We start from the raw sequence: 72,089 nt of genomic DNA on the forward strand, positions 1-72,089 counted from the left end.
AATGCTATGCCACTTTATGTCATGCATGGTAATAAATAAAGTAGTACATGATACTAATATATGATACTATGCATTAGGGAGGTAGTATCATACACTAGTATCATATGCATGATACTAGTATATGATACTCCCCATTACAACCAGCCTAACTAAGTGGAAGTACATGAAAACTATAGGAGCATGCATGCAAATAATCTTAAGTAATGCGAGAGATAATACAAAATCTAACATGGTAAGCAGTGCTGAAGTTAATGCAATTCAATGGTGAAGAACTCAACACATAGAGCAATGACACGAGAGAGGAATATCTCATATGGAGACAAATATTGGAATTAATGCAAGTAAAGATGAAATCAATGGTGCTCGATGGCGACAAGTGATTTGTTTGACCATTTCACACTTGTGCTGCCAAAGTGCTACGTCAATTTAGTTCTTCGTGATGCTCCATCACTTAACAGATTTTGGGCTCTTGGGTTTTCTATCAATGAAATCACTCAATATTCTTAGTGGATGCTGTTGGGAACGCAGTAATTTCAAAAAAATTCCTACGCACACGCAAGATCATGGTGATGCATAGCAATGAGCGGGAAGAGTATCATCTACGTAGTTGATGTAGTCGTACGTCTTCACGATCGACCGATCTAGCATCGAAGGTACGGCACCTCCGCGATCTGCACACGTTCAGCTCGGTGACGTCCTGCAAACTCATGATCCAGTAGAGCTTCGAGGGAGAGTTTCGTCAGCACGACAGCATGATGACGGTGATGATGTTGCTATCGGAACAGGGCTTCGCCTAAGCACCGCTACGATATTATCGAGGTGGATTATGGTGGAGGGGGGCACCGCACACGGCTAAAGATCAATGATCAACTTACGTGTCCATGGGGTGCCCCCCTCCCCGTATATAAAGGAGTAGATGAGGGGGAGGTCCGGCCCTCTACTATGGCGCGCCCTGGGGAGTCATACTCCCACCGGGAGTAGGATCCCCCCCCCCCTTCCATATAATAGGAGTAGGAGAGAAGGAAAGGAAAAAAGGGAAGAGAAGGAAGGAGGGGGCGCCGCCCCACCCCCTAGTCGAATTCGGACTAGGCCTTGGGGGGCGCAGCCTTCCCTAGGCAGCCCCTCTCTCTTTCCCCTAAAGCCCAATAAGGCCCATATACTCCCCAGCGAATTCGCGTAACTCTCCGGTACTCCGATAAATACCCGAACCACTCAGAACCTTTCCGATATCCGAATATAGCCTTCCAATATATTGATCTTTATGTCTCGAACATTTCGAGACTCCTCGTCATGTCCCTGATCTCATCCGGGACTCCGAACAACCTTCGGTACATCAAAACACATAAACTCATAATACCAATCGTCACTGAACGTTAAGCGTGCGGACCCTACGGGTTCGAGAACTATGTAGACATGACCGAGACACATCTCCGGTCAATAACCAATAGCGGAACCTGGATGCTCATATTGGATCCTACACATTCTATGAAGATCTTTATCGGTCAAACCGCATAACAACATACGTTGTTCCCTTTGTCATCGGTACGTTACTTGCCCGAGATTCGATCGTCGGTATCCTCATACCTAGTTCAATCTTGTTACCGTCAAGTCTCTTTACTCGTTCTGTAATGCATCATCCCGCAACTAACTCATTAGTCACAATGCTTGCAAGGCTTAGAGTGATGTGCATTAGCGAGAGGGCCCACAGATACCTCTTCGATACACCTGTAGAGCATATTTATAATCAACCAGTTACGTTGTGACGTTTGATAGCACACAAGGTGTTCCTCCGGTATTCGGGAGTTGCATAATCTCATAGTCAGAGGTGTTGGGGAACGTAGTAATTTCAAAAAAGTTCCTACGCACATGCAAGATCATGGTGATGCACAACAACGAGAGGGGAGAGTATCATCTACGTACCCTCGTAGACCGTAAGCGGAAGCGTTATGAGAACACGGTTGATGTAGTCGTACGTCTTCATGATCCGACCAATCCAAGTACCGAACGCACGGCACCTCCGAGTTCAGCACATGTTCAGCTCGATGACGTCCCACAAACTCTGATCCAGCAGAGCTACACGGGAGAGTTTCGTCAGCACGATGGCGTGATAACGGTGATGATGTTGCTACCGACGCAGGGCTTCGCCTAAGCACTGCTACAATATGATCGAGGTGGATTATGGTGGAGGGCACCACACACGGCTTGCACAATCAACTTGTGTGTCCATGGGGTGCCCCCCTTCCCCGTATATAAAGGAGTGGAGGAGGGGGAGGGCCGGCCCTCTACTATGGCGCGTCCCAGGGAGTCCTACTCCCACCGGGACTAGGATTCCCCCCCCCTTCCATGTAGTAGGAGTAGGAGAGAAGGAAAGGGAAAAGAGAAGAGAAGGAAGGAGGGGGTGCCACCCCTCCCCCTATTCCAATTCGGACTAAGCCTTGGGGGGCGTGCAGCCTCCCCTCTCTCTTTCCCCTAAAGCCCAATAAGGCTCGTATACTCCCCGGCGAATTCCCGTAACTCTCTGGTACTCCAAAAAATACCCGAATCACTCCGAATATAGTCGTCCAATATATCGATCTTTATGTCTCGACCATTTAGAGACTCCTCGTCATGTCCCCGATCTCATCCGGGACTCTAAACTACCTTCGGTACATCAAAACATATAAACTCATATTATCGATCGTCACCGAACTTTAAGCGTGCGGACCCTACGGGTTCGAGAACTATGTAGACATGACCGAGACTCGTCTCCGGTCAATAACCAATAGCGGGACCTGGATGCTCATATTGGCTCCTACATATTCTACGAAGATCTTTATCGGTCAAACCGCATAACATCATACGTTGTTCCCTTTGTCATCGGTATGTTACTTGCCCTAGATTCGATCGTCGGTATCTCAATACCTAGTTCAATATCGTTACCGGCAAGTCTCTTTACTTGTTTCGTAATGCATCATCCCGTAACTAACTCATTAGTCACATTGCTTGCAAGGCTTATAGTGATGTGCATTACCGAGAGGGCCCAGAGATACCTCTCCGACAATCAGAGTGAAAAATCCTAATCTTGATCTATGCCAACTCAATAAGTACCATCGGAGACACCTGTAGAGCACCTTTATAATCACCCGGTTACGTTGTGACGTTTGGTAGCACACAAAGTGTTCCTCTGGTATTCGGGAGTTGCATAATATCATAGTCATAGGAACATGTATAAGTCATCAAGAAAGCAATAGCAAGAAACTAAATGATCATCGTGCTAAGCTAACGGATGGGTCAAGTCAATCACATCATTCTCTAATGATGTGATCCCGTTAATCAAATGACGACTCGTGTATATGGCTAGGAAACTTAACCATCTTTGATTCAATGAGCTAGTCAAGTAGAGGCATACTAGTGACACTCTATTTGTCTATGTATTCACACATGTACTAAGTTTCTGGTTAATACAATTCTAGCATGAATAATAAACATTTATCATGATATAATTAAATATAAATAACAACTTTATTATTGCCTCTAGGGCATATTTCCTTTAGTCTCCCACTTGCACTAGACTCAATAATCTAGTTCACATCGTCATGTGATTTAACACCAATAGTTCACATCTTTATGTGATTAGTTCACATCTCCATGTGACTAACACCCAAAGGGTTTACTAGAGTCGATAATCTAGTTCACATCGCTATGTGATTAACACCCAAAGAGTGATCATGTTTTGCTTGTAAGAGAAATTTAGTCAACGGGTCTGCCACATTCAGAGCCGTATGTATTTTACAAATTTTCTATGTCTACAATGCTTTGCACGGAGCTACTCTAGCTAATTGCTCCCACTTTCAATATGTATCTAGATCGAGACCTAGAGTCATCCAGATCTGTGTCAAAGCTTGCGTCGACGTAACTCTTTATGATGAACTCTTTGTCACCTCCATAACCGAGAAACATTTCCTCATTCCACTAAGGATATTTTTGACCGCTGTCCAGTGATCCACTCCTAGATCACTATTGTACCCTCTTGCCAAACTTATGGTGAGGTACACAATAGGTCTAGTACACAGCATGGCATACTTTATAGAACCTATGACTGAGGCATAGGGAATGACTTTTCATTCTCTTTCTATTTTCTGTCGTGGTCAGGTTTTGAGTCTTTACTGAACTTCACACCTTGCAACACAGGCAAGAACTCCTTCTTTGACTGTTCCATTTTGAACTACTTCAAAATCTTGTCAAGGTATGTACTCATTGAAAATATATCAAGCGTGTTGATCTATATCTATAGATCTTGATGCTCAATATGTAAGTAGCTTCATCGAGGTCTTTCTTTGAAAAACTCCTTTCAAACACTCCTTTATGCTTTCCAGAAAATTCTACATTATTTCCGATCAACAATATGTCATTCACATATACTTATCAGAAATGTTGTAGTGCTCCCACTCACTTTCTTGTAAATACAGGCTTCACCGCAAGTCTGTATAAAACCATATGCTTTGATCACTTTATCAAAGCATATATTCCAACTCCAAGATGCTTGCACCAGTCCATCGATGGATCGTTGGAGCTTGCTCACTTTTTTAGCACCTTTAGGAACGACAAAACCTTCTGGTTGCATCATATATAACTCTTCTTTAAGAAATCCATTAAGGAATATAGTTTTGACATCCATTTGCTAGATTTCATAAATGCGGCAACTGCTAACATGATTCGGACAAACTTTTAAGCATCGAAACGAGTGATAAAATCTCATTGTAGTCAACACCTTGAACTTGTCGAAAACGTTTCGCGACAATTCAAGCTTTTGTAGATAGTAACACTACTATCAGCGTCCGTCTTCCTCTTGAAGATCCATTTATTCTTAATGACTCACCGATCATCGAGAAAGTCAATCAAAGTCCATACTTTGTTCTCATACATGGATCTCATCTCAGATTTCATGGTCTCAAGCCATTTTGCGGAATCTGGGCTCATCATCGCTTCCTCATAGTTCGTAGGTTCATCATGGTCTAGTAACATGACTTCCAAAAAGGATTACCGTACCATTCTGGTGCGGACCATAGTCTGGTTGTCCTACGAGGTTTGGTAGCAACTTGATATGAAGTTTCATGATCATCATCATTAGCTTCCTCACTAAATGGTGTAGGAATCACTAGAACTGATTTCTGTGATGAACTACTTTCCGATTCGGGAGAAGGTACAATTACCTTATCGAGTTCTACATTCCTCCCACTCACTTCTTTCGAGAGAAACTTCTTCTCTAGAAAGGATCCATTCTTAGCAACAAATATCTTGCCTTCGGATATGTGATTGAAGGTGTACCCAACAGTTTCCTTTGGGTATCCTATGAAGACACATTTCTCCGATTTGGGTTCGAGCTTATCAGGTTGAAACTTTTCACATAAGCATCATCGCTCCAAACTTTAAGGAACGACAGATTAGGTTTCTTGCTAAACTACAGTTCATATGGCATCGTCTCAATGGATTTAGATGGTGCCCTTTTAACGTGAATGCAGCTGTCTCTAATGCATAACCCCAAAATGATACTGGTAAATCGGTAAGAGACATCATCGATTGCACCATATCTAATAAAGTACGGTTATGACGTTTGGACACACCATTACGCTGTGGTGTTCCAGGTGGCGTGAGTTGCGAAACTATTCCACATTGTTTCAAATGAAGACCAAACTCGTAACTCAAATATTCTCCTCCACGATTAGATCGTAGAAACTTTATTTTCTTGTTACGATGATTTTCCACTTCACTCTGAAATTCTTTGAACTTTTCAAATGTTTCAGAGACAAATCCTAATCTTGATCTATGCCAACTCAACAAGTACCATCGGAGACACCTGTAGAGCACCTTTGTAATCTCCCAGTTACGTTGTGAATTTTGGTAGCACACAAAGTGTTCCTCCTGTATTCGGAAGTTGCATAATCTCATAGTCATAGTAACATGTATAAGTCATGAAGAAAGCAATAGCAATAAACTAAACGATCATCGTGCTAAGCTAACGGATGGGTCAAATTAATCACATCAATCTCTAATGATGTGATCCCGTTAATCAAATGACAATTCATGTATATGGCTAGGAAACTTAACCATCTTTGATTCAACGAGCTAGTCAAGTAGAGGCATACTAGTGACACTCTGTTTGTCTATGTATTCACACATGTACTAAGTTTCCGGTTAATACAATTCTAGCATGAATAATAAACATTTATCATGATATAAGGAAATATAAATAACAACTTTATTATTGCCTCTAGGGCATATTTCCTTCAAGAGGAACATGTATAAGTCAGGAAGAAAGCAGTAGCAATAAAACTGGACGATCATTATGCTAAGCTAACGGATGGGTCTTGTCCATCACATCATTCTCTAATGATGTGATCCCGTTCATCAAATGACAACACATGTCCATGGCTAGGAAACTTAACCATCTTTGATTAACGAGTTAGTCAAGTAGAGGCATACTAGGGACACTCTGTTTGTCTATGTATTCACACATGTACTAAGTTTCCGGTTAATACAATTCTAGCATGAATAATAAACATTTATCATGATATAAGGAAATATAAATAATAACTTTATTATTGCCTCTAGGGCATATTTCCTTCAGTCTCCCACTTGCACTAGAGTCAATAATCTAGTTCACATCGTCATGTTATTTAACACCAATAGTTCGCATCTTTATGTGATTAGTACACACCTCCATGTGACTAACACCTAAAGGGATTACTAGAGTCAATAATCTAGTTCACATCGCTATGTGATTAACACCCAAAGAATGATCATGTTTTGCTTGTGAGAGAAATTTAGTCAACGGGTCTGCCACATTCAGAGCCGTATGTATTTTGCAAATTTTCTATGTCTACAATGCTTTGCACGGAGCTACTCTAGCTAATTGCTCCCACTTTTAATATGTATCTAGATCGAGACTTAGAGTCATCCAGATCGGTGTCAAAGCTTGCATCGACGTAACTCTTTACGACGAACTCTTTTTCACCTCCATAACCGAGAAATATTTCCTTATTCCACTAAGGATATTTTTGACCGCTGTCCAGTGATCCACTCCTGGATCACTATTGTGTCCTTTTGCCAAACTTATGGTGAGGTATACAATAGGTCTGGTACAAGCATAACATACTTTATAGAACCTATGACTGAGGCATAGGGAATGACTTTTCATTCTCTTTCTATTTTCTGCCGTGGTCGGGTTTTGAGTCTTTACTCAACTTCACACCTTGCAACACAGGCAAGAACTCCTTCTTTGACTGTTCCATTTTGAACTACTTCAAAATCTTGTCAAGGTATGTACTCATTGAAAATATATCAAGCATCTTGATCTATCTCTATAGATCTTGATGCTCAATATGTAAGTAGCTTCACCAAGGTCTTTCTTTGAAAAACTCCTTTCAAACACTCCTTTATGCTTTCCAGAAATTTCTATATTATCTCTGATCAACAATATGCCATTCACATATATTTATCAGAAATGTTGTAGTGCTCCCACTCACTTTCTTGTAAATACAGGCTTCACCGCAAGTCTGTATAAAACTATATGCTTTGATCATACTATCTAAGCGTATATTCCAACTCCGAGATGCTTGTACCAGTCCATAGATGGATCGCTGGAGCTTGCACAATTTGTTAGTACCTTTAGGATTGACAAAACCTTCTGGTTGTATCATATACAACTCTTCTTTAAGAAAATCATCAAGGAATATATTTTTGACATCCATTTGCCAGATTTCATAAAATGTGGCAATTGCTAACATGATTCGGACAGACTTAAGCATCGCTACGAGTGAGAAAATCTCATCGTAGTCAACACCTTGCACTTGTCAAAAACCCTTTTGTGACAATTCGAGCTTTGTAGATAGTAAGACTAATATCAGCGTCTGTCTTCCTCTTGAAAATCCGTTTATTCTCAATGGCTTGCCGATCAACAGGCAAGTCAACCAAAGTCTACACTTTGTTCTCATACCTGGATCCTATCTCAGATTTCATGGCCTCAAGCCATTTCGCGAAATCTGGGCTCATCATCGCTTCCTCATAGTTCGTAGGTTCGTCATGGTCAAGTAACATGACCTCCAGAACAAGATTACCGTACCACTCTGGTGCGGATCTCACTCTGGTTGACCTACGAGGTTCGGTAGTAACTTGATCTGAAGTTACATGATCATCATCATTATATTCCTCACTAATTGGTGTATGAGTCACAGGAACATATTTCTGTGATGAACTACTTTCCAATAAGGGAGTAGGTACAGTTACCTCATCAAGTACTACTTTCCTCCCACTCACTTCTTTCAAGAGAAACTCCTTCTCTAGAAAGGATCCATTCTTAGCAACAAAGATATTGGCTTTGGATTTGTGATAGAAGGTGTACCCAACATTTTCTTTTGGGTATCCTATGAAGACGCACTTCTCTGATTTGGGTTCGTGCTTATAAGGTTGAAACTTTTCACATAAGCATTGCAACCCCAAACTTTAAGAAATGACAACTTATGTTTCTTGCCAAACCATAGTTCATACGGTGTCATCTCAACGGATTTAGATGGTGCCCTATTTAACGTGAATGCAGCTGTCTCTAATGCATAACCCCAAAACGATAGCGGTAAATCAGTAAGAGACATCATAGATCTCACCATATCTAGTAAAGTGAGATTACGACGTTCGGACGCACCATTATGCTGTGGTGTTCCAGGTGGCATGAGTTTGTGAAACTATTCCACATTGTTTTAAGGGACATTTACATCTATGCCCCTAACTGGATCCCACTACTCAGATTTGCCCCTAATTTCGAAGGGTGCTCAAATTTGCCCCTCTACCGTCAATTCCACTTATAGAAATGCCCCTCCATGCCGTTTCCGTCCGGTCAAGACTGTTTGACCGCTAACTTGCCATTAGTTTGACATATTTGCCCCTCCATCCAATCTTATCTGTTCGACCCGCAAATCTTATCTCTTTCATTCTCTCGCTCGACCCACACGCTCTCTCTTCTCTCTTCCCCCAAATCGCAGCGTGACCCTAACCCTAACCCTAGCGCCTTCGATCTCTGGCCAGCACAGCTCCAGATCAATGCCGGCTGCGGGGGAGATTCCATTGGTCTGACTCCTTATGCTGATGTGTTGCAGATGGAGGGAGACGGTGCTCGCGGTGGTGGCGGCCAACAAGGGAGCGGGAGCACAACGCCAGCGATGGATGCAGCGCTTGGGTAAATTCTTTCTTTCAGGTCTGAAGCATGTTCTTTGTTCTATTTAGTTATTGGACTTGGATTTGTTGGTTGTTGCATTCGTAGTGCTCATTTGGTGTGTCTATCCCTGTTTTCCATGATTATCCGTAGGTCGGGACATATTTGTCTGGATTATAGGATGCAAACAACACTACTAGTTCCTGCTGGTACAAAAGCAGTGGAAACAGGGTTCTCATTTCCTTTGGTTGTGGAGAGCATAGTGAAGTTTGAACAATTTAGATCTCAGATTTTTTCTAAATACCCCTGGGGAGTGCATGATGCGGTAGAATTCAGGTACTGGGACATTGATAGTGCTGTTTGGGTCCCAGTCCAATGTGATGATGAGCTAGGAAAAATGTTTACAACACATGCTTGGGTCCCAGTCAAATTAGAGATCAATGTTATACAGAGAAAAAGAGGACAGAAACAGAACTGTTAATCATCTACTAGTTCTAGAGGCAGGAACAGTCAATCCAAGGGGAGAAAAAGAACTGTTAACAGTTCACAGCCTGAGTCTAGTAAGAGCAGAGTTGCTGATGCAGGAGAGAGCTCTATGCAGGTACCAGGAACACCAACAGTGCAAGTTCCTAAACATGCAGGTCCTACTAGTAGCATAGATTCTGGTGATCCAAATATTGAAGAGGGACTTCCTGATGATTGGCCTACAGATGATGAGGATGAAAGGCTTTTCCCACAGTTTGTTACAAGGCAGAGGCCCAAAAAGAAAGATGAGGAGGGGGAAGAAGAAGATTATATTCCACCACCAGAAGGAATGTTTGATGAGCCAGGTGAAGATGAGTTGGAGGAGGACATGGACATGGGATACAGTGAGGATTCAGATGATGCAAGGCCAGATGTGCAGTACAACAGAGATGATCCTTCTCTAAAAGAAGGAACTATATTTTCCAGTGTTGTAGACTGTAGGAATGCACTAGCCACTTTCTCAATAAAGACTCAAAGTGAAATTGTGATAGACAAAAGTGATCCTACCAGGTTGAGTATTCATTGTGCTTATAAGAGGTGTAGGTGGAGGATGCATGCCTCTTTAATGAGGAATAGCACACTATTTCAGGTATTAACTTAAGTTAGTAACACTGGATGCATGCATAGTTACATGGAAATTTTATTTCACTTGTCTATTGCACCACATATGTCCTAACATGTATTTCAACTTTCATAATTGCAGGTCAAAGTGAACAAGACTGCTCATACTTGTCCAAGTGTCAACAGAAGGAAAAGACTGAAGTCAGCTAAGAGCGGATGGGTTGGTGATGCTGTGAAGAACTGGGTTTTAGAGGATTCTGAGATTAGAGTTAGACAGTTGCAAAAGAACCTGAAGAAGAAGTATGGCCTGGAGGTGCCATACATGAGAGTGTTCTATGGGAAACAAATGGCACTTGACAACATCTATGGTAAGTGGACTGACTCATTTCAACTGTTGTATACTTTCAAGGCAGAAGTTGTGAAAGCATCTCCTGGCAGTGTTGTAAACATTGATAAGCACACTGTAGAGTACAAAATAAATGGAAAAAGTAGACAAAAAGAGTGCTTTAGGAGAGTGTTTGTTTCTTTCAAATCATGCTGGCAAGGATTTGTGGATGGATGTAGGCCTTATCTTGCAGTAGATGGCACAGCTTTAAATGGCAGATATAGAGGGCAACTTGTCAGTGCATGTGCAGTGGATGCTTGCAACTGGATCTTCCCAGTAGCATTAGGATTTTTTTAAGTCTGAAAATATAGAAAGTTGGACCTGGTTTTTTCAGAATTTAAAAAACCTAATAGGGCATCCACCAGGTCTTGTTATCCACAGTGATGCATGCAAAGGACTAGAAACTGTTGTAGAAGATGTATTCACAGGAGTGGAGCACAGAGAATGCATGAGGCATTTGGCAGCCAATTTTTCCAAAAAATTTAGAGGTAAATTTTTTGATGAAAATTTATGGCCTTGTTCATTGACATATAGTATGAAAAAAGACAACTACCATCTTAGACAGTTGTACAGCAAGCCTGGTGTGAAAGAGTACTTAGAGGAGCATCACACCAAGCTATGGGCCAGGGCCCTCTTCAATGAAATTTGCAAAGTTGATTATGTGAACAACAATCTAGCTGAGTCATTCAATTCCAAAATTAGGAAGTGGAAGGGAGTACACATTGTGGACTTGCTTGACAAAATAAGGCAGTTCATAATGGAGAAGTTTGACTTGAGACAGCAGATTGCAGCTAGCACATACATTGGGCACATTATAATCCCCAAAATCATGATAATGCTTCATACTAAATCTAAGGATCTTGATATGACCATAGTTAAAAGAAGCACCTTTGAGGCAGAAATTACTGCAATTGACAAGGAAAAAAGAGAGTGGAGATATCCTGTTAACTTGGAAACAAGGAGTTGTAGTTGTAGAAAGTGGCAAATAACAGGGCAACCATGCATACATGCTCTATACTTTGTCACTTCAATGAGAGGTTCAGTCAGTGAGATTGATCAGTATGTGCATGAGTATTTCTCTGTGGCAAAATTCAATGCAACTTATGCTGATAATTTGCCACTCTTGGAGGGCAAGCAACAGTGGGATGTGGTAAATCCAAGATTTAAATTGTGTGCTTCAGTGCAAAATAGGCCCCCTGGCAGACCTAGGAAAACAAGGATTAGAGCAAAATCAGAGGGAAAAGGTCTTGGAGGAAGAAAGAAAAAGTGTAAAAGGTGTGGTGAGCTTTGACACCGTGCCAGCCACTGCAAAGAGTCCATTGACCCTGCATTTGGAGAAGAAGAACACTGGGGTGCTGATAATGCAACTGATGAACCTCTAGGTACAGATGATGTACAGGAAGCTACAATTGATGAAGCTATAGATGTTGAAACTGCAACAGATGTTGATAATGAAAGAGATGTTGCATATGCAACAGAAGCTGAGCACTTAGTACAAGATGGAGATGCACCAACTCCTGTGGAAGATAATACAGCTGCTGCTACAGATGTTGCTGCAGCAGATCCAACAATTGAGCCTGTGCCCTGCCAGGATGCAACAACAGTTGGTAGTGCAGTGAGGTATTTTTTATTGCTTCAGTCATTCTTTGCTACATTTTTTGAGTGCCATATATAACTGACTTCTTTCATTCATTTATAACTTTGCAGCCCAAGAAAAAACTACAAAAGACCAACTGATAGAGGACAATCACCACTAAAGAAGAAGATGAAAACTGCAGAAGAAGAGGAGACTGTAGGTTCTGTCACTGGAAGCAACAATCTGAGAAGGTCTTCTACTCTAGTTCTGCCCAAGAAAGTGAGCACCATGATGAGCTCTAGGCTCTCTTCAAACCCAGCTTGCAACACCAGGAGCAAGAAGAAGTAGTTGTGAAGTGTTTGTTGGATTTGTGAACTGTTTGTTGGATTTGTGAACTATTAGCTTGTCTTTTTCAATTCAAAACTATATGGTGATGTACCAGATTTGTGGCAGTATGCTCTTGGCTTTTGTGAACTCTTGGCAACTAATGTTGGCAACTAATGTGCTCCCAATGTTGTTTGCTATATCATGTGTCATGTGTTATCTGCTATATCATGTGTCATGTGTCATGTGCTATGTGCTATGTGCTATCTCTTTAACTGTGAAGTTTGTTCATGGGAGCACATTGGAGCAAACTGGATGAAAATAGATAGAACATTTTCCTAATGATACATGTCACATTACATTACCAGTACAACTTTGGTCCAAACACTTGACAGCTACTTGAGATAGTTCACAACTCACAACACTGCCTTACATTACACACAATCATCCAGCTAGTATGGATTCTTAAACAATGTTGCAAAAATGCTAATGCAAAGAACTATGAGAAATCCCCATGTTTGCATAAGCTCATTTCTCTTCTTCATCTTCAACTTCAGTTTCTTGTTCTTCTCTGTTAGATACATCACCCTTCGCTCCAAATAATGAGCTTTTAGCCAGCTTTTCTCTAATCCTGCATGAAGTTCCTCAAATGCACGAGCAACATGATCTGTCGGAGGTGGGTCAATCCAAACAACCCAGTCACATTCATCAGGGAGCTGCAAAATAATAACTTGGATCAAAAAAAGAATGATTTGCAACTAATCAAAGCCCAATGACAAGCAAAAGAGAAATTACATCAAGAGGGCACCCCAGGAACCTTCTTCCCGTGCTTGCTCCTCCCCAGGCGACGCGTCGAGCAGGAATAAGCCCGTGCCCGGGCAGCGCCTCGTTGTGTGCATCTCGGGCCCATCGAATGTCAGATCTGGGATGTAGAACTCAGATTCAAACTGAACAATCCCAACACCATCCACCTAAATGGAAAAAATCCCCAAATTGATGAACCCTAAACCCCAAAAAATACCCAAATCGAGTCAGAACAGTTACCTCGCCATGAACTGAGGAGCTCGACGAAGACATGCCCGATGTGCACATCAACAGCCTAGTGTTGTCGCCCTCTAGATCCACGACCTACAGCCGCCTCCAGCCGCCAGCCGCCGTCCAAATCGCCCCTGCCGTCGTCGAGAGGTTGAAGAAAGAGAATGAGAGACAGGCAGCATCAAACAGGTAAGTTTGGGCCCACTTGTAAGGACGGAGGGGCAAATATGTCAAACTGACGGCAAGTTAGCGGTCAAACAGCCTTGACCGGACGGAAACGACACGGAGGGGCATTTCTATAAGTGGAATTGACGGCAGAGGGGCAAATTTGAGCACCCTTCGAAATTAGGGGCAAATCCGAGTAGTGGGATCCAGTTAGGGGCAGAAATGTAAATGGCCCTTGTTTTAATTGAAGACCAAACTCGTAACTCAAATATTCGTCTCTGCGGTCAGATCGTAGAAACTTTATTTTCTTGGTACAATGATTTTCCACTTCACTCTGAAATTCTTTAAACTTTTCAAATGTTTCAAACTTATATTTCAACAAGTAGATACCCATATCTGCTCAAATCATCTGTGAAGGTCAGAAAATAACGATACCCGCCGTGAGCCTCAACACTCAATGGACCGCATACATCAGTATGTATTATTTCCAATAAGTCAGTTGCTCGCTTCATTGTTCCGGAGAACGGAGTCTTAGTCATCTTGCCCATGAGGCATGGTTCGCAAGCATCAAGTGATTCCAAAATTCCATCAGCATGAAGTTTCTTTATGCGCTTTACACCAATATGACCTAAACGACAGTGCCACAAATAGGTTGCACTATCATTATTAACTTTGCATCTTTTGGCTTCAATATTATGAATACTAGATAATAGCCGGCGCGTTGCTGCGGGAATTTTTTAAGGATATAAAACATACATGAGTAGATCCATCCAAACAATTATGTTTCCAAGTGTAACAGATAATATAGTGTATATTATCATAAAAAAGATAATATCATGCACTTTTCCAAAGGTAATATAATCGTATCTACTGTCGAGGGACACAAATTTTACGTTACAGATAACAATACTATCAACTCAGCATGTACATTATGATTTCTCACATGGATTTGCATGAATTGTACCTGTGCACCGATCATTAATTAAGGTAAATTGTGCCAAAAAGCGCATCACTGTACATGAACTTTCATATTTTTTAAGGATGATAAAAGAATGACACTCTTTGGAGCATTACATAAACTGACAAAAAAGAATGAACATAATCCGCAAAATGTAAAACATAGGTAGCAAACTTTGTGTTCAGTTTCTGTAAGGAAGGGAAGTTGCTACTTGCATGGTTAAAAAACACAGTAAATGATATTGTTTGTGAATAGACTATAAATAATTTATTTTTGGGGCATTCAAAGACATATTTATACAGTGAACAAAGGGGCAAATTGTCTGTTACAACTTAAAAATAACAATGGTTACCAATTCAGCAAGTAATCAGTTGAACTTACCTTCTCTTCTCTGTTACATACCTCCAAATTTCTGCAATACGAAACCAAGAAAATGACCCCCTGATATATACAGGGTCTTGATTTCAGACAGAGATAGACAGAAGGTCAGCCCAATAATAAATCAAATGAATGGCGGGACAACGATGAAAAGGTAAGCACGCATGCCTTTTTTCTGAGCTGCACACATGCCATCTAGATTGACAAATGGAGAAAACAATACGCAAGAGCACTCTACAAGATGGAATTTACTTGCATGCAAGCACGTAGATCCAAAGGCTTACCAAGAGTATGCAAATGCTACCATCAATGGAGGCGATGGGAGAACCTGCTCGTCGCTCGGCTCCGATGTCAAACGCTCCTGGCTTTGAATTTGCTCATCCGATCTCGGCCACGCACAGCTCGCCTCTTGGTCGTCCAGATCATCGCCTTTTTCTCCTCCCACCGTTTCCACAGAAACGGCAGCTCTCCGCCTCAACATCGCTTGGCGGCATGGGCGACGGCAGCGCGGCGCGGATGTTCCTGTTGCAATTTGCAGCTCGTCCCGCACTGCTGCCACGTCCTCTTCCTCTGTGACAGTATGCTGCTGTTCCTAGTGCATCTCCTGAGCGTACCAAATAAAGCAGAAGGGGAAGTCGACTCGTTAGTACAAACTATGAATGGGCGAAGGGGAAAAACAACAGGCGCTGAGATACATGACTTCTGGACGCTGAGATACATGACTTCTGGATTGCGGAGGCAATATTCTCGTACGCTGCAATTTACTTATATATGGAAGATTATTGGGAGGGGAAGAGTGCCTTCTCATGTGGTACCTACCAGATTAAAGTAGTAATGGGTTGTGTCTTTGATAAAATCCATAACTGAAGGCTAAGGCCTTTTTTGGTTCATAAGATAGGATTATCATAAAAATAAGAATCTTGTAGGAAATGAGATGACATGTATCTCAAATCCTATGAGTAGGAATAGGAAACAAGATGTCATTTGGTTGACACCAAAGAAATTTTTCCATTGAGTCTAGGCTCTTTTTTATTTTCCTATGAAATGTGGAGGATAGGAACCAATCCTATGTAGGAATAGGAATCCATTCTATGAACCAAAGGGCTCTAAAGGAAAAATCCTATAAGAATCCTATTCTCTAGAATTTATATGAAATTCCTCTAAACCAAAGGAGGCCTAAGTGGGGAGAGGAATAGTTGATGGATGTGTGGTCAACTGCTGCACGGGATCCACTGGGAAGAGGAGGGGCTCCACCGATGGTTTATACAGCTGGAGGGAGGGCCGGCGGCCGTATGGGATGCGGGTGAGGAAAAACATGCCTTTTTCCACCGCCGTGGCCATAGGGGAATAAGATTGATTGGCTGCTTTTGAAAACTGAATAGTGACGTAGCACAATGATGGTGTGGACAGTGTGCATGATGAGAGAATAGGGAGTAGTTGGGAGCAACTTCTTAAGAATGGTAGATGTGTATCGCTACGATCGAGATTCAATAAACCATTCACTTTGGGTGTATGACCACAAAATGTTTTATTCATGTAAACAGAATAACAATTATTCTTTGACTTAAATGAATAACCGTATTCTAATAAATATGATCCAATCATATTATGCTCAACGCAAACACCAAATAATATTTATTTTATATTCAACACTAATCCCGAAGGTAAAGGGAGTGTGCGATGGTGATCTTATCAACCTTAAAATCATTTCCAACACACACCATCACCTCGTCCTCAACTAGTCTTTGTTTATTTTGCAACTCCCGTTTCGAGTTACTACTCTTAGCAACTGAACTAGTATCAAATACCGAGGGGTTTGCTCTAAACACTAGTAAAGTACACATTAATAACATGTATATGAAATATACTTTTCACTACAAGAAATATGTTAACTTATGACCTTCTGTCAGTGATCCTCGAAGAATTTGTCATAAATTTATGACCATTTTAGACCAATTGGTCAAAAGCTGTTCAGGGGGCTCCAAACCCTAAACCATTGCGACCATTTTGGTCAGAAATGTCGTAATTTCCTTACACGAAATGGTCACAAAGCAAACAGTGCTATCCGCTGCCTTATTTCTAGTTGTTAATGACCAATATAGATGGTCATAGCCTTGTAGATTATGGTGGGTTGTGATGACTAGGCGCCATCTCATCAGTTTTGCCTATGTGTCATGTCCATGTGGCAGTTTTTACCCTAGGTTGTGAAGCAACCTATATTTCTATCATTCCCAAAATTCCCAAAAAAATCTCATAAATTCTTTGGGGCATATCTTCATCAAATATGTAAAAATCCTTCCTTGCCTAGTTCAAAACTAATTCAACAATATTCATTTTTCTATTTTGTTCACAACAACACTTTATGAAGGAAGTGCTATTTATATATTCTTGATTGCCCTTGGAATTTTTGGGCACTCTTTCCTGTCCAAATTATCACCGCATGACAAAATTCAGCTCCATTTGCCTAGCAAATCTTCCTCAGCAAATTTCCAAAGTTTTTGTCCACCTAGAAGCATTGTGAAGGAAGTACCTTTTTTATATCTCTAAATGACATGAAATTTATACAGTTCCTTCATATGCCCAAATTATCAACCTCCAAATTGCACCTCAGTCAAATCATCTATGTGAGCCCGGGTTCAATTTATATTTTATGGCCAAATTGGCACGTTGCAAAGCAAGTGTTATATAAACCCCTCCTATTACCCTCAAACTTTTCGGGCACTCTTCCATACCCAAATCATTGCCACATGATAATATTCAGCTCAATTTTCCTAGTAAATCTTTCTCGGGAAATTTCCAAAGTTCCTACCTCGAGAGAAGCTTTGTGAAGTATGTACTAGCTAGCCTTACCCAAATGATCTTAAAATTTACCAGCGCATGACCATACCTAAGTAACTTACCTACACCAATTTTGAGCTCATTTCATTCATCCAATCTCTCTCACTAGTTTTCTCAAGTTTCTGTCCATAGAAGAGCATTGTGAAGGAAGTACTACTTTGGCATGTCCAAATGGTATCAATTTTCTACAATGCTTTCCTATGCCCAAATAACCATCCTCCACAAAATTTCAGCTCACTCCATTCATTATTTTGAGCCCAGCTTCAACATTCATATTTTTGTCCAGCGTGGTACTTTGCAAAGCAAGTACCACCTAGGATCCTTCTTTTGAGCTAAAAATTTGTGAAGACATTCTCCTTAGTAGATGATCATCCTCAACCAAAACTCACGCCCATTGGCCATGTGCATTTCCCGTGCCGCTAATCAAACACTTGACTGGTAATTCATGTTTGAGCATCGATCGGTCTCCTCGTGAGAATCTTATGTTGTAATTTTCTTCCTAGCACCAACCTGGGTAGTGCCCAACCCACTAGATATGCCTAGGCTGCCCAGAACACATGGCAACATTACGGTCACGCGGTGACCACGCAACGGGCATGCGAGTTTACACGCTCTAGAGTTGGGGCCCTCGGCCACCGCCCAAACCTCGACGTATCGCCACCAAACCATGCATTTATGATTAAATAGGTCCTTATGTAACTAGAAATGATTTTTGTAAAAAATAAATAGCAAACTATGAGGCAGTTGCAGTTCAAATTTGACCCGCTTTTTACTTAATCGGCGAGAATTTGTCTTTTTCACGAGAGGTAGATCAATGCTTTTGACACCCAACCATTTGATCAATTGTGCATTAAATATGGCCTAGTATTTTAGAAAAATGATTCGGTACAATTTTGCAACAATTATTTGGGAGGTCCTTCACAAAAAAAACCTCCTTTTGGGCACTTGAAAAATGGAAAATGGTTTTTTCGTCCAAAGAAAATGAAAATTTCCTTATGCAACATTGTTTGCCATTCCAATATGCACCTTTGTGCACAATATGAGACCATTTGAACAAACTATGCCATGAATGTGGCCATAAGATTGACCATTTGGGTTGAAAGCCATGAGTCTTCACACATGATAGCTCATTTCTGAGAACACTTTTTAAAAAGAATTGCCGTATTATAAGTTTATTTATTTTCCTGGTAACTTGGTCACATATTATGACACAATGCGAATGTTTTCCAATTTTTTGATTTTTTTGAATTTTTTATGCCCGTTTCAAAATGCGGTCAAAACGGCGGGAATGACCGTTCCTAGCTAGTGGTTGAATCTTGGATTTTTTTGGTGTTTCTCTGATTAAATAGATACTTATGTACCTAGAAATGATTTTTTGAAAAAATAAAGAGCAAACTACAAGACAACTACAGTTCAAATTTGACCCGCCTCCAGCTGAATCGGCGGAAATTTGTCTTTTTCATGAGAGGTGGATCAAAACTTTTTACACCCAACTATTTGGTCATTTGTGCATTAAATATGGCCTAGTATTTTAGAAAAATTATTTGGTCCAATTTTGCAACAATCATTTGGGAGGTCCTTCACAAAAAAAAACCTCCTTTTGGGCACTCGGAAAATGATTAAAAATTGCTAGAAAGATAAAAAAATGCATGCAAATTGGCGATCATCCAAAAAATGTGGTCTAACTTGAGAGAAAAATTTAGTTGTGCAGTTTTGCAAAATATTTTTGATAGCTACTTCACAAAACACCCATAGTTTTAGTACTTAGAAACTATTTTAAACCATAAATTTTCTGAGCCAATCAGGGCTCATCCCACGGATCACCCCCCTTAGCTGATTTGAACCGTCCGTTCTAGCCGATCTGAACCGTCCACCTCTCAGCAGCCTAATCCAAACCCTAGCAGCCTCTCTCCCCCCCTCTCCGCCGCCTCTCTCTTTCCCCTTCTCCCCTATCCAGATCCAACCCAAGCGCCCCGTCCTCCGCCGCCGCCCCGTCCCCTGCCGCAGCCACGACGTCAGATCCCTCCGCCCACTCGCATCACCCACCTTCGGATCCCTCTGCCCGCCCGCGCCCTTGCTCCCTCTACGCCTGTGGGGCCGCGCCCCTCGCGCTGCTCCCTGACGACGCGCCGAGGAGAGGTAGAGGAGATGGACGTGGTGAAGGCGGCGCAGCTGTCGGGGCGGATGCTGGAGAAGGTGGTGATGCACCTGCTGGTGCTGCTCAGCATCGTCGACCACTACAACCGCGTCGCCAGCGACACCAGGAAGCGCGTCGTCGGCGTGCTCCTTGGCCGATCCCGGTGATCTGCTGCTCCCAGCACACCACCGCGACCCCGTCACCTCCGCTCCATCCTCCCCCCAGAACAGATTCGGCGCGCATCGACCAGATCGACCGCACCCTCCCCCTGAGCCCCGGCTATGCTGCAGATCGAGCATGGCAGCCATGGCATCGCGGACGGCGGGCTCAGGTGCGTCCCTGCGCTCAATCTCCTCCTCCTCCTCACAGCCCTCCCTCACTTCCTCACCTCGTCTTCTCTCCCTCCCAGATCTAGTACATTGTCCTCGCTCGAGCACCGGGACACCATGGGCGGGATGGCCTCTTCCTCTCCTGCCCCTTGGAGCCGGCGCAGGCCAGGGAGAGACGCCGGTGAGGGGGAGGACGCTGGAGCCTACACGCCGTCCAGGCGGCCGTCTTCGGGGGGCGAGCCCACGGGCCTCGCGCCCTACGACCTCTCCTTCTCGCCCTTCTCCAAGGTAAGGACGTCGATGGAGGTGGTGGTGTCCGGCCCCCAATCTCATCCTCTGGCCACACGATCTGACGCGCCTTCCTCTGATTTTCCCCGTTGTGTCTCGTGTGGTGGTCGATTCTCGGCGGATTTGCCGGAGATCCCGATCAGTGCTCTGGTTTATGCCATGCCGATGGTGCATCAAAGTGTTCTCCATTCAGCTGTCAGTTTAGCTGTTGCTAATTGGATTGATGTGGCATCTGCAGGACGCGGCCATGTGGCAAGGTTCGTTTGGTACAGCAGCAGAACGAGGAGCTGCATCTTCAAGGTCAGCAGCAACAGCAGCTACATGGATGCAAGGATGCCACCATGGATGAAAGAGCAGATCAATTTGGTAGCCCCCCTCTCTCTGACACAATATTTTGATGTTTCATGTTCAGTACACACCATGTTGGCCAATGTTAACTTCTTTCTATCAAAAACTGGCAAGCAGTACTTCTTGTTCCATTGGCTTTCACCATGTTGGCCAATAGAGCTTGGCTAAAATCTTTTGTGTCCAGGATTCGAGCATTATTTTTCTGGGTTAGGAATAGGTTACAAATTGTGCAATCTTAATCATCATGTGTTGGTCTGATGGAAGGCTGATGATAGTCTGTTTACAATTCTGTTAGCTAGTGTTCGTTTACTGCTGGCACTCAGCTTCGCTGTTAGGTTGTTCTTTGTCAGTTTTACTCAAAAAGAGGAGTTGAAGATGTGCTCCTGTTGCAGCCTCTAACCCAAATCAGTCATGTTGTCTGTTCATTTTTCTTTTTTGAGAAACATGGCATCTGCTCTTTGTTCTTACTACTTATTTTAGTACTACGTACACTTTGTATGGCTGAAGCTTCGCTGCTGCTAAACATCAGTTCAAGCTTGTTATGTTGTCTTGAACATTTATGCTATAAGTTTTTCCTATTGTTATGCCCGTTGTCAATTTCACTTCACATTTTTAAGCAGCATGAATTGCATTACCGCGGTTCAAAAGAATTCCCTTCCTGAGAAGTTATGGAACATTTTTAAATGTTGGAGTGTTACAAAGGCACCCAATGAATATTGTGTCAATGTTGGAGCTAGCATGGCATCTTACAGAGCTACTCATCGATTCAAACTACTGCTCAAATTTTAGTTTCCAAATTCACCATGCCATTTCACATGATTTGTTCAATTATTCTTATGTTAATTGTTATCCAGGAATCTATTGCCTTGCACCACACTAACATTTCCGTTGTTTTTTCCTCTGCTTGAATAAATAGAAGGAGAAGTCTCCCTATGTTGCCAAGGCTGAGATGCTCAACGCCGAGTACACCAAGAAGATCGATGCTTACAACTACCCATAGGTATAACATTCAAGCAATAGTGTTTCCCTAACTGTTCAACATGTTGATCTGCTCTAAACACATGAAAACTTGCTGTGTGCAGGGTGACTAGTGATGCGGCACAACAAGCAACAGTGGGGGAAGGGGGTCTCTGGAATGTCGCCGTTGCCGCTTATTGCTGAAGTCACCAATTTATGATGGATGGTTGCTGTTAGTTTAGCTCCTTGGTAGTCCCTCCTCTCTTTCAGGCGGCTGCTGCTGCTGGTGGAAATGGAAGCTACTGTGTGCCATGTAGTTCATGTTCTCAGACTGCCCTTTGTTGCTTCATCTTGATGTTAATTTTGTCTCTGTTGAATGTACCTACTGTGTGCATGTGGCTGTTTCAAAAGTCCCTCCATGTTGAAAGAAATTAAATGCTCTTGATGCATGCTTGTTTGAATTTCCTCTCCGTTTCAGTGTCGCTGGAATAACCGTGTGTCTCGTGAGCAAGTTTTTGAAAGTTTGTTATGGAGGCCCAAAATAGAAATGAACTGTGAAATGATCGAGGTCCAAAAATGAAATGTATAGTAGGCCACGTCCTAGAAAATAAAAAAGGCTGAATTCTTGGGCTTGGCCCATGTAGCTGACAGAAAAACAATAATAAATGGGCTCGGCCCATGTAGAAAATTGAATTCGACCGGGCTGAATCTTGTGCCACGTCAGATTGCCACGCTGGATGCCTACGTGGCCTGGGGAGGTTGCTAGTGACCAAAACGCCACAGTAGACGTATTTTGGTCATAAACGTCTACGACCATTCCAGAAGAAAGGTTGCTATAGTCAGTTTATGACGGCCAGCTTTTGACCTTATGTTTTTGGTCACAAAAAGGTCACAACTGGAAATTTGTGACCATTCAGTGACCAATAGTGGTGGTCACAAGTTGACATATTTCTTGTAGTGTTTGCTCACTTTGTCATCCTTCTTATCCTCCAAGTATCTAGGGCAGTTTCACTTCCAGTGACCATTTCCTTTGCAGTAGAAGCACTCAGTTTCAGGCTTGGGTCTAGCTTTGAGCTTCTTCATGGGAGTGGCAACTTGCTTGCCATTCTTCTTGAAGTTCCCTTTCTTTCCCTTGCCCTTTTACTTGAAACTAGTGGTCTTGTCAACCATCAACACTTCATGTTTTTTCTTGATTTCTACCTTCGCCAATTTCAGCATCGCGAAGAGCTCGGGGAATTGTTTTCGTCATCCCTTGCATATTATAGTTCATCATGAAGTTCCAGTAACTTGGTGATAGTGACTAGAGAATTCTGTCAATCACTATTTTATTTGGAAGATTAACTCCCACTTGATTCAAGCGTTGTAGTACTCAGACAATCTACGCACATGCTCACTGGTTGAGCTATTCTTCTCCATCTTGTAGGCAAAGTACTTCTCACAGGTCTCATACCTCTCGACTCGGGCATGAGTCTGAAATACCAATTTCAGCTCTTGGAACATCTTATATGCTCCGTGACGTTCAAAACGTTTTTGACGTCCCAGTTCTAAGTCGTAAAGCATGATGCACTGAACTATCAAGTAGTCATCATACCGAGCTTTGTCAAACGTTCATAACATCTGTATTTGCTCCTGCAATAGGTCCGTCACATAGCGGTGCATCAAGGACATAATACTTCTGTACAGCAATGAGGATAACCCTCAGATCACGGAGCTAGTCCGCATCATTGCTACTAACATCTTTCAACTTATTTTTCTCTAGGAACATATAAAAAAACGGGGAGCTACATCATAAGCTATTGATCTACAACATAGATATGCAAATACTATCAGGACAAAGTTCATGATAAATTAAAGTTCAATTAATCATATTACTTAAGAACTCCCACTTAGATAGATATCCCTCTAATCATCTAAGTGATCACGTGATCCAAATCAACTAAACCATGTCCGATCATCACGTGAGATGGAGTAGTTTTCAATGGTGAACATCACTATGTTGATCATATCTACTATATGATTCACGCTCGACCTTTCGGTCTCCAGTGTTCCGAGGCCATATCTGCATATGCTAGGCTCGTCAAGTTTAACCCGAATATTCCGCATGTGCAAAACTGGCTTGCACCCGTTGTATGTGAACGTAGAGCTTATCACACCCGATCATCACGTGGTGTCTCGGCACGACGAACTGTCGCAACGGTGCATACTGAGGGAGAACACTTATACCTTGAAATTTAGTGAGAGATCATCTTAAAATGCTACCGTCAAACTAAGCAAAATAAGATGTATAAAAGATAAACATCACATGCAATCAAAATATGTGACATGATATGACCATCATCATCTTGTGTTTTTGATCTCCATCTCCAAAGTATTGTCATGATCTTCATTGTTACCGGCATGACACCATGATCTCCATCATCTTAATCTTTTATCAACGTGTCATCACATGGTCGTCTCACCAGCTATTGCTTTTCCAACTATTGCTATCGCATAGCGATAAAGTAAAGCAATTACATGCCACTTGCATCTTATGCAATAAAGAGACAACCATAAGGCTCCTGCCAGTTGCCGATAACTTTAGAAAAACATGATCATATCATACAACAATTTATATCTCATCACGTCTTGGCCATATCACATCACAACATGCCCTCCAAAAACAAGTTAGACGTCCTCTACTTTGTTGTTGCAAGTTTTACGTGGCTGCTACAGGCTGAGCAAGAACTGTTCTTACCTACACATCAAAAACCACAACGCGGTATAGTGATTGCTTTTTGATCTCCAGAAAGAACGCTGTTCATTGAATCTGATTCAACTAAAGCTGGAGAAACAAACACCCACTAGCCACCTGTGTGCGAAGCATGTCGGTAGAACTAGTCTCGCGTAAGCGTACGCGTAATGTTGGTCTGGGCCGCTTCATCCAACAATGCCGCTGCATCAAGAATCAACTAGTGACGACAAGCAATATGTATACACACACCCCCACAATTCCTTTGTGTTCTACTTGTGCATATAACATCTACGCATAGACCTGGCTCAGATGCCACTGTTGGGGAACGCAGTAATTTAAAAAAAAATCCTACGCACACGCAAGATCATGGTGATGCATAACAACGAGAGGGAAGAGTATCGTCTACGTACCCTCATAGACTGTAACCGGAAGCGTTATGACAACGCGATTGATATAGTCGTACGTCTTCACGATCTAGCATCGAAGGTACGGCGCCTCCGCGATCTGCACACGTTCAGCTTGGTGATGTCCCGCGAACTCACGATCCAGTAGAGCTTCGAGGGAGAGTTCGTCAGCATGACGGCGTGATGACGGTGATGATGTTGCTACCGGAACAGGGCTTCGCCTAAGCACCGCTACAATATTACCGAGGTGGATTATGGTAGAGGGGGGCACCGCACATGCCTAAAGATCAATGATCAACTTGTGTGTCCATGGGGTGCCCCTCCCCATATATAAAGGAGTAGAGGTGGGGGAGGTCCGGCCCTCTACTATGGTGCGCCCTGGGGAGTCCTACTCCCACCGGGAGTAGGATTCCCCCTTCCATGTAATAGGAGTAGGAGAGAAGGAAAGGGAAAAGAGAAGCGAAGGAAGGAGGGGGCACCGCCCATCCCCCTAGTCCAATTCAGACTAGGCCTTGGGGGGGGGGGGCGTAGCCTGCCCTAGGCAGCCCCTCGCTCTTTCCCCTAAAGCCCAATAAGGCCCATATACTCCCCAGGGAATTCCCGTAACTCTCCGGTACTCCAATAAATACCCGAACCACTCAGAACCTTTCTGATGTCCGAATATAGCCTTCTAATATATTGATCTTTACGCCTCGAACATTTCGAGACTCCTCGTCATGTCCCTGATCTCATCCGGGACTCCGAAAAACCTTCGGTACATCAAAACACATAAACTCATAATACCGATCGTCACCGAACGTTAAGCATGCGGACCCTACGGGGTTCGAGAACTATGTAGACATGACCGAGACACATCTACGGTCAATAACCAATAGCGGAACCTGGATGCTCATATTGGCTCCTACATATTCTACGAAGATCTTTATCTGTCAAACCGCATAACAACATACGTTGTTCCCTTTGTCATCGGTATGTTACTTGCCCGAGATTTGATCGTCGGTATCCTCATACCTAGTTCAATCTTGTTACGGCAAGTCTCTTTACTCGTTCCGTAATGCATCATCCCACAACTAACTCATTAGTCACAATGCTTGCAAGGCTTAGAGTGATGTGCATTACCGAGAGGGCCTAGAGATACCTCTCCGATAGACGGAGTGATAAATCCTAATCTCGATCTATGCCAACTCAGCAAACACCATCGAAGACACCTGTAGAGCATCTTTATAATCGCCCAGTTACGTTGTGATGTTTGATAGCACACAAGGTGTTCCTCCGATATTCGGGAGTTGCATAATCTCATAGTCAGAGGAACATGTATAAGTCATGAAGAAAGCAGTAGCAATAAAACTGGACGATCATTATGCTAAGCTAACGGATGGGTCTTGTCCATCACATCATTCTCTAATGATGTGATCCCGTTCATCAAATGACAACACATGTCCATGGCTAGGAAACTTAACCATCTTTGATTAACGAGCTAGTCAAGTAGAGGCATACTAGAAACACTTTGTTTGTCTATGTATTCACACATGTACTAAGTTTCCGGCTAATACAATTGTAGCATGAATAATAAACATTTATCATGATATAAGGAAATATAAATAATAACTTTATTATTGCCTCTAGGGCATATTTCCTTCAGATGCATTGTTCAAACAAACTCTTGCCAGTTCAAACGGAGCAGCCAATCGTTGCAGGTTGGGGTGGCTATTTACAGCCGAAGCAATTCGGAGGTGTGAAATGGCCAATAAGGACATGCGTCACCTAACGGTCAACCGACATGTGGCACAACAGTCAGATTTCAAAACCACGCGGCAACTTACTTGATGAACAAGTCAAGTTGACTCAGTTGTCAGTGATTCTTTCTCTAAGTTTAGAAGAACTTTGTCGTCTTAGAGAATAATCACTCTGCATAAAAAAGATTTATCTCGTTTTCACTTGAAAAAATTGGTATATGATTGAGCACACAACGGAGATATAAAATTCTAATAACTTGGACCCTCTTATGGTACGGTTTGTCCTATGACTCAGTAGAGATAAAAAATGAAACTAGAGAAACAACTACGTCTTCTCATTGTCTTCATTTTTTCACCGCAGTCAATTGTTTCTCGAACAACATACCAAAACAATTGCTCTTCACAGCAAATTTTAGGGTTGTCTCCCACACGTATAACATACTCCTCAATAGCATAGGCAATCTTCTCTGTAACTAGAGCAATCTTCTTAGAATATCAAACAATCTTCTATGTTCTTCTGAGGGATTTTACTCTATGTGTGTACTCGCAGACACATTAGTCTCTTAACTGCGTTGTTCCAATAATCTTCAAAACATGTTCAGAATTTTAAAATGTGTCATCATTTTCAAATTTTGTAAAAAGTGTTTGTGATTTCGAAATTTGTTTAATAATTTCAGAACTGTTCATGTTTTTCAAAAAATATTCTCGTTTTCAAAATTTATTGAAAAATTAAAAAATGCTTGGGATATTAAAAAACACGTTTTTGAAACAAATTCGGAATTTCATTTTTTGGAAAATTCACAAATTCAACAAATATTTGCATTTTAGAAAATGTTTAAGAATTTCAAACAATTTTTCAAAATTTTAAAAAGGCAATCAACCGGAGGTGGACGTTTTTGGTCTGCGACTGCGATGCGTGGATGCCCTAGGTCCTTCCGTCCTCCCCAACACTACCGGCCGCCGCCGCCCTTCCCCATCCACTTCCGCCGGCGAGGAAAGCAACTTGCCTGACAATGCACGGCAAGCGTGACCGCCTCATCGGCGACCGTTGTCTTTCCGTCCTCACAGACGAGAAGCAGGATATATGCGATCTGCTCGGTTACATCCATGATTTCTACAGGGAGGCGCTCGATCGGCTTCCGTTGGGGGCGATTCCCTCGCTGGCCCCGCGCCTCCTCAAGGCCGGCATGCCCATCGGCTTCCTCGACCCAGTCTCCAACATCATCGCCAACACCATCGCCTACACGCCTGGATCCGACCAGGACGAGGATGAGGCGCCGTCGTCGGAGTGGATCCTCTCCAAGATCATCACTGACGCTAACGACATATTCGCCTTCGAACTGCCGCTTTCCCGGCACAAGTCTATGACCCTCGCGCGGCTGTCGCTGGACGGTCTTGTCAGCTTCCTCACCTCCCACTACCGCTACCTCGTCAGCTACCTGCTCCTGGCCAGGGCCGATCTTCTCACCGCCGTGCGCCTCATCGAGCGTGATCGTAACAAGAGGTGCAACTCCTTCAGTATTACCTCCCCTACAGCCAAGGTCGCCCTGGAATGTGTCGCTGTGTCTGCCAGGCATCCTCAACCAGACGTTCTGGTGAAAGCGTCGCTGACTATGGCCTCTCGCCTGGCCGATGTCACCGCGCTTCTTGCCGGACAGGGCCCTCTCTCGCCTGCAACTATCAGGAGCATCGCCAAGCTGCTCAGGAGAGGGCCTGCGATTATGGATGACCTCACCAACCTATCACTGGATCATCTTTGTGGTAAGAGGAAGAATAAGAAGAGAAAGAGAAGCGAGCAGACAGCAGAAACCATAGAGGGGAGCAGGGCACAGAAAAAGCTTGGTCCTCAGTTGACATTCAGATACACACTGGCTCTGAAGCTTTTGCTCCTCGGCAAGATCCATGGGCACTACTTGCAGGCACTTGCCAAGCTGCCTCGGGATGGCTTGCGCAAGCTTCACCACTGCAGCCTCCTCAGGGGTGGATATTGCTATGGACCCAAGGATCCTGTCTCCAACATTATCCTCAACACCATCTGGTATGGCTCCATGTTTCCCACGCCCCAAAAGTTTCAGCTACAGTTTAAGGTGGATATGATATGCACAGACATGCTTGCACGCATTGAGTGCTGTTCTCTTTACGGCCTTGTCACCTTCCTTCGCACCCGTCTCCCCTCTATCTCGGAGCACGATGCAATCTGGTATCTGTTCAGGAGCGATGCTGATGTCCACAAGGCCATCCGTGAGGCAATGAAGCATGATCATTCTGTGTCTGGCAGTTACCAGGACGCCTATAGGCAAGCAGCGGTTGCTTCATGGCATGATGACCCTGATGCGCTGGTGAAATTTGCCATGTCTTCCTTGAACATGGAGTCCGCCCAGTTGTTAACTATATTGCAGGGCACACTCACCAACGGCAGAGTTGAATGCCTGACCATGGCTCTGCCACATCAATATTCACCTACCCAGTCCGAGGAGCAGCCTCAGCAAGTGACCCAGGCGACCTCAAACTCACATGTCTTGAGCAAAAACCAGAAAAGGTTCATTTCAGAGTTCCAGAAAAAATTCAGGCGCGACCAAAACTTCTTTGTCAGAAAGGTCAAGGTGGCATTGAGCGACTACTCCCAGCAAAAAGGGGTTGGTACATTTGCTTCTGTTTTTTGTTTTCTTCCTTCTGAATTCTAATGTGCATCAATTACTTTCATTTGGTCAAAACCTTTTCTCACATATTGGCTGCCCTCTTCTGCATTGTTACTTGTAGGTGCACTATAAACTTCATATCATTTGCGGTGTGAATCCTAGTGTACCGGGCGGATCAAGTGCTGCTCTTTTTAAGAAGAGGTTCCCATTTGAGTACTTCCATATCAACTTCTTGGCAACAGCCAAGGGACCAAATTCTGCTGTTGCAGCTCCAGAACTGTTCTTCGCTCAATGTAGCAATAGCGTCGAAGAGAGGCGGAAGAGACCATCCTGGTGCTCCCCTGTATCAGTAACTCGCATAGATAATGGTATGCTCTCAGCTCTCTCTTTTCATGCACACACTGGTATTTGGTGGCAATTTGAATGCGTCATTTTTGCCTGTATATTTAACAACTGTAAGACATAAGTTGGTCGAATCAGTTATGTTTGCACTACTAGCTGTATATCATTACTGCCATACAAGTTGGACGATATTATTCTTCTCATATCACAAAGCTTGATTATTAGGCGCAATCAAGCCCCTCTTATAAATGAATTAAATGTTGGTTTCTAAAAACTGGAAGGAAAAATTTATCACAGCCGAATAGCCAAAATGCGTCCACGAAATTTCTTAACATTTCTGTTAATGCATTTGTATGGAGCCGCGCTATAAGAAAAAACAGTACACGTCGCTGGCAAATTGGCAATGCAACCATGTCGTCGGTGTACTCTTACTTGCAGCCATGGACGGACGCGGCCATGATTAATTATGCGCCAGCCCCGGCCCCTTGCGCATGATGACGGTGGAGAACTAAGCTATGGAGCAAAGTGAGTTGCCAAAGGGCAGGTGCCGGCGGCCTTGGACTCCTACGCGCCCACCATCAGGATCCTGACCTACCCCATCTCCATCGCGCTCGCCCGCTCCGTCATGATCAGACCGCCGGCTACTACAAGGCCCTCGGGCGTAGGGCCAGACCACGAGCGCGGCGCCGGTGGGAACCGCGACCCCGCTCCTGACCGCGGCACGGGTCGCGCGCGCCGCCGCGGACGCAAGCGCAGACGCACGGACGCGCCCGCCCCCGGCCGGGCCGACGGCATGGCCATGGACGACCTGGGTTGGCGCGTCGCTAGGCAGGCAAGGTCAGATGGCCTATCCTCGTCGCCGACGTGGCCTACCGGCGCCGGCTCCGGTGCGGCGCCGCCCGCGAACCCGCTGCGTACGGGCATGATGCCCTGGCCTGGACAACAAGGGGGCCACCGCCCGCCTCACCATGCCAAAAGAGGAAAAGGCAGAGGAAAGCAAAAGGAGCAGACAACAGAGGGCCCGTCTGGCTGCACTGACGTGGTCGCCGCAGACGCCCAGCCGTGCCCGGTCGGGCCGCGTGTCGACCCGCAACCGGACGCGAGTTCAAATCTGGTGGCTGGCAACGGTCCCAATGACGATCCTGTGGGGCAAAGCCCCCCCCCCCCCCCTGACGCACCGGCTTGTCGGGATCTGGCCCCTAGCAGTTGCGCGCCTGTCGCCTCGCAGGAGGGATCTGCAGCGCCAGAGACCCGGTCGGGACAAAGTGGAGATACCGCCCCACCCGAGCCAGAGGTGGGGCTGGATTCCGCTGACCAGTCCGCCGCCACCAACCCCACACGTGCTGCCTCGGGCGGGGAAACGCCCCCCTCGGCGCCAACCCTCCCGCCCATGCTGATGGGCCGTCTCCCCGCAGCCCAGCAGGCCCGATGGTGATTCTACAGCGGCCCACGCCTACACCTCCCCCACGGCTGCCCACCGAAGACCAGCTATCCCCAAACGCTGGGGCCGCGACAAACCAAGGCCCAAGTGGCCGCACGCTGAGCCGCTTCGCATCGCCTCCAATTACGTTGCGGCGATCCCGAGGCTGCACCACGCCACAGCCTTGGACCCTTGGAGAGTTTCTGACCACCGCCACGGGACACCTCAACGCTGCCCTGCCGGCCTTGGGAAAGAAGCCATGCCGACCCCTCAACTTCGCCCCTCGCCGTGGACGATCTGCAGCTATGACCTGCCAGCCGAGCGCCTCGCCCACGGCGGAGCGACGCGCCCACGTGCAAATCCCGTGCACCCTTGGGATCATGGGGATCGATCAGAAGATCACTGCCGCTGAGATGAAAGCCTACGACGGCATGTTCGCGGCACCGCTACCCCTGACGGTCCTCAAGGCCATTGCCACACTGGTTGACCGCGAGATCCCAGTCTGCATGGCATCGACCGCGACCGGCGGCATAGACGTTGCATGTGAAGGCTAGTCCAGTTTACGCGCGTCTACCTGTCGATCCCGTTCCCATGGATCACGGCCTTAAGATCGCTATCTGGAATGTGCGTGGCATGAACGCGCGGGCTCGACGACATGCTATTCGGTCGCTGCTGGACACCACTGGGGCCTCCATTGTATGCATTCAAGAAACGAAAATGGAGTTGATCTACTCGGCTATTGTCCTGGATGCGCTTGGTTCCGAGTTCGATGGCTACACGTACCTCCCAGCCGATGGCACGTGGGGCGGCATCTTGCTGGCGTGGAAGAGCAGGGCCATGACCATCACGGACCCAATGTTCACCACCAATGCGATCACCGCTAAGGTGACCATGGTCACAGGCACACCTTGGTGGCTAATGGTGGTATACGGACCCCAGGAAGATGCCGACAAGGTCGCCTTCCTGCAGGAGCTTCGCGAGATCCGAGCCGCGTGCCCTGAACCATGGATGGTTTGCGGCGACTTCAATCTCATCCTCTGCGACGACGACAAAAGCACGGGCAACATCAACCGGCGTATGATGGGCAAATTTCGCCGTCTCACCAATGACCTCACGCTCAAAGAGATCTACCTCAACGGGCGGCGCTATACATGGTCCGACGAGCAATCACCGCCGACTCTCGTGTAGCTCGACCATGTGCTTTGCACCGCTGATTGGGAGGACGCGCACAGCGGATGCCACCTCCGATGCCTCGCGGCTGTGGTGTCAGACCACGCCCCGTTGCTGCTGGACTGCTCACCCATGCCTACCTCGCACAAACGGTTTCACTTTGAGGAGTACTGGCTCCGCCTGGACGGATTCCATGACGTGGTGACCACGGCCTGGGGCTCTACACACCACGCCGATCCCTTCCACCGGCTCATGCTACGGCTCCAAGCGACGGCGGCGCGCATTACCAGTTGGAGCTCCAGGTCCACGGTTAATATCAAGGACAAACTTGCGATCTCACGGGAACTCATCTCGCGTTTCGACCACGCCCAGGAATCACGCAACCTCTCGCCACCGGAGGCTTGGCTCCGTAAGGAGCTCAAGATATCCTATCTTGGGCTCGCTTCCATGGAGCGCACGATCGCCCGGCAGCGCTCCCGCATCGCCAACCTCAAAGACGGCGACGCTAGCACCGGTTTCTTCCACCAGCAGTGCTCGTTCCGTCGGCAGAGGAACCACATATACAGCCTGGTCGCGGACGGCAGGGTGCTCACGGACCACACTGACATGGCGGAGGCAGCCTTTGCTCACTATGAGGCCTTGCTTGGTACAGCAACCACCTGAGAGCACGCCCTGGACTTGTCTCGGCTCATTGAGCCGACTGACCTTGCGGACCTCGACGCGCCATTCAGCGCGGAGGAGATCTGGGAGGCAATGTCTCCCCGCTCGCAAGGCGCCGGGCCCTGTCGGGTTCATAGCAAAATTCCTACGTGCATGCTGGACCATCATCAGGCAGGATTTCCTCGACGTGTTCCAGCAACTATATGACCTGCGAGGAAGGGGGTTCTACAAGCTCAACCAGGCATTGCTGACGCTGCTTCCCAAGAACGCCACGCTCATGGGCTAACGCGACTACCGGCCGATCTGCCTGATACACCTCGTGGCCAAAATCTTCGCCAAGGTGCTCTCAATCCGCCTCGCGGCCAAACTGGACCACTTGGTTAGCCGCAACCAAAATGCTTTCATCTCGGGAAGGAGCCTGCACGAAAACTACGTCCTTGTCAAGCAATCACTCAAGCTGCTGCACCAACTGGGAGCCCCGAGAGTCATGCTCAAGCTCGACCTCACGCGGGCCTTCGACTCCCTATCATGGCCTTTCCTCTTTGAGGCGCTGTGCCAGTATGGATTCGGGAACAGATTCTTGGAGTGGACGGCCATCCTCCTGTCCTTTGCTAGCACGCGCATTCTCCTGAACGGCGAGCCCGCCCCCCCCCCCCATATGGCACCAACAAGGGCTCCGGCAGGGCGACTCCATGTCCCCACAACTTTTCGTACTCGCCGTCGACACCCTGGGACGGCTCCTGCGACGCGCACACAGCCTAGGCATCCTGCAGCCTCTACACCCACGCCGTCCCATCCCGGCGATCTCCCTCTACGCCGACGATGTCATGGTCTTCTGCCACGCCACGGCGGAGGACACCACTGCGATAAGGGAAATCCTCGCCTTGTTCGGCAGGGCTTCCGGCCTGAAGGTGAACTTCACCAAAAGCTCCGCCACCATCCTGCACGGCGACCAAGCGGCCACGGAGATGATCGCGCACCTCGGCTGCCCGGTGGCGAATCTCCCGATCACCTACCTCGGCATACCCATGTCCACACGCCACCCATCTGCCGCCCAGCTGCAGCCCATGGTGGATGCGGTCGGCGCGCGCCTGCCGACATGGAAGGCCTGGCTGATGACTAAAACCGGGCGCCTCGCGCTGGTCAAGTCGGTCTTGTGTGCCATCCCTGTGCACCAACTGCTCGCATTCGTGCCCCCCAAAAAAACCCTCAAGCAGATCGAGAAGATCCAGCGCGGCTTCCTCTGGGCTGGACATGCCACTGCCAATGGTGGACACTGCCATGTGAACTGGAGCAGAGTGTGCCGCCCCATCGAGCTCGGGGGCCTTGGCGTGCGAGACCTCGAGCATGCCGGCCTCGCCCTGAGACTACGCTGGCTATGGTTCTCCAGAACGGACCTGGAGCGAGCATGGCAAGGGCTCGACCTCCAATTTTCGCCCACGGAACGAGCTCTGTTCTGGGCTTCCACGTTCACGATCCTCGGGAATGGGCAGTCCGCCCTGCTCTGGGAGGACCGGTGGATCAGCGGCCAATCCGTGCGCGAGCTCGTGCCTAATCTGTACGGCTGCATACCCAAGCGACGACGAACAACGAGAACTGTGGCAGATGGGCTCAATGGCAACTCCTGGGCACACGACATCCAAGGAAACCTCGGTCTCCACGAGATTGGTCAGTATCTGCAGCTCTGGCAGATCATGCAGCGCAGCGAGCTTTCCACTGCACCGGACAAGTTGATCTGGCGTTGGACAGCGAGCAGCAACTACTCTGCGCAGTCCTGTTACACGGCGACCTTCCATGGAGCAACGGCCTGCCACTCATGGAAGCTGATCTGGAAATGCTGGGCGCCGCCGCGTGTCAAGTTCTTCCACTGGTTGGCCAACCAAGACCGATGCTGGACGGCTGAGAGGCTGGCTCGCCATGGCCTCCAGCATCACCCCCGCTGCCTCCTATGTGACCAGCAGCCGGAAACGGTGCGACACCTCATGCTGGAATGCGCCCTCGCCCGTCAGGCATGGCACGAGACCCTGGCCTGGCTACGCATCCCGGCCCTGATCCCCCCGCAGGAGCCATCGCTTATGGACTGGTGGAGACAGGCCAACGAAGACACGCCGCCGACCCTGCGCAAGGCCCTGAAATCTGTTGCGTTGCTCGTGCCATGGATGGTCTGGAAGCACCGAAACAGCTGTGTCTTTGACAATGCGATGCCTTCCCTCAACACACTCCTAGATAGCATTAAGGACGAGGCCCGCTCATGGACAGCAGCTGGGGCACCTGTTCTCCGACTTGTGCTGCCCCAAACCTGGGATGTGCACTAATTAACTGGCTGTAACCCGCACATCCTCGGATGATTGTAACTGAATCTCTCCTTTTCAATGAAAAGAAATGCAAAGCTTTTGCGTTTTCTCGAAAAAAAAGGTCTTAGTAGACGGACATACTCACCATGCACGTGCATTAGTCTCAGCACTGACCATCTCGTAGTTTAGACCTTGAACAATAATATGTTCTCTAGTTCTCCTTATTAGTTCCCAGGGAAAGAAATCAGTGTTCAAGAGAACACTACTGACAGTTTGAAGAAAACGCAGTTGCCTATGTATCAGCAGTGTTGATGTATGGCTCCTTTAACTTCCATATTATTACAGAAGATGGCTCTTGGTCTGAACTCCCCTTGGCAATTTATGATGGCTGTTAGATTGATGACTAACTCAATCTGATGGCTGTTATTTTAAAGATGACGTCGTTTAATGTGGATGCTGCATTAGAATAATAAAGAAAGATAAGGCTTAGAAGACCTGGCCAAATAGAATTGCATTTTACTTTTTTGTTTCCCTCTACACATAGGAATTGTCATGGTTCATCTGCTCATTATTTGAGATGTAATATTGCTTTGTTTAAGTACTCCCTCTGTTTCTCTTTACTCTGCGTATAAAATTTGTTTGAAGTCAAGCTACACAAAGTTTGACCAAATTTATATAAAAAAAATGAACATCTACAATACTAAAACTGTATAGCATGAAAATACATTTCATGGTGCATATGATAATATTGATTTCTTAGTGTGAATGTTGATATTTTTTAATATAAAGTTAGTCAAACTTTACAAAGCTTGACTTTGACCAAAATTTATATGCAGACTAGAAAGGAGGGAGTATATGATAAGTATTTTTTTAAGACGCAATGATATGAAGTAACTTCCAGATAATTAGAACATTGATAATTTACAGTAATGTTCTAATATGATTGTAAGAGATACCATAGAAGTATTGAAACTCTAGTTGAGTTGTTAGTTTGTCAGTTTGTCACATTGCCTTTATTTATTCATATACAACTAGAAAATTAGGCATGTTTTTCTCATGTCACTAGAAGTATCAGCAAATGTATGAGTTTACAAGTTGGTATGAGAATGATAGCAAATATATGTTATGACGTGACAGTGTGGCATTCAGTTTTCCTATACAAGTACATATCATGGAATTTGTATTATAAATGATGAAAAATGCCAAGTCAGGACATATATGTTTTCTTAATATAATCTAGTTCCTTCTTTTATTTTGATGCAAGTTCGATGCTTCTCTTGTGAGTTTAATGGGGCAAAGATTGTGCATCCATATGATGAATCATATTGTGGGCGCTACGAAGATTTCAATATTATAGCTCAGGGAAAACATGGCACTCCGAATGATCTTCTTATCAGCTCCTGCCATTATCATTCTGACATGATGGCCACAATGACAGAAGATTTTATCTATTTTGATCCCAACATGGACTCAGAGTTTGCAAAGATGAATCCTATTTCTAATGTGGCTAGGGAGTTGAAAGGATTTAAGGGTAGAATCTTCTGATATGTTTCTGGCTTGTATGATAGAACATAACATATTAGCTGTTTTATAGATGTAGATTGGAACGTGGAAACATATAGTTGTATATATGGTTCTAAATTGTCCTAATTTCCTTTTACCGCCTCTTTTGTTGTTTTTTCAGGAGACGAAGTAGTGTTTACACATGAACACGTCATCGTTTTTCCTATATATATATATATATATATATATATATATATATATATATATATATATATATATATATATATATATTGGTTCACGATGCATTGCCGCGCGAAATCAAGATATTGGAATTGGATTAGTCAATTGATTCATAATTGCCTTTCGAGCACAACCAATATATAGTAGAACCCCCTTTACTTGCCGAAGCACTTCTTGTATCTGTCAATTATGCTATGGCCGGAGTCCTACTCATAGTGATCTGGTCAAATTGGGAGAAGCTGTAGGTATTATTGCAGGTCAATCAATTTTGGAGCCAGGGACTCAACTACCATTAAGAACTTTTCATACTGGCGGAGCATCAAGGCGATACCGAAGACATTTTTTTTTGTGGAAAAATACCGAAGCTTTATTCATTAGATATAAGAAGTACATCGTTTGTGAGGATCATTACAATTTCATCTACCGGTTCCTCAAACTGAGCAGAAGTCAAGGAAAATCTAGGTAATGTAGCAAGCTCATGAGTTACTTTATTTGCTTCTCTATTACAATGTTCAAATCTAGTAATAAGGAAATCACAAGCATAATGGAAACAATCGTCGCAGATTGCTGCTGCCGCACCCGCTGACTGTCATCCTGCATCAAGATGGCAATGGGGCCCCGAAACCCGCGTCCCCGCGGGTTTTTACCCTATTAGGGGACGGGGATGGGCGACTTTCTATTCCCGTGGGGCTCCTCGTGGGTACATTATAAAACCCGGCATGTTTCGCGGGTTTAAACCCGTTTGAGTACTACCTGAACCCGAAACCCGACAAAACCCGTCAAAATACATTATTTAGCACACACCGATCCATCTTGACTCAAGTGGCCCAAAGCTACAGTGCCCGAGCAGCCGAGCCCCACAGCATCGAGGCCCTGGAGTACAAACCAACCCCTCGCTCGGTCGCTGCAGTGTTGCTCACTCTTTAGGACTCTCTCTCCCACACAACACGAAACCTAAATCTAAACCTAGGTCCCCCAGCCGTCGCCTGCTGCTGTAATATGCTCCTGTTTTTCTTCTAATTGTTGCTGTGTTTCTTTGACTGCTCGTGGGGACGGGTTCCCCGTGGGTTTTGAAAACCCGATGGGTTTAGGGGACGGGAAAAAATGTAACCCCGCGCACGTTAATGGGGACGGGGACGGGTTTACGATTTTCTCGTGGGGATGGGTTTGGGCAAGCAAAACCCGGTGGGTTTCGTCCCCGTTGCCATCTTGAATCCTGCATAGTATGAATGACCTCCAGGTTATCTGAGTTAATAATAAGTTGATGTGTGACATACGTATTGTAATAGAGGCACACATTTTCAAAGATAGGCACATCATTATGGTTTTTTTTTCCCGCAATGTAGACAGGGCAGGAAAAGTCACTCTGGCATGACATATTGACATGATTGTATCTCATCTACTAGTGACATGCGTGATGCATTTTTGTCTTTTTCATAAATAACTGGCTGAACTTTCTTATGCTAGAGACGAATTGACTTCCGTTTCTCCTTTGGAAATCTTGCTGCAAATGGGTTATGCCCGATTGGGACGATTCTTAATCAGGGAAATACATGTGAGTTCTTATTAGAGTCTTCCAGCATTTTCTTATATATTTTTATTATCGATTGAAGGGATTTACATCCACTCTATTTGACATGAACAAAACATTATCAGCAAAATGAAATGAGTACAGTCATACAAATAGGCAAATTCGCAATATATCTGGGATGCAGATGCCAATTATTCGTGATGATCCTGAATTTGTTTAGGCAAGTAGCTGTTGGAGTATTTGCCCATTGGACTGGTATAGATACATCTCATAATAATATATTTACTGTGATTGGGATACATAGAGGTAGAATATTAAGCAAGAAACACCATGGAACTACCATATGCCTCTTGATCTGATCTTCTGAGCCTCAACTATAGCACGAGAAGCTGAGCATAATTTATTCACCTCATTAGTCAGCATATACACGATGGCGTTTGTAACTCACTTGGAAGTAGCTCATTTTTGAAATGCATCTTGGTAGTGATCGTGACTCATGAAATAGCTCTCTTTAATTCTTTATGCCTTCTGCATCTTTCCATCCGAAACACTTTTCCAAAGAGAAGTATGAACCGGTAAGCTGGGGGACTTGGGTCATAACTGGGGATTGATGATATGCGACAGATGTTGGGCATCCGGTAGTTTAGGGTGTACCATGGAGCGTGGACCAAAAGTCCAAAACCCACCTTACTAAAAGGACCTTCTTACAGTATGTTGATAAGGGAACTACTCCCTCCGTTTACAAATATAAGATGTTCTACCTTTTTTCTGAATCGGATGTATATAGACACATTTTAGTGTGCTTGTTCACTCATTTCAGTCCGTATGTAGTCCATATTAAAATATCCAAAACATCTTATATTTGTGAACAGAGGGAAGTACATTATTATTCGGAAGCAATGGAGAGGATGATGGAACTGATGCAAAGTAACGGAGTACAAAATGTGGTGAGGTGCCCTGGGCCCTGTCTGATTTCTTTGTTTATTAACTCGGTTGTTTGTTTATCAACTCCCGAATCTAACATATTTTATTTATCTATTGTAGGCACGCAATTATACCAGTAGAATTGGGGGCTTTGAGGAAGTCAGCAGAAACTTTGAAGACATTGCTACAGAGCTGGCCAAAGGGTTTCCTTTGGTTGTTGATATTTTGCCTGGGAGAAGTTTTTATGATCTTATGTATGGCGAAATATACAGGTGTCCATATAATGACAGGACTAAACCAGCCGGACTAACAATGGCTATCCACACCGTCGTTCTTGTGGGTGCTGCAAGGGTTGGACCAGATGATTACTTCTACTTTTTAAATAGTTATGGAGAAGAATGGTGTTTGAGGATTGAGAGGGACACGCCGAAGGAAATTGGAGGTGTAGGTAAACTTATCGCCAATGATATCTGCAATGCTCCTTTCAAGTTTTGGAGAATGTGATACCTTGTTTTGAGCTCTTAAAAAGGCACTAGAGTTGCATTGCCTCCTAGCAGGTGAGCCATTGGTACTTCCATGCTTCTACTGGATGAATGATTAAGTTTGATTACTTAGTATGGATAATTGGGCTCTTGGTACTTGTGAGGGAAGGGATTTATTTTTCAGTGGATGTTGTTGGGGTCTCATTTGTGTGATCAATTGAAAGATCAAATGTATAACAGTGATGAGCAGCAGTTTCATTCTTTTGCCATGTATTATTCGTGTGAACAAGTGAACAATTGTTTGTATGTATGAATTCAGTGATTGGTCCTGTCAATTATGCCGTAATTTGGTATTCTTATTCAGTTTCGTATTTCCAGCTGGATGGGCCCAAAATGTTTGACGAAAAATTAAGGACGCCGATAATTGTCACACGTTTGGCACAATGAACATTCGCCCACACGACCCTGTGTGGCATATCCAGCAGGCAGTCCACACGACTTTGTGTGAGCGAATATTAAAACTGCCTACACGTGTGGCACGAGGAGTACCCTACCACACACTCGTTCAACACGAAGGACACACAGCCCACACGCCTCTATCACATGAGGCCTTTTTCTCTGTGAAAAAGGAACAAAAAGCCCACTGACAACAAATTAAATGAAAAGGCCCAAATTTTGTTTTCTTTCTTTGACAAATAAAAAGCCAGATTTTGCTCAGCTACTAAAAAATGTCATCAGCTTTGAAAATAGCAGAAAAATTGCCATTCGAGTTTTTTAACAATGGCATAGGTTTATAAACACATATTTAATCCCCCAATGAAATATGGCAAATCTGCCATGACAAAAAAGAATATTCAATATTGCCATGTGAAAAAACACAAATAGTCAAAAAATTCATGTGAACACAAAAATTTGACAGGACAAATAAAAGATAAAAAATGCAATGGCATTTTTAATTAAAAATGCCATGGAAGTTTAATTAAAATTGCCGTATTTTGAAGGATAATTTTGCCGTGTGTTAGAAAAAAAAAAGTTGAAAATCAAGTATGAACAAAGAGATCTGCCATGGCAGATTGGTATCAAAGAATTGCCGTGTTTTGTATGATGAATTTATCATGTGTGAAAAACACAAAAAGTTGAAAATTCAAGTATGAACAAGAAACTTTCCATGGCAGATTCATATCAAAACTTGCCACGACGAAATTCACGTAAACTAAATTTGCAAGGTTATAAAAGAAGGAAGAAAATTGGCCATGCTCCATAAACTACCGTTACCATGAAAGATGCAATGAGATCGCCATGGTCCCGTTTAAAAAAGAAAACTTGCCATGTTGCAAAAAAAAGAAATGAAATTTGCCATGCCTCGTAAACTACATTTGCCATGATAAACACACTAAGTATTTTTCGCACATGGCAAATTCATCATAGAAAACACGGCAGATTTGTATCAAAGAGTTGCCGTGTTTTGTATGATGAGTTTGCCGTGTGCGAAAAAACACAAAAAGTTGAAGATCAAAGTATGAAGAAGAAAAATTGCCATGGCAGATTCACATCCAAACTTACCATGGCAGATTTGTATCAAAACTTGCCACGGCGAATTCAAGTAAACTAAATTTGCCATGATTTGAAAACTAAATCTGCCATGATTTGTAAACTAAATTTGCCATGAACCAATAAGCTGAATTTGCCATGATTTGTAAACTAAATTTGCCATGAACCAAAAACTAAATTTGCCATGATTAGTAAACTAAATTTTCCATGGTGAATAAACTAAATTTGCCATTATTAACAAACTAAATTTGCCGTGGTTAAGTTAGAAAAAAAAGCATACATATTGTCATGGGAGTGTTGACAAAAAACCCTAAATTTGCCATGTTTAGAATATAAAAAAGTTGTTCAAAAATTTGCCATGTTGTTATTTTTTTTATCAAAATTGACATATTTTGTGTGAATGAAAAATTGCCGTGCATGTGAAATACGACGAAAAATTGCCGTGCATGTGAAATACCATGAAAAATTGCCGTGCATGTGAAATACCACGAAAAAATGATCAAAATTGCCATGGCAATGGCTTTTCAGAAATTGATGCTTCAAATTTATGTTTACACAAAATTCAGTTTGACATGGCAAAAAACTAACTCTGACAATTGAATAGCAACTTGCCATGGCAACTATTCACTAACAACAAAAGATGAAACCTATACACCATTATAAAATTACCATGTCAGTTGATTATAATTTGCCATGGAAAACAAATATGTAATTAATAGTGAATACCCCATAGTATAATAAATTTGCCATCTTCAATGCAATAAAATTGCCATGTGATATTTTTATGAATTTCCCATGTCAAAACAATAAAATTGCCATTTGTCATGCATACAACAAAATGTTTAAGTTGCCATCACACAAAGATTTCAGAAAAAATAGTGCCTCAATCAGAACAGATCAGGCAATGAAAAAGACATAGAGCTATCTAGTTGCAAACCAGAGCATGAGAACAAATGTACTACTAGCAAAACAGCAACTCACCATCTGAATCATTGCCGGGGCTAAGGAACTCCATGCGCATTTGGTGGATCCCGACTTCACCGGTGCATCCAGGCGTGCACATTGGCTGGGCTCGCCATGGGGATCCTGCTCACCAGTGGCTGTACGGAAGCTCTCCGACGGGATTTTTTGTCCAAAAAGACCCTCTGCCGAACGCTATTGTCAAAAAGGACTATCTGCAGATAAAAACGTCAAAAAGGACCCCCTGACTACTGGCGGCAGGTGCGGCAGGCGACACGTGGCACCTGCCGCCACGCCAGGAGGCGGCGGGCCCCGCCGCCACCGCAGGAGGCGGCCGCGCGGTGCACAACGGGTTCTTGCACAGTGCGACGGAACGGGCCCGGAGCGGTGGGCCCGGCCGCCACTAGGTGAGGCGGCGAGCTCTGCCGCTGTCGCTTCCCGTCCGACAGCCTCAGCTGCGCGCGGGCCGAGGCGTGGGCCAGGCCGCCACCGGAGGAGGCGGCATCTTTCTTCACGCCCGACGCATTTTCCTATTGCAGATGGCGCTGATTCCCGTGTGCAACAGCGACCCTGACGGCGGTGATTCCCACGAGCGGGAAAATGCACGCTGATGCTTCTTTCGCCCAAGAAACAGTCTTGCTTTAGCTTCTTTTGCCTCAGCGGATAGGACCGCACTGTGAGAATCGCTCTGGCTATTGCTTGAGAGGATGCGACGGCATCAGTCACTCGCTGCGGGAATCCAATACTGCGGGAAGCTATTGTGCCGACACTACAGGGATCCTAAAATTTACTGCTTAATTTTCTCGCCATTATTTATCGTCTGGGCTTATAAAAGGAGACACCGAGGCTCTCGTCCAGCCATCCTTGAAATCGCCACTGCGCAAAGTGTATAACACAATTTTTTTCAGTCGGTATGAGTTTGCCTTGCTCGGATCAAAGCATTAGGCCGAGGAAAATGAAGAACGCAAGAATATGCCTCCTCATAGGTACCATACAAGTTCTTGAATATATTTTCCTTCGCATGCCTAGCCTTGCTGTAGCTAACAGGGAATCCAATTAGATCCTCTGCATCTTTTTGCAGAGCCCTAACACTAATGTTGAGACTTCCCTGCACAATTGTTTCCATCGTCTGTGTCACAAATTTTGCTGTCACATTGCAGTGATCTGAAAGAGTCCTAGTTTGCTCACAGGTATGCTCCACTATTTTTGTGATATGCCATGACTGACATACCCCAGGCTTCAGTCTAGCGAGAACTCTTCCGCGGCAACCTTTCGCGGTGTGGATGCATATGACCTTCAACTCTTTTTTATCAGACTGCTTCACTCTATGCTGGCGGTGGATGCCGATTGCATAGCTACCCATTGCCTGGTAAGCAGACTTCTTATCTGGGAAAACTTGCCCAACCTCCAGGCTTCCCGCTCCTAGGCCAGAAGCAGAGTGAAATTCGTTGGTGATGCTCATATCCTGTAAAAACCCAGGTTGCAGTGCCGCCGCGACCGCCCTCTGAGGAGGAACATCTTCTTCTCCGCTTGACTCCGAAGACGCAGAAGAATGATCATCATCATCTAGCGCCTCCGGCAATCCCTCCACGTGTTCGCTCATGTCAACGGCCGCCGACCAATATCCTGTGTCATACACAGGCTGGCCGCCCGTCAGTTCCGATGGGCCGATGCTAGGGGCTGATGTGATGGCCAACTCGACCTCACCACCCCTGCTACTGCATCCGGCAACATCAGTGACTGAAATGAACTCCACATACACCATCGGTTGACCATACATTGAGTTATTGGGATTGCTTGCAAACCTCATGTACGACCCCCACGACTGATCACTTGTGACAGGCCGCAAACCCCAACGGGCAACTGTCCCATCATTTCCTCCGTCAACGACGAAGGCCTCCATTGTCATTTTTTTTCCTGCATCACTGGGCCAAACACCGCTCGGATGCACCTTCTAACAGCTGCGTAACCCACGTTGACCATGTCTCTCACCACTACTGTAGTCGACTCACAGAAGGACACATCCACCCCGCATGGACCGTCGCGTAAGACGTTCCCATAGTACACTACTAAATTTTCCATAGTACCTAACCAACATACATGTTAACATTTCAAATAATTAGTAACTGAACATTTAGTAACGATGACAACATTTACATATCTTATGACTAAAATAATAACCGTATTTTCGTTATAAATATTCGGTTTGTTTTTAGAATCATTTGCTTAGACTTTAAGGGGTTGTTTGGTTAACGGGTATTTAAAGATCTATTTTTCTCAAATTTGTCTATGAGCGTAACAAACTAAAACTCTGTTTGCTTTCTCTAACTACCCCAAAAATATCCTAAAATAGTTCTCGTAACATGCAAAAACTTAGCTTCTGGAAAAACGACTTTTCGTAAAATATGGTTTTCTACATAATTTCCTTACAACAGGTTATGACAAAACTGAGGGTAAGTACTCGCTATCCAAACAACCACTAAACATAATATTACGATAATAATATTTAAATATCATATGAGTAAAATATCTAATTTCTTCCGGCATGATATAATGTTTTTCATATCATACGATAAATTTCATTTATTTACAAATAATAATATTTGCAGCGGCATGACAGTACATCAATATAAAAAATATTAACAAAATTACGGCGTCATTTTATACCTTAGGTCCAATATGGATGTGCTTGCAAATGCAATTAAGCGTCCAAATAGTTCGAATAAATATCCCTCACCAGTAATATATGAACAGAGTCAACCTATTATCACATGAATATCAATATTACACACGGATTTTTCTTTCTGCTATCAAAAGTATGAAAATAACACTTGCATATATGTGGTCATCATCTCAAAAGGGATAGCGAAGATGGTAACACAATTTCTTCAATCACGTCATCTCCTCCTTGTTTGCTACTAAGATGAATTATTTTACCTAATTACATTTATCATTAAGTACATTACCACCTAATCTTAACATATAAAATTTAGATTATTGTGACATAACAAAGTAGACCTACGATTTCCTAACCATAGACTTATTAATAAACATACCACATGAAATATCATACCACATTCAATGAACAATTACAGTGTAATTTTTTCTTAATTACCGTATTAAGAGCTTCTCGCATGTCAATACAAATGTATGCAACTAACATTGATACAACATCTTCAACCTACTCTTATCAAAAAAATAGTTTAAATGTTGTATCCGTCGTTTGAATTTTTTCCGAACCTCTAAGCACTAACATCACATAGCTAATGACGAGCTAAATGACTAACTAATTACCACCGTGCATCACAAAAAAATCCATGTATTGCAAAGCTCATACCTTGATCTCCCCCTTCGTACTTCACTTAGCACGGCAAATCCTACTCCAGAAACTCCAAATGACTCCTCCAAGTGCTGAAATAATGCCTAAAACAACATAGAGTACACACTTAGGAACTAATCAAACAGAACTAAAACATCATGCATGCAAACAAAACCAACAAAAATGGATAGATCTTACCTTAATCTATCTTTTCTTCAACTTCACCATCTTCGAAAACCAACTCTAAATCGGCCAAAATCACGAGTGAAAGTAGCTACCAAGTATTTCCTTCTGTGTATTCTTCTAGACTTAGACAGAGTAGAGAGGCAGTGAAGGCAAGGAGAGATATTTGAGAGAGTGTATGCGCAGCCGCGGTTGTGCGTATATAAAGAGGAGGAGCACTGTATTGTCGGCAGAACGAGGTACACTCAGCTACCGCAGCCTCGGATTCCAGCATTGCATTGTCTCATCACACGCAGCAACTACACCGCTCTCGGGTGTCGGCAAGAAGCGGAAATCACGCAGGCTGCGGGAATCAGATTCCAATTTACAAAGCATCTGCGAAAATCACGCGCTGCAGCAGGCCGTCCAAATTAGCGCCGTCAGGTCGCTGTCATAGAAATCAGCGCCGTAGAAATCAGCGCCGTCAGGGCTGTCGGGCCGCATGCGCGCTGCCGCCTCACCTGGTGGCGGCCGGGCCCGCGCCTCGCTTCCCGTGAAGATGCGCTGCCGCCTCACCCGGTGGCGGCCGGGCCTGCGCCTCGCTTCCCGTGAAGATGCTGCTGTCGGCCTTGGCGCGGCATGGGCAGCAGCGGCCGCCTCAACCAGTGGCGGCGTGGCCCACCTGGCCTCACCCGTTCCGTTGCACTGTGCCGAATCTGTTATACCGCGCGCGGCCGCCTCCTGTCGTGGCGGCCGGGCCCGCCGCCTCCTGGTGTGGCGGCAGGTGACACGTGTCACCTGCCGCGCCTGCCGCCACTGGTGAGGGGGTCTTTTTTGACATTTTTATCCGTAGGTAGTCTTTTTTGTCAATAGCGTTCGGCAGGGGGTCCTTTTGGACAAAAAATCCTCCGACGAAAACTGCTGGACAAGCTGCTCGCCACCATGGCATCGCGCGCATGTTCCAGGCGTTCCAGCGGTCGCAACGCACATCTCCACTGCCTACAGCTCGTGCTCCCGCTCATGGAGGAGCTCCGCGAGGCATCCCAGCCTCGGCCCCTCACCGACAACGTTGAATGACGCCTTGCCCTCCTCAGCTGCACCTTTCAAAGCCGCCCGCCGACCAGGCCGTCGTCCCCGTCGGCGTCCACCGCGACCATCCCGCGGCGTTGGAGCCCCCGAGCTCCGCGTAGCGTACCCGCCCCGCCTCGTTCATCGCCTTGCTCTCCTCACCTGCGCCTTCCAACCGCCCACCGATCGTGACATTGCCCCTGTCGGCGTCCACCACGACCATCTCGTGGCGCTGGAGCCCCCGTTGATCCGCAGATGCTCCTCTCCGACTGCGCCCTGCCTCCTTGAGTAGCATCTTGTTGGCTTCGGCTCCGCCGCACCTCCTCGAGCTCCGCCTCGTCATCTCCGTCGCCACGCCGCTGACACGCCCCGCGGTCGCGCGTGGAGGGACTCATTCTCCTCTTCCAGGGCCGCACGAATGCCTCGACCTGGTCGTGGCCACGCCGCCGCCCGGCCTGCGGCGAGCCGCCGCTCATGGAGACGGCCGCACGGGTGGTCTCCGTGCCTTGGCATGCTTGGGTTGGATCCAGCCATCTACCGCCATCTGGGGCCCTCAAACCGCGCATCTAGCGCAGCCCTCGCCGGGGCCCGGGAGTCGCCAGGATCCACGGGCTTCGCCGGATTAGAGGCTGGCGGGGGAGGATGTTAGGATAAGTTGTATAGGGAGAGGAAAGTAGTTTAAATTGTACTCTGTCTTCTGTCCCTTCTTCTGTTCCAACTCCTGTAACCTTGATCGATCCTGTGACGATCGTTCGTTTCTTGTAAGCCACGACAATGTTTCTATATAATGCAATGCGGCCCAGATGAAGGGTTCTACGCTTCCCACAATAACTTATATGATAATCAGAGCCCCTTCCTCTCGTACATCTAGCCACGACAATTAGATCGATCTAGATTGAATCGGGAAGAAAGAAAAAGTGGGCTGAGAGAAAGCTATGGCAGGCACCGCCGCTAGCACCGTTGCTTCCACCGAAAACTCCCTGACCACATCCACCATGAGTACCCTATCCACCCAATCCGCTGGATCCACCTATGGGTCTTCTTCCACCTCCAGCAACTCTATCTCTCTCGGTTCACCTCCATCGGAGAAGCTCACGAGGAAAAATTTCCTCCTCTGGAAGGCCATCGTGCTACCCCAGATCAAGGGAGCACAGATGGAACACTTCCTGGACGGTGCAACGCCGGCGCCCCCTCCTATGCTCACCATCACCAAGGATGGGAAAGAAGAGCAGATCTTCAACTACGCCCGCACAATCTGGTACGCTCAACAGCAACAATTGCAAGGTTATCTAATGGCATCTCTGTCCCGGGAGGTTCTTGCTCAGGTGGTGACTCTCCAGACGCCGGCCGAAGTGTGGGCGGCGATCCATGCCACTTTTGCTGCTCACACCCAGGCGCAAGAAATCAACAACCGCATCGAGCTCGCCAATCTTCACAAGGGGAACTCCACCATGGCGGAGTATCTCGCCAAAATCAAGGCGCTGGCGGACGAGATCGCCACCATCAGCGCTCCTCTCACAGATCGGGAGATGACCTCCTACGTCCTGAAGGGACTTGACCTGGAGTACAACTCCGTGGTCTCAGCCCTGCAAGCCCACGTCGAGCCCATCACCACGCCAGAGCTCTACAGCCAGCTTCTTAGCTTCGAGGCGCGCGTCAATCTTCTGCAAGGTACACATCATCGCCAATCTTCTGTTAACAGTGCTTCTCGAGGGCGCGGCAACAGTGGTCGCGGCCGTGGTCACCAAGGTCGTGGCCGTGGCGGTGGTCATGGCGGGCGTGGCAACAATCAGGCTCCGCCCCACTCTGGTGGTGGTGACCGCGGTGGAGGCTACAACAGCAACAACACCTATGGCGCCTCCTCCAACTCTCGCCGCACTAGGTGTCAACTATGCAAGAAACCGGGCCATGAAGTCATTGACTGCTGGCACAGGTTTGACGAAGATTTTGTACCTGATGCACGCCATGCAGCCGCTGCCATCCGGGAGCAAGGAGGAGGTGATGGTGATACGGTCTGGTATGCGGACTCCGGCGCTACGGACCATGTCACAAACGAGCTAGAAAAGCTTGCTCTTCGCGAGAGATATCATGGCAATGATCAGATTCACACCGCAAGCGGTGGAGGTATGGAAATTCAACACATTGGTCAAGCTTCTATTAATTCACCTAATCTTAAACGTGATCTAGTTCTTAAAGATGTCCTTCATGTTCCTGAAGCTGAAAAAAATCTAGCATCTATGTCTCGTTTAACTCTCGACAATAATGTCTTCTTTGAGACTCATCCCACCTATTTTTTCATAAAGGATCGGGCAACGAGGGAGCTCATTCATCACGGTAGATGCATCGGAGGGCTTTACCCCATCACATCAAGAGTCTTTAGTCGCAAGCGTCATCGAGTTTACTCCGTCACCAAACCCTCCTTGGCAAGGTGGCATCAAAGATTAGGACATCCCTCTTCAATCGTAGTCAAGCAAGTAGTCAATAAAGGCAATTTGTCATTGTCAAATAGTTCCAATAATGAGTCTGTGTGTGAAGCTTGTTAATGTGCGAAGAGTCACCAACTTCCCTATCCTGTGTCCAGTAGTGTGTCACATGCTCCTTTAGAGCTTATTTTCAGTGATGTATGGGGTCATGCAAGAGATTCTTTTGGAAGGAAGAAATATTATGTTAGTTTCATTGATGATTATAGCAAGTTCACCTGGATATATTTGCTTAAGAATAACTCCGAAGTATACTCTGTTTTCCAAGAGTTTCAGAAACTTGTTGAGAGATATTTTGACAAGAAAATTCTTGCAGTCCAAAGTGAATGGGGAGGAGAGTATGAGAAACTCAATGCTTTCTTTCGTGACATAGGTATTATTCACCATGTATCTTGCCCCCATGCTCATCAACAGAACGGCTCGGCCGAGAGAAAACACCGTCACATTGTTGAAGTTGGTCTCTCCTTATTAGCTCATGCTTCCATGCCACTTAAATATTGGGATGAAGCTTTCATCACAGCTACTTATCTCATTAATCGTCTCCCTAGTAGAGTTATTGGCAATACAACTCCTTTGGAACGTCTGTTTCATCAAAAACTAGACTATAACTCTCTCAAAAAAATTGGGTGTGCTTGCTACCCAAATTTGCGTCCTTATAATCGCCACAAACTTGAGTTTCGTTCTACTCAGTGTGTCTTTCTTGGCTATAGTAATCTTCATAAGGGATATAAGTGTCTAGAAGTTACTACAGGTCGCATCTATATTTCTCGAGATGTTGTTTTCGATGAGACCTTGTTTCCTTTTGCCAAACTTCATCCAAATGCCGGAGCCTTGCTTCGTTCTGAAATTTCCCTTCTTTCAGACTCTTTATCTAATTCTGATCACAAGGGTGAATTAATTAGAACTGATCATGTGGAAAAATCCATGGAAAATCTAGAGAATTTTGATAATTGTGCAGCAGCAGGACGTGATTTTATGTGTGCAGAAAATGCCAAAACTGGCGCTGGATCCCAGAAGGATTTTCCTGCAGGTGCGGAATCTAAGGCGCGGCGATCCAAGGCAGATTTCCCTGCAGGCGCGCGATCCCAGGAGGGAATCGGCGGCGCTGTAGGCGCTGCGCCTGACGCTGCATGCACGCCCAGCGCGGGGCCACGCGCTTCTGCGGGGCGGGTGGCCGACAACTGCCCAGGAGCGGACCCCACCAGCGACAGCGAGGCTGGTGGCCGCACGCGTTCTCCTGCGCCAGCGGGCGCTGATTCAGCAGGCGCTGATTCCGACGCCGATTCTGTCGGGCCCGGCACGGTGCGCTTGGATCTGGAGCCAGATTCGGCTGATCTGGCCGGTTCAGCTGCATCCTCCGGATCTTCTGTGGCAGGGTCTACAGCAGTGCAACATACAGTACTACCGCGCCGTCATACAAGATCTCAGTCTGGAATTACCAAAGAAAAGGTGTATACTGATGGTACAATCAGGTATGATAAAACCAAGCAAGCTTTTCTTATTAGTACTAGTGAGCCCACACATTTGCATGATGCTCTTGCTCACAAATATTGGAAGAAGGCTATGGATGATGAATATGATGCACTCATGAAAAATAAAACTTGGCATTTAGTACCACAAAAAAAGGATAGTAATGTGATTGATTGCAAATGGGTATACAAGATTAAAAGAAAATCTGATGGGAGTATAGACAGATACAAGGCTAGGTTGGTTGCAAAGGGTTTTAAGCAAAGGTTTGGTATCGACTATGAGGATACTTTTAGTCCTGTTATTAAAGCAACTACCATTCGACTTGTACTGTCTATTGCTATTTCTAGAGGATGGAGTCTACGACAGCTAGATGTTCAGAACGCGTTTCTTCATGGTGTTCTTGAGGAAGAAATGTTCATGCGGCAGCCACCAGGATATGAAAATAAAAACACACCACATTATGTTTGTAAGTTAGATAAAGCATTGTATGGGTTGAAGCAGGCCCCAAGGGCTTGGTATTCAAGGTTGAGCATGTTGGGGAACGTTGCAAAAAATAAAAAAATTTCCTACGGTTTCACCAAGATCCATCTATGAGTTCATCTAGCAACGAGTGATTGGATTGCATCTACATACCTTTGTAGATCACGCGCGGAAGCGTTCAAAGAATGGGGATGAGGAAGTCGTACTCGACGTGATGCAAATCACCGGAGATCCTAGTGCCGAACGGACGGCACCTCCGCGTTCAACACACGTACGGTCAGCGTAACGTCTCCTCTTATTGATCCAGCAAGGGGGAAGGAGAGGTTGAGGAAGATGGCTTCAGCAGCAGCACGACGGCGTGGTGGTGGTGGAGCTGCAGTACTCCGTCAGGGCTTCGCCAAGCTCTATGGAGAAGGAGGGGGTGTTGGAGAGGGAGAGGGAGGCACCAAAGGCGTGGGGTAAGAGGCCCTCCCCCCCACTATATATAGGGGCCTAGGGGGGGCGCCAGCCCTAGGAGATCCAATCTCCTAGGGGGGCGGCGGCCAAGGGGGGTGGAGTGCCCCCCAAGGCAAGTGGGGAGCCCCCCCCACCCTAGGGTTTCAACCCTAGGCGCAAGGGGTGGGCCTTGGGGGGCGCACCAGCCCACTAAGGGCTGGTTCCCCTCCCCACTTCAGCCCATGGGGCCCTCCGGGATAGGTGGCCCCACCCGGTGGACCCCCGGGACCCTTCCGGTGGTCCCGGTACAATACCGGTGACCCCGAAACTTGTCCCGATGGCCGAAATAGCACTTCCTATATATAATTCTTTACCTCCGGACCATTCCGGAACTCCTCGTGACGTCCGGGATCTCATTCGGGACTCCGAACAACATTCGGGTTACTGCATATACATATCCCTACAACCCTAGCGCCATCGAACCTTAAGTGTGTAGACCCTACGGGTTTGGGAGACATGTAGACATGACTGAGATCGCTCTCCGGTCAATAACCAACAGCGGGATCTGGATACCCATGTTGGCTCCCACATGCTCCTCGATGATCTCATCGGATGAACCACGATGTCGAGGATTCAAGCAACCCCGTATACAATTTCCTTTGTCAATCGGTATGTTACTTGCCCGAGATTCGATCGTCGGTATCCCAATACCTCGTTCAATCTCGTTACTGGCAAGTCACTTTACTCGTACCGTAATGCATGATCCCGTGACCAGACACTTGGTCACTTTGAGCTCATAATGATGATGCATTACCGAGTGGGCCTAGTGATACCTCTCCATCATACGGAGTGACAAATCCCAGTCTTGATCCGTGTCAACCCAACAGACACTTTCAGAGATACCCGTAGTATACCTTTATGGTCACCCAGTTACGTTGTGACATTTGGTACACCCAAAGCACTCCTACGGTATCCGGGAGTTACACGATCTCATGGTCTAAGGAAAGGATACTTGACATTGGAAAACTCTAGCAAACGAACTATACGATCTTGTGCTATGTTTAGGATTGGGTCTTGTCCATCACATCATTCTCCTAATGATGTGATCTCGTTATCAATGACATCCAATGTCCATAGTCATGAAACATGACTATCTGTTGATCAACGAGCTAGTCAACTAGAGTCCTACTAGGGACATGTTGGTGTCTGTTATTCACACATGTATTATGATTTCCGGATAACACAATTATAGCATGAATAAAAGACAATTATCATGAACAAGGAAATATAATAATAATCCTTTTATTATTGCCTCTAGGGCATATTTCCAATACTCTCCCACTTGCACTAGAGTCAATAATCTAGTTACATTGTGATGAATCGAACACCCATGGAATTCTGGTGTTGATCATGTTTTGCTCTAGGGAGAGGTTTAGTCAATGGATCTGCTACATTCAGGTCCGTATGTACTTTACAAATATCTATGTCTCCATCTTGAACATTTTCACGAATGGAGTTGAAGCGACGCTTGATGTGCCTTGTCTTCTTGTGAAACCCGGGCTCCTTGGCAAGTGCAATAGCTCCAGTGTTGTCATAGAAGAGCTTGATCGGCCCCGACGCATTGGGTATGACTCCTAGGTCGGTGATGAACTCCTTCACCCAAATTGCTTCATGTGCTGCCTCCGAGGCTGCCATGTACTCCGCTTCTCATGTAGATCCTGCCACGACGCTCTGCTTGCAACTGCACCAGCTTACTGCCCCACCATTCAAAATATACACGTATCCGGTTTATGACTTAGAGTCATCCAGATCTGTGTCGAAGCTAGCGTCGATGTAACCCTTTATGACGAGCTCTTCATCACCTACATAAACGAGAAACATTTCCTTAGTCCTTTTCAGGTACTTCAGGATATTCTTGACCGCTGTCCAGTGTTCCTTGCCGGGATTACTTTGGTACCTTCCTACCAAACTTACGACAAGGTTTACATCAGGTCTGGTACACAGCATGGCACACATAATAGAACCTATGGCTGAGGCATAGGGGATGACACTCATCTCTTCTATATCTTCTGCCGTGGTCGGACATTGAGCTGAGCTCAATTTCACACCTTGCAGCACAGGTAAGAACCCCTTCTTAGACTGATCCATATTGAATTTCTTCAATATCTTATCAAGGTATGTGCTTTGTGAAAGACCTATGAGGCGTCTTGATCTATCCCTATAGATCTTGATGCCTAATATATAAGCAGCTTCTCCAAGGTCCTTCATTGAAAAACTCTTATTCAAGTAGGCCTTAATGCTGTCCAAGAGTTCTATATCATTTCCCATCAAAAGTATGTCATCTACATATAATATGAGAAATGCTATAGAGCTCCCACTCACTTTCTTGTAAACACAGGCTTCTCCATAAGTCTGTGTAAACCCAAACGCTTTGATCATCTCATCAAAGCGAATGTTCCAACTCCGAGATGCTTGCACCAGCCCATAGATCGAGCGTTGGAGCTTGCACACCTTGTCAGCATTCTTAGGATCGACAAAACCTTCCGACTGCATCATATACAATTCTTCCTTAAGGAAACCATTAAGGAATGCCGTTTTGACGTCCATTTGCCATATCTCATAATCATAGAATGCGGCAATTGCTAACATGATTCGAATGGACTTTAGCTTCGCTACTGGTGAGAAAGTCTCATCGTAGTCAACCCCTTGAACTTGTCGATAACCCTTAGCGACAAGCCGAGCTTTATAGATGGTCATATTACCATCCGCGTCTGTCTTCTTCTTAAAGATCCATTTATTTTCTATGGCTCGCCGCTCAACGGGCAAGTCAGTCAAAGTCCATACTTCGTTTTCATACATGGATCCTATCTCGGATTTCATGGCTTCCAGCCATTTGTCGGAATCCGGGCCCGCCATCGCTTCTTCATAGTTCAAAGGTTCACCGTTGTCTAACAACATGATTTCCAAGACAGGGTTGCCGTACCACTTTGGTGCGGAACGTGTCCTTGTGGACCTACGAATTTCAGTAGGAGCTTGATCAGAAGTATCTTGATCATCATCATTATTAACCTCCTCTCTAGTCGGTGCAGGCACCTCAGGAACATTTTCTTGAGTTGCGCCCTTTTCCGGTTCAAGAGGTAATACTTCATCAAGTTCTACTTTCCTCCCACTTACTTCTTTTGAGAGAAACTCTTTCTCTAGAGAGGATCCATTCTTGGCAACAAAGATCTTGCCTTCGGATCTGAGGTAGAAGGTATAGCCAATAGTTTCTTTAGGGTATCCTACGAAGACGCATTTTTCCGACTTGGGTTCGAGCTTTTCAGGTTGAAGTTTCTTGACATAAGCATTGCATCCCCAAACTTTTAGAAACGACAGCTTAGGTTTCTTCCCAAACCATAATTCATACGGTGTCTTCTCAACGGATTTCGACGGAGCCCTATTTAAAGTGAATGCGCCAGTCTCTAAAGCATAGCCCGAAAAAGATAGCGGTAAATCGGTAAGCGACATCATAGATCGCACCATATCTAATAGAGTGCGATTATGACGTTCAGACACACCATTTCGCTGAGGTGTTCCAGGTGGCGTGAGTTGTGAAACTATTCCACATTTTCTTAAGTGTGTGCCAAATTCGTGACTCAAGTATTCTCCTTCACGATCTGATCGTAGGAACTTGATTTTCCTGTCACGTTGATTTTCAACCTCACTCTGAAATTCCTTGAACTTTTCAAAGGTCTCAGACTTGCGTTTCATCAAATAGATATACCCATATCTACTCAAGTCATCAGTGAGGGTGAGAACATAACGATAGCCACCGCGAGCCTCAACACTCATCGGACCGCACACATCAGTATGTATGATTTCCAATAAGTTGGTTGCTCGCTCCATTGTTCCTGAGAATGGAGTCTTGGTCATTTTACCCATGAGGCATGGTTCGCACGTGTCAAATGATTCGTAATCAAGAGACTCTAAAAGTCCATCTGCATGGAGCTTCTTCATGCGTTTGACACCTATGTGACCAAGGCGGCAGTGCCACAAGTATGTGGGACTATCATTATCAACCTTACATCTTTTGGTACTCACACTATGAATATGTGTAGCATTACGCTCGAGATTCGTTAAGAATAAACCATTCACCATCGGAGCATGACCATAAAACATATCTCTCATATAAATAGAACAACCATTATTCTCGGATTTAAATGAGTAGCCATCTCATATTAAACGAGATCCTGATACAATGTTCATGCTCAAACTTGGCACTAAATAACAATTATTGAGGTTCAAAACTAATCCCGTAGGTAAATGTAGAGGTAGCGTGCCGACGGCGATCACATCGACCTTGGAACCATTCCCGACGCGCATCGTCACCTCGTCCTTCGCCAGTCTCCGCTTATTCCGAAGTTCCTGCTTTGAGTTACAAATGTGAGCAACTGCACCGGTATCAAATACCCAGGAGCTACTACGAGTACTGGTAAGGTACACATCAATTACATGTATATCACATATACCTTTCGTTTTTCCGGCCTTCTTGTCCGCTAAGTATTTGGGGCAGTTCCGCTTCCAGTGACCACTTTCCTTGCAATAAAAGCACTCAGTCTCGGGTTTGGGTCCATTCTTTGGTTTCTTCCCGGCAGCTTGCTTGCCGGGCGCGGCAACTCCCTTGCCGTCCTTCTTGAAGTTCTTTTTACCCTTGCCCTTCTTGAACTTAGTGGTTTTATTGACCATCAACACTTGATGTTCCTTCTTGACTTCTACCTCTGCCGATTTCAGCATAGCAAATACTTCAGGAATGGTCTTTTCCATCCCCTGCATATTGAAGTTCATCACAAAGCTCTTGTAGCTCGGTGGAAGCGACTGAAGGATTCTGTCAATGACCGCGTCATCCGGGAGATTAACTCCCAGCTGAGTCAAGCGGTTATGCAACCCAGACGTAGTGAGTATGTGCTCACTGACAGAACTGTTTTCCTCCATCTTACAGCTGAAGAACTTGTTGGAGACTTGATATCTCTCGACCCGGGCATGAGCTTGGAAAACCATTTTCAGCTCTTCGAACATCTCATATGCTCCGTGTCTCTCAAAATGTTTTTGGAGCCCCGGCTCTAAGCTGTAAAGCATGCCGCACTGAACGAGGGAGTAGTCATCGGTACGTGCCTGCCAAGCGTTCATAACGTCTTGTTCTGCAGGGAGAACAGGTGCGTCACCCAGCGGTGCTTGTAGGACATAATCTTTCTTGGTAGCTATGAGAATGATCCTCAGGTTCCGGACCCAGTCCGTGTAGTTGCTGCCATCGTCTTTCAGCTTGGTTTTCTCTAGGAACGCGTTGAAGTTGAGGACTACGTTGGCCATTTGATCAACAAGACATATTGTAAATATTTTAGACCAAGTTCATGATAATTAAGTTCATCTAATCAAATTATTCAATGAACTCCCACTTAGGTAGACATCCCTCCTGTTATCTAAGCATAACATGATCCGAGTTAACTAGGCCGTGTCCGATCATCACGTGAGACAGACTAGTCAACATCGGTGAACATCTTCATGTTGATCGTATCTTCTATACGACTCATGCTCGACCTTTCGGTCTTCTGTGTTCCGAGGCCATGTCTGTACATGCTAGGCTCATCAAGTCAACCTAAGTGTTTGCATGTGTAAATCTGTCTTACACCCGTTGTATGTGAACGTTAGAATCTATCACACCCGATCATCACGTGGTGCTTCGAAACAACGAACTGTCGCAATGGTGCACAGTTAGGGGAACACTTTCTTGAAATTATTATGAGGGATCATCTTATTTGTTGGAAATATGCCCTAGAGGCAATAATAAAAGCATTATTATTATATTTCCTTGTTCATGATAATTGTCTTTATTCATGCTTTAATTGTGTTATCCGGAAATCGTAATACACGTGTGAATAATAGACAACAACATGTCCCTAGTAAGCCTCTAGTTGACTAGCTCGTTGATCAACATATAGTCATGGTTTCCTGTCTATGGACATTGGATGTCATTGATAACGAGATCACATCATTAGGAGAATGATGTGATGGACAAGACCCAATCCTAAACATAGCACAAGATCGTATAGTTCGTTTGCTAGAGTTTTTCCAATGTCAAGTATCTTTTCCTTAGACCATGAGATCGTGTAACTCCCGGATACCGTAGGAGTGCTTTGGGTGTACCAAACGTCACAATGTAACTGGGTGACCATAAAGGTATACTACGGGTATCTCCGAAAGTGTCTGTTGGGTTGACACGGATCAAGACCGGGATTTGTCACTCCGTATGACGGAGAGGTATCACTGGGCCCACTCGGTAATGCATCATCATTATGAGCTCAAAGTGACCAAGTGTCTGGTCACGGGATCATGCATTACGGGACGAGTAAAGTGACTTGCCGATAACGATATTGAACGAGGTATTGGGATACCGACGATCGAATCTCGGGCAAGTAAACACACCGATTGACAAAGGGAATTGTATACGGGGTTGCTTGAATCCTCGACATCGTGGTTCATCCGATGAGATCATCGAGGAGCATGTGGGAGTCAAGATGGGTATCCAGATCCCGCTGTTGGTTATTGACTGGAGAGTCGTCTCGGTCATGTCTACATGTCTCCCGAACCTGTAGGGTCTACACACTTAAGGTTCGGTGACGCTAGGGTTGTGAAGATATGTATATGCAGTAACCTGAATGTTGTTCGGAGTCCCGGATGAGATCCCGGACGTCACGAGGAGTTTTGGAATAGTCCGGAGGTAAAGAATTATATATATGAAGTGCTGTTGCGGCCATCGAGACAAGTTTCGGGGTCACCGGTATTGTACCGGGACCACCGGAAGGGTCCGGGGGTCCACCGGGTGGGGCCACCCATCCCGGAGGGCCCCATGGGCCAAAGTGGGGAGGGGAACCAGCCCATAGTGGGCTGGTGCGCCCCCCTAGGCCCACCCCATGCGCCTAGGGTTGAAACCCTAGGGGTGGGGGGGCGCCCCACCTTGGCTTGGGGGCCACTCCAGCCCTGGCCGCCGCCCCCCTAGGAGATCCCATCTCCTAGGGCCGGCGCGCCCCCTAGGGGACTATATAAAGGGAGGGGGAGGGGGGCAGCCGCACCCTGCATCCCTGGAGCCTCCCTCTCCCCTGCTACACCTCTCTCCCTCGTAGTACACGGCGAAGCCCTGCTACTGTGACGCCCTGCATCCACCACCACACCATCGTGCTGCTGGATCTTCTTCAACCTCTCCTCCCCCTTGCTGGATCAAGAAGGAGGAGACGTCATCCGCTCCGTACGTGTGTTGAACGCGGAGGTGCCGTCCGTTCGGCGCTTGGTCATCGGTGATTTGGATCACGTCGTGTACGACTACCTCATCCCCGTTCTTTGAACGCTTCCGCTCGCGATCTACAAAGGTATGTAGATGCATCCGATCACTCGTTGCTAGATGAACTCATAGATGGATCTTGGTGAAACCGTAGAAAAAATTTTGTTTTCTGCAACGTTCCCCAACAGTGGCATCATGAGCTAGGTCTATGCGTAGTTCTTCTTGCGCGAGTAGAACACAATTTGTTGTGGGCATAGATGTTGTCAACTTTCTTGCCGCTACTAGTCTTATCTTGCTTCAGCGGTATTGTGGGATGAAGCGGCCCGGACCAACCTTACACGTACGCTTACGTGAGACCGGTTCCACCGACTAACATGCACTAGTTGCATAAGGTGGCTGGCGGGTGTCTGTCTCTCCCACTTTTGTTGGAGCGGATTCGATGAAAAGGGTCCTTATGAAGGGTAAATAGAAGTTGAAAAATCACGTTGTGGCTTTCACGTAGGTAAGAAAACGTTCTTGCTAGAACCCTAATTCAGCCACGTAAAACTTGCAACAACAATTAGAGGACGTCTAACTTGTTTTTGCAGCAAGTGCTTTGTGATATGATATGGCCACAGTTGTGATGAATGATGAATGATCTATATGTGATGTATGAGATGTTCATGCTATTGTAATAGGAATCATGACTTGCATGTCGATGAGTATGACAACCGGCAGGAGCCATAGGAGTTGTCTTTATTTTTTTATATGACCTGCGTGTCATTGAGAAACGCCATGTAAATTACTTTACTTTATTGCTAAACGCGTTAGCCATAGTAGTAGAAGTAATAGTTGGCGAGCAACTTCATGAAGACACGATGATGGAGATCATGATGATGGAGATCATGGTGTCAAGCCGGTGACAAGATGATCATGGAGCCCCAAGATGGAGATCAAAGGAGCTATGTGATATTGGCCATATCATGTCACTATTATTATTTGATTGCATGTGATGTTTATCATGTTTTGCATCTTGTTTACTTAGAACGACGGTAGTAAATAAGATGATCCCTCATAATAATTTCAAGAAAGTGTTCCCCCTAACTGTGCACCGTTGCGACAATTCGTTGTTTCGAAGCACCACGTGATGATCGGGTGTGATAGATTCTAACGTTCACATACAACGGGTGTAAGACAGATTTACACATGCAAACACTTAGGTTGACTTGACGAGCCTAGCATGTACAGACATGGCCTCGGAACACAGAAGACCGAAAGGTCGAGCATGAGTCGTATAGAAGATACGATCAACATGAAGATGTTCACCGATGTTGGCTAGTCCGTCTCACGTGATGATCGGACACGGCCTAGTTGACTCGGATCATGTTATACTTAGATGACTAGAAGAGGGATGTCTATCTAAGTGGGAGTTCATTGAATAATTTGATTAGATGAACTTAATTATCATGAACTTAGTCTAAAATCTTTACAATATGTCTTGTAGATCAAATGGCCAACGTAGTCCTCAACTTCAACGCGTTCCTAGAGAAAACCAAGCTGAAAGACGATGGCAGCAACTACACGGACTGGGTCCGGAACCTGAGGATCATCCTCATAGCTTCCAAGAAAGAATATGTCCTACAAGCACCGCTAGGTGACACTCCCGTCCCACAGAACCAAGACGTTATGAACTCTTGGCAGACACGTGTTGATGACTACTCCCTCGTTCAGTGCGGCATGCTTTACAGCCTAGAGCCGGGGCTCCAAAAGCGTTTTGAGAGACATGGAGCATATGAGATGTTCGAAGAGCTGAAAATGGTTTTTCAAGCTCATGCCCGGGTCGAGAGATATGAAGTCTCCGACAAATTCTTCAGTTGTAAGATGGAGGAAAATAGTTCTGTCAGTGAGCACATACTCACTATGTCTGGGTTACATAACCGCTTGACTCAGCTGGGAGTTAATCTCCCGGATGATGCGGTCATGGACAGAATCCTTCAGTCGCTTCCACCGAGCTACAAGAGCTTTGTGATGAACTTCAACATGCAGGGGATGGAAAAGACCATTCCTGAGTTATTTTCAATGCTGAAATCAGCAGAGGTAGAAGTCAAGAAGGAACATCAAGTGTTGATGGTCAATAAAACCACTAAGTTCAAGAAAGGCAAGGGTAAAAAGAACTTCAAGAAGGACGGCAAGGGAGTTGTCGCGCCTGGCAAGCAAGCTGCCGGGAAGAAGCCAAAGAATGGACCCAAGCCCGAGACTGAGTGCTTTTATTGCAAGGGAAGCGGTCACTGGAAGCGGAACTGCCCAAAATACTTAGCGGACAAGAAGGCCGGCAAAACAAAAGGTATATATGATATACATGTAATTGATGTGTACCTTACCAGTACTCGTAGTAGCTCTTGGGTATTTGATACCGGTGCAGTTGCTCACATTTGTAACTCAAAGCAGGAGCTGCGGAATAAGCGGAGACTGGCGAAGGACGAGGTGACGATGCGCGTCGGGAATGGTTCCAAGGTCGATGTGATCGCCGTCGGCACGCTGCCTCTACATTTACCTACGGGATTAGTTTTAAACCTCAATAATTGTTATTCAGTGCCATCTTTGAGCATGAACATTGTATCGGGATCTCGTTTAATTCGAGATGGCTACTCATTTAAATCCGAGAATAATGGTTGTTCTATTTATATGAGTGATATGTTTTATGGTCATGCTCCTATGGTGAATGGTTTATTCTTAATGAATCTCGAGCGTAATGCTACACATGTTCATAGTGTGAATACCAAAAGATGCAAGGTTGATAATGATAGTCCCACATACTTGTGGCACTGCCGCCTTGGTCACATAGGTGTCAAACGCATGAAGAAGCTCCATGCAGATGGACTTTTAGAGTCTCTTGATTATGAATCATTTGACACGTGCGAACCATGCCTCATGGGTAAAATGACCAAGACTCCGTTCTCAGGAACAATGGAGCGAGCAACCAACTTATTGGAAATCATACATACTGATGTGTGCGGTCCAATGAGTGTTGAGGCTTGCGGTGGCTATCGTTATGTTCTCACCCTCACTGATGACTTGAGTAGATATGGGTATATCTACTTAATGAAACACAAGTCTGAGACCTTTGAAAAGTTCAAGGAATTTCAGAGTGAGGTTGAGAATCAGCGTGACAGAAAATTCAAGTTTTTGCGATCAGATCGTGGAGGAGAATACTTGAGTCACGAATTTGGCACACACTTAAGAAAATGTGGAATAGTTTCACAACTCACGCCGCCTGGAACACCTCAGCGTAACGGTGTGTCCGAACGTCGTAATCGCACTCTATTGGATATGGTGCGGTCTATGATGTCTCTTACCGATTTACCGCTATCTTTTTGGGGCTATGCTTTAGAGACTGCCACATTCACTTTAAATAGGGCTTCGTCGAAATCCATTGAGACGACACCGTATGAATTATGGTTTGGGAAGAAACCTAAGCTGTCGTTTCTAAAAGTTTGGGGATGCGATGCTTATGTCAAGAAACTTCAACCTGAAAAGCTCGAACCCAAGTTGGAAAAATGCGTCTTCATAGGATACCCTAAAGAAACTATTGGGTATACCTTCTACCTCAGATCCGAAGGCAAGGTCTTTGTTGCCAAGAATGGATCCTTTCTAGAGAAGGAGTTTCTCTCGAAAGAAGTGAGTGCGAGGAAAGTAGAACTTGATGAAGTATTGCCTCTTGAACCGGAAAATGGCGCAACTCAAGAAAATGTTCCTGAGGTGCCTGCACCGACTAGAGAGGAAGTTAATGATGATGATCATGAAACTTCAGATCAAGTTGCTACTGAACTTCGAAGGTCCACAAGGACACGTTCCGCACCAGAGTGATATGGCAATCCTGTCTTGGAAATCATGTTGTTAGACAACGGTGAACCTTCAAACTATGAAGAAGTGATGGCGGGCCCGGATTCTGACAAATGGCTAGAAGCCATGAAATCCGAGATAGGATCCATGTATGAAAATGAAGTATGGACTTTGACTGACTTGCCCGATGATCGGCGAGCCATAGAAAATAAATGGATCTTTAAGAAGAAGACAGACGCGGATGGTAATGTGACCATCTATAAAGCTCGGCTTGTCGCTAAGGGTTATCGATAAGTTCAAGGGGTTGACTACGATGAGACTTTCTCACCGGTAGCGAAGCTGAAGTCCGTCCGAATCATGTTAGCAATTGCCGCATTCTACGATTATGAGATATGGCAAATGGACGTCAAAACGGCATTCCTTAATGGTTTCCTTAAGGAAGAATTGTATATGATGCAGCCGGAAGGTTTTGTCGGTCCTAAGAATGCTGACAAGGTGTGCAAGCTCCAACGCTCGATTTATGGGCTGGTGCAAGCATCTCGGAGTTGGAACATTCGCTTTGATGAGATGATCAAAGTGTTTGGGTTTACGCAGACTTATGGAGAAGCCTGCGTTTACAAAAAAGTGAGTGGGAGCTCTGTAGCATTTCTCATATTATATGTAGATGACATACTTTTGATGGGAAATGATATAGAGCTCTTGGACAGCATTAAGGCCTACTTGAATAAAAGTTTTTCAATGAAGGACCTTGGAGAAGCTGCTTATATATTAGGCATCAAGATCTATAGGGATAGATCGAGACGCCTCATAGGTCTTTCACAAAGCACATACCTTGATAAGATATTGAAGAAGTTCAATATGGATCAGTCTAAAAAGGGGTTCTTACGTGTGTTACAAGGTGTGAAATTGAGCTCAACTCAATGTCCGACCACGGCAGAAGAAATAGAAGAGATGAGTGTCATCCCCTATGCCTCAGCCATAGGTTCTATTATGTATGCCATGCTGTGTACAAGACCTGATGTAAACCTTGCCGTAAGTTTGGTAGGAAGATACCAAAGTAATCCCGGCAAGGAACACTGGACATCGGTCAAGAATATCCTGAAGTACCTGAAAAGGACTAAGGAAATGTTTCTCGTTTATGGAGGTGATGAAGAGCTCGTCGTAAAGGGTTACGTCGACGCTAGCTTCGACACAGATCTGGATGACTCTAAGTCACAAATCGGATACGTGTATATTTTGAATGGTGGGGCAGTAAGCTGGTGCAGTTGCAAGCAGACGTCGTGGCGGGATCTACATGTGAAGCGGAGTACATGGCAGCCTCGGAGGCAGCACATGAAGCAATATGGGTGAAGGAGTTCATCACCGACCTAGGATTCATACCTAATGCGTCGGGGCCAATCAAACTCTTCTGTGACAACACTGGAGCTATTGCACTTGCCAAGGAGCCCAGGTTTCACAAGAAGACAAGGCACATCAACCGTCGCTTCAACTCCATTCGTGAAAATGTTCAAGATGGAGACATAGATATTTGTAAAGTACATACGGACCTGAATGTAGCGGATCCGTTGACTAAACCTCTCCCTAGAGCAAAACATGATCAACACCAGAATTCCATGGGTGTTCGATTCATCACAATGTAACTAGATTATTGACTCTAGTGCAAGTGGGAGACTGTTGGAAATATGCCCTAGAGGCAATAATAAAAGCATTATTATTATATTTCCTTGTTCATGATAATTGTCTTTATTCATGCTTTAATTGTGTTATCCGGAAATCTAATACATGTGTGAATAATAGACAACAACATGTCCCTAGTAAGCCTCTAGTTGACTAGCTCGTTGATCAACAGATAGTCATGGTTTCCTGACTATGGACATTGGATGTCATTCATAACGAGATCACATCATTAGGAGAATGATGTGATGGACAAGACCCAATCCTAAACATAGCACAAGATCGTATAGTTCGTTTGCTAGAGTTTTTCCAATGTCAAGTATCTTTTCCTTAGACCATGAGATCGTGTAACTCCCAGATACGGTAGGAGTGCTTTGGGTGTACCAAACGTCACAATGTAACTGGGTGACCATAAAGGTATACTACGGATATCTCCGAAAGTGTCTGTTGGGTTGACACGGATCAAGACCGGGATTTGTCACTCCGTATGACGGAGAGGTATCACTGGGCCCACTCGGTAATGCATCATCATTATGAGCTCAAAGTGACCAAGTGTCTGGTCACGGGATCATGCATTACGGGACGAGTAAAGTGACTTGCCGGTAACGAGATTGAACGAGGTATTGAGATACCGACGATCGAATCTCGGGCAAGTAAACATACCGATTGACAAAGGGAATTGTATACGGGGTTGCTTGAATCCTCGACATCGTGGTTCATCCGATGAGATCATCGAGGAGCATGTGGGAGCCAACATGGGTATCCAGATCCCGCTGTTGGTTATTGACCGGAGAGTCGTCTCGGTCATGTCTACATGTCTCCCGAACCCGTAGGGTCTACACACTTAAGTTTCGGTGACGCTAGGGTTGTGAAGATATGTATATGCAGTAACCTGAATGTTGTTCGGAGTCCCGGATGAGATCCCGGACGTCACGAGGAGTTTCGGAATAGTCCGGAGGTAAATAATTATATATAGGAAGTGCTGTTTCGGCCATCGGGACAAGTTTCGGGGTCACCGGTATTGTACCGGGACCAACGGAAGGGTCCGGGGGTCCACCGGGTGGGGCCACCCATCCCGGAGGGCCCCATGGGCCAAAGTGGGGAGGGGAACCAGCCCATAGTGGGCTGGTGCACCCCCCTAGGCCCACCCCATGCGCCTAGGGTTGAAACCCTAGGGGTGGGGGGCGCCCCACCTTGGCTTGGGGGCCACTCCAGCCTTGGCCGCCGCCCCCCTAGGTGATCCCATCTCCTAGGGCCGGCGCCCCCCTAGGGGACTATATAAAGGGAGGGGGGAGGGGGGCAGCCGCACCCTGCATCCCTGGCGCCTCCCTCTCCCCTGCTACACTTCTCTCCCTCATAGTACACGGCGAAGCCCTGCTACTGTGACGCCCTGCATCCACCACCACACCGTCGTGCTGTTGGATCTTCTTCAACCTCTCCTCCCCCCTTGCTGGATCAAGAAGGAGGAGACGCCATCCGCTCCGTACGTGTGTTGAACACAGAGGTGCCGTCCGTTCGGCGCTTGGTCATCGGTGATTTGGATCACGTCGTGTACGACTACCTCATCCCCGTTCTTTGAATGCTTCCGCTCGCGATCTACAAAGGTATGTAGATGGATCCGATCACTCGTTGCTAGATGAACTCATAGATGGATCTTGGTGAAACCGTAGAATTTTTTTTGTTTTCTGCAACGTTCCCCAACATTATTTACTACCGTCGTTCTAAGTAAACAAGATGCAAAAACATGATAAACATCACATGCAATCAAATAATAAAAGTGACATGATATGGCCAATATCACATAGCTCCTTTGATCTCCATCTTGGGGCTCCATGATCATCTTGTCACCGGCATGACACCATGATCTCCATCATCATGATCTCCATCATCGTGTCTCCATGAAGTTGTTCGCCAACTATTACTTCTACTACTATGGCTAACGCGTTTAGCAATAAAGTAAAGTAATTTACATGGCGTTTCTCTATGACACGCAGGTCATATAAAAAAATAAAGACAACTCCTATGGCTCCTGCCGGTTGTCATACTCATCGACATGCAAGTCGTGATTCCTATTACAATAGCATGAACATCTCATACATCACATATATATCATTCATCATTCATCACAACTTTGGCCATATCACATCACAAAACACTTGCTGCAAAAACAAGTTAGACGTCCTCTAATTGTTGTTGCAAGTTTTACGTGGCTGCAATAGGGTTCTAGCAAGAACGTTTTCTTACCTACGTGAAAGCCACAACGTGATTTGTCAACTTCTATTTACCCTTCATAAGGACCCTTTTCATCGAATCCGCTCCAACTAAAGTAGGAGACACACACACCCGCCAACCACCTTATGCAACTAGTGCATGTTAGTCGGTGGAACCGGTCTCACGTAAGCGTACGTGTAAGGTTGGTCCGGGCCGCTTCATCCCACAATACTGTTGAAGCAAGATAAGACTAGTAGCGGCAAGAAAGTTGACAACATCTACGCCCACAACAAATTGTGTTCTACTCGCGCAAGAAGAATTACGCATAGACCTAGCTCATGATGCCACTGTTGGGGAACGTTGCAGAAAATAAAAAATTTTCCTACGGTTTCACCAAGATCCATCTATGAGTTCATCTAGCAACGAGTGATTGGATTGCATCTACATACCTTTGTAGATCACGCGCGGAAGCGTTCAAGGAACGGGGATGAGGAAGTCGTACTCGACGTGATCCAAATCACCGGAGATCCTAGCGCCGAACGGACGGCACCTCCGCGTTCAACACACGTACGGTCAGCGTAACGTCTCCTTCTTCTTGATCCAGCAAGGGGGAAGGAGAGGTTGAGGAAGATGGCTTCGGCAGGAGCACGACGGCGTGGTGGTGGTGGAGCTGCAGTACTCCGTCAGGGCTTCGCCAAGCTTTATGGAGAAGGAGGGGGTGTTGGAGAGGGAAAGGGAGGCACCAAAGGCGTGGGGTAAGAGGCCCTCCCCCCCCACTATATATAGGGGCCTAGGGGGGGGGGGGCGCCGGCCTTAGGAGATCCAATCTCCTTGGGGGGCGGTGGCCAAGGGGGGTGGAGTGCCTCCCAAGGCAAGTGGGGAGCCCCCCCCCCACCCTAGGGTTTCAACCCTAGGCGCAAGGGGTGGGCCTTGGGGGGCGCACCAGCCCACTAAGGGCTGGTTCCCCTCCCCACTTCAGCCCATGGGGCCCTCCGGGATAGGTGGCCCCACCCGGTGGACCCCCGGGACCCTTCCGGTGGTCCCGGTACAATACCGGTGACCCCGAAACTTGTCCCGATGGCCGAAATAGCACTTCCTATATATAATTCTTTACCTCCGGACCATTCCGGAACTCCTCGTGACGTTCGGGATCTCATCCGGGACTCCGAACAACATTTTGGTTACTGCATATACATATCCCTACAACCTTAGCGTCACCGAACCTTAAGTGTGTAGACCCTACGGGTTCGGGAGACATGTAGACATGACCGAGATCGCTCTCCGGTCAATAACCAACAGCGGGATCTGGATACCCATGTTGGCTCCCACATGCTCCTCGATGATCTCATCGGATGAACCACGATGTCGAGGATTCAAGCAACCCCGTATACAATTCCCTTTGTCAATCGGTATGTTACTTGCCCGAGATTCGATCGTCGGTATCCCAATACCTCGTTCAATCTCGTTACCGGCAAGTCACTTTACTCGTACCGTAATGCATGATCCCGTGACCAGACACTTGGTCACTTTGAGCTCATAATGATGATGCATTACCGAGTCGGCCCAGTGATACCTCTCCGTCATACGGAGTGACAAATCCCAGTCTTGATCCGTGTCAACCCAACAGACACTTTCGGAGATACCCGTAATATACCTTTATGGTCACCCAGTTATGTTGTGACATTTGGTACACCCAAAGCACTCCTATGGTATCCGGGAGTTACACGATCTCATGGTCTAAGGAAAGGATACTTGACATTGGAAAACTCTAGCAAACGAACTATACGATCTTGTGCTATGTTTAGGATTGGGTCTTGTCCATCACATCATTCTCCTAATGATGTGATCTCTTTATCAATGACATCCAATGGCCATAGTCAGGAAACCATGACTATCTGTTGATCAACGAGCTAGTCAACTAGAGGCTTACTAGGGACATGTTGGTGTCTGTTATTCACACATGTATTATGATTTCCGGATAACACAATTATAGCATGAATAAAAGACAATTATCATGAACAAGGAAATATAATAATAATCCTTTTATTATTGCCTCTGGGGCATATTTCCAACAGAGCACACAACTACAACGGCTTGGGTTTACACCATCAAAGGCAGATACCTCATTATTCTTTTACAGTAAGAACAATATTACCATGTTTGTTCTTGTCTATGTTGATGATATAATTGTTGCCAGTTCACATTCAGATGCAACTACCTGTCTCCTTAAGGATTTGAAACTAGAGTTTGCTCTCAAGGACTTGGGAGATCTTCACTATTTTCTTGGAACTGAGGTCAAGAAGGTAAAAAATGGTATACTTCTTACACAGGAAAAATATGCTGCTGACATTCTGAAATGGGTACATATGGAAAAGTGTAAGCCTGTGAGTACACCTATATCCACGTCAGAAAAGCTTACTATTGAAGCTGGAGAAGCTCTTGGAGCAGAGGATGCAACAAACTATAGGAGTGTTGTAGGTGCTCTTCAGTATCTGACTCTCACACGTCCTGATATTTCTTATTCTGTGAACAAAGTTTGTCAGTATTTGCATTCTCCTACTACAGCTCATTGGACTGCAGTAAAAAGGATCTTGAGGTATCTTAGATATACAGAGGGACTTGGTCTTCAGATTGTCAAGTCCTCATCTCTTCTTGTGTCTGCCTATTCTGATGCAGATTGGGCAGGGTGTGCTGATGACAGAAGGTCTACAGGTGGCTTTGCTGTGTTTCTGGGAACAAATCTTGTGTCATGGAGTGCAAGAAAACAAGCTACTGTCTCAAGGTCGAGTACTGAGGCTGAGTACAAAGCTTTAGCAAATGCTACAGCTGAAGTCATGTGGATTCAGACATTGCTTCATGAACTTGGAATTAAGATTCCTCAAGCTGCAAGGTTATGGTGTGACAACATTGGTGCAACCTATCTTTCAGCTAACCCTGTTTTTCATGCACGTACAAAGCACATTGAAGTTGATTTTCATTTTGTAAGAGAACGAGTGGCTCGAAAGCTACTTGACATCAGGTTTATACCTACAGGGGATCAACTTGCTGATGGCTTCACAAAACCGCTTACTATGAAGAGATTGGATGAGTTCAAGTACAATCTTAACCTTGGTAAGATTACATGAGGTTTAGATTGAGGGGGAGTGTTACGATAAGTTGTATAGGGAGAGGAAAGTAGTTTAAATTGTACTCTGTCTTCTATCCCTTCTTCTGTTCCAACTCCTGTAACCTTGATCGATCCTGTGACGATCGTTCGTTTCTTGTAAGCCACGGCAATGTTTCTATATAATGCAATGCGGCTCAGGCGAAGGGTTCTACGCTTCCCACAATAACTTATAGAGGAGAGAAGAGGCGTGACGTACTGGTGTGGGTGAGTGGGGAAGAAAAGGTGAGGCGAGGAGTGGGAAGATAAGGTGAGGGAGAGGAGTCGGCGGCGTTCGGTCAGGTTAGTTTCAGTCCGCACGAGTCCGTGGGCTGACGTGGCAACTTTCAGTGCTCCAAAATTTATGCAGCGTGATGGACGGCATCGAGTGCCTGTGGGCGAGATGCAAACGCTCACATATGTGGGCGTTAGTATTTTGGAAAATCAATGTATGTTATTGAGTTTACTAGCTTAGCATATTTACTACAGTGAAGTTACCAAACCCTTAAGGGATAGAACCAATATAGCTCTGTTGGTTCGGATTCACGAAACAGTACCCTTGCAGTTATGCTTTCTTAGGTGTCTCCAATGCAAAGAATATTGTTGATTGACACTATTGGACAAATTTGGTTACTGTAGTTTGCATAATGTACTCATATTGTTAGTAAACCTTGTTTACTGTCGGTTAGCTTTAATTGAATTTGTTCATCTTTTATTAAATGATGGTGCTAAGCGCCGTCCAATTGAAGCGTGGATTAACCATTGGGTTCGGCATGCAATTATCTACTCCCTCTTTTTCTAAATAGAAGTCTGTATAGAGATTTTACTATAAACTACATACAAAGTAAAATGAATCTTCTAAAATGCATTTACATATCTCCGTACGTGATTCATAGTAAAATCTCTAAAAAAACTTATATTTAGGAATGAAGGAAGTACATCGACAGTATGTCAGTAAGGTCTCTAGGGTAAATTCCCTAGGAACTTGGAGTCGTTTCCTGACGCTGATTTTGACTCGGTCATCGAAATCATGGCCTGGCTTATGCTGTGGGCCCGTTTTGCCAGCAATGTGGTGGTATTGGCCCGGCCTGTCCGTGCCTTTGCTGGTCAACAACAGAGCGACACGTGCTGTGCGGCGGACGAGACTTGCCTGCTTCCCTCCGTGCTCCCGCACACGTAGCTTGATTTGATTGGAACAAAATAAAGCCCGGCTCCACCCCTTTAAAATCAGGGGGAGATGATTAGATTAGAAAGAAAAAAGAAAAAAATACAACCGTTGGATGAGGTGGAAGTACGGAAAGGGAGCAGGTAAGCCGGATCCGCCAGCGATAGGGCTATTTACAGAGGGAAGAGGCGGATTTTGGGGAGGGATTTGCTCCCGTGCGCTGGGTAGTTTGGTTTCGCTGCGTCTTGCCGGAGGAGGAGGTCGAGGGGTTCGATGCAGCTTGCTGGAGCGGCTGGCGATGTGTGCGAGGGTGCTGCTGGCGGCGCTTCTTCGTCCGGCCGGGGGTTCACCACTGCTGTTGGCTGTACTCCACGCATCCGCCAGCGGCTGCGTTGGATGAAATATGTGCTGCCGCCTCCAGCTGTGCTGATGGATGGGGAGGCGTGGTCTCTGCATCGAGCTTTCTGCTTCAACGGGCTTTCTTCATGGTTGTACTAGTACTCTGTATTTTGTCACTGAAGCCAAAGTGATGAACAGTCTAAAATACTACCCATTCGGACGCCTCAAACGCTCGAGCGGACCAGCACCTTTTATATTCAGCCCATATCAAGGCCAGATATGGGGCGCGTTCGTCACATCGGACTGACATTAAGGTCCCACATGAAATCGTTTGGAAGCCCAACAATCCGACGGGTGTCTTCTCCAGGTGGTGTGAACATCGTGTGGCGGCTCTCCGGCTCGCTGCATGAAGCCCGGATCGCAGCTGGACTGTCT

General features: G+C 45.6%; 1 protein-coding gene across 1 annotated transcript; it reads left to right on the forward strand.

Moving 5' to 3' along the window:
• Positions 1-27,780: 27,780 nt before the first annotated feature.
• LOC123148441 (uncharacterized) lies at positions 27,781-37,120 on the forward strand. Its single transcript, XM_044567874.1, has 3 exons — positions 27,781-29,495; positions 29,620-29,866; positions 36,649-37,120. The coding sequence occupies exons 1-3, from the start codon at positions 27,873-27,875 to the stop codon at positions 36,927-36,929; spliced, it is 2,151 nt and encodes a 716-aa protein (XP_044423809.1). The 5' UTR covers positions 27,781-27,872; the 3' UTR covers positions 36,930-37,120.
• The last annotated feature ends 34,969 nt before the right edge of the window (positions 37,121-72,089 follow it).

This window comes from Triticum aestivum, chromosome 7A, assembly GCF_018294505.1.
Source record: "Triticum aestivum cultivar Chinese Spring chromosome 7A, IWGSC CS RefSeq v2.1, whole genome shotgun sequence".
Classification (NCBI taxonomy): Eukaryota; Viridiplantae; Streptophyta; class Magnoliopsida; order Poales; family Poaceae; genus Triticum; species Triticum aestivum.

Coding starts and splice junctions, on each gene's coding strand:
- LOC123148441 (XM_044567874.1), top strand. CDS start 27,873: ATGCACGGCAAGCGTGACCGCCTCATCGGCGACCGTTGTCTTTCCGTC. Junction 29,496..29,619: donor ACTACTCCCAGCAAAAAGGG/GTTGGTACATTT, acceptor TGTTACTTGTAG/GTGCACTATAAACTTCATAT. Junction 29,867..36,648: donor AGTAACTCGCATAGATAATG/GTATGCTCTCAG, acceptor TTTTGATGCAAG/TTCGATGCTTCTCTTGTGAG.